We start from the raw sequence: 71,766 nt of genomic DNA, 5'->3' as shown, positions 1-71,766 counted from the left end.
TCGTTGATCTCAACTCTCAAAGCACCACTCTTTTCCGTCGATTTTCTTTACGATTGGTTAACTTCTGAGCCTTTTGATGCGGCCATAGTGACAGTGATGATTGCTACCAAAATCCTGTAATGTGCTCGTTACGAATATTTTTGTTTGAATTTAAAGAGATAGGTCTTCTAAATTCAGTTGGAATTTTTTTCAAGCACTATTTTGTGACTAAATAAAGAGTTATGGTGTAGGATGACAAATGTTTTGTTACATACCAACAATACTTAGCATAGTTACTTTCTGAAATACTAGTTTTTTTTTTAAATCTGTTTCCTTAATAATCTTTCTTCGTCAGCATCTGTCTTCATCTCCATTGCAGGGTGCACTTCGTTCTCCGGATCCTAGGCTAGTCACAAGAAAATGGCTTCTTGACAGGTGGCGTAGCAGTCTGAGCGATGATGTCTTATCCCAGCTTGTAGCCCTTCACTGCACTACATCTGATTTCGAAGATGAGCTTGCACCGTATGCTGATGTGAGGGATATTCCGTTATTTTATGATACTAGACTGCATGTGTTGAATACTGGTCAGGTAGTAGCCGACTGGATTCAAACACATTTGCCTGGTGGCTCCTCCTATTGTTTGGATTCTTCTTCATCTTCCCTGAAGGTGAGCTGTATTTGGCGTACATACATTCTTTAGGGGCTAATTTCATGTTGTTGTATTGTTGGAGAGCTGGAATTGAATTATTACATGCCTTAACGGCTGGTTTACTCCCTATTTGTTGAAAAATCTTGTATGCAGTGATGCAAATGATTGTTTAGATCAGAAATATTGTAAGAGAGGGCTTCGCTGATTTGATCACATGCAAAATGAATTTCTTGGGATCATGCTTTGGACACGGTCATTACATATCTACTTGAATCTAAGAAACCTTACGTAAGAGGCATTCAGAAACCAGTGAAAGGGAAGCCAAGCACATCTTTACCAATGTGTGTGGAATCTTGAGTATTCCACACAAGTATGGTGAAGCAGACTGGAAGCGCAGTTCGAAACGTGGAGATTACGAGAAATTCGCGATTAAGAAGTAGAAATGTTGAGTTGTCTAACTAAGGCTTAAATTTCTGGATTTAATATGGTTCAAAAACACTCGAATTTACACATTTTTCGCTAAGATTATTGCTAGAAGTGCGAATGCTGAGCGCGAACTAGCTCTCATTTAAGAGTAAATTTTAGAAACTAACTCGTACTTTAGGGAGGCACCAACCTCTGAATTGAAGTTCAAGTGTCCTTCAGCTCTGTCACTCTCATGTCTTGCTGTTTTTTTAGGTGCATGATATCGAGGAGAACATTTGGGTCTCGCAATTAGGAGTGAAGGGCAAGGTTGATGTCACTCTAAAGGTGTGCTCGTCCAAAGATTGATTTGTGACTGTTTTATTTTCTACATCCTTAAGTTTCAGGAGACCACGACAATAAGAACTCATTTGAGACCGCTCGAACTCAAAACAGGTAAAAGCGGACAGTCAATTGAGCATGCTGCGCAAGTTGGTTTTGATTTTCCAAGCAATTGACCTTATTGATTGTTCCCTCATTCTTGTGCAGGTGATGCTGTATTCTTTAATGCTTTCGTCTCGATACAAACAACCTATTGGAGGAGGAATTTTACTATACTTAAAAGATGGGATTAGTCGAGAAATTCAACCAAAGGCCTTGGAATTGAAGGCTATTGTCAACCAAAGAAATAATTTGGCTTTTTATCTTTCGAAATTGGATCCGTTGAAGCTTCCAGGTGAGATTTTCCAATAGAACGAGCAAGGCAGAGTACTAAACTGAACATTTAGCGCCTAGAGCGGATCCGAAATTTTGTGATAGATGCGATCAGGCTTCAATATGTTCTTTTTACCAGGTGAACCCATTGTTTTTCAGTATGCGTAATACTGATGAAATTTCGTTTACCAGAACCAAATGAGAGCTTATGTAAATTGTTCATATCCATTCTTAACTTCGTTTTTTTTTTTTGGTCAGTTGTCCAAACTCCTGATTACGACTTCAAAAAGACGAAAAAAGGGGGAATATTTGAACATTTCAGTTTCTCTGTGGTCATGTCGTTGTGTTTAGGAGGCTTGTAGGTGAAAAATGTGTGACGTTTTGGTGCTTCCGCAGTATTCAAGTCATATTAACCAAACGTTAGACTTTTTTTTTTGCTCTTCATTTCTTTTTTAGTCCCAATGGCTTTTTTTAGTCAAAAGCCACAACAATTCGGGAAACAGTTTACGCAAGGGCAACGAACTTCAATTCGTTTTGACCCGATTGTACTACGACTAACCAAGATTTCATTGACTACGTTATTACAGATTGCAATGGAACCAGCTGAAAAATCGTCCGATCTCATGTACGATTTCGCTAAAGCGAATATGAGCCACCTCAAAGAGAATCACCTCAGTAAGTTGAAGGCAGCTTATCACGAAATTGACGACGAAGAGTTCTGTGTCTAACTATGTGGAACTCGCTGTTTTTCACAACGATTAGGGAGAATGTGAATTGAGCTTCTTCGCGCTTATATTTGTAATCTACGAATCGAACTCTATATTTTGCTACTGAGACCCGTCATTGTCGATTTAGTGATATGCTGCACATTGTTATTGGTTTCTTTGCCCTGGTTGTAGTCTAGAATTGATAATCCCATTTTTACAGAGTATTTTGCAAAGTGGATTCGGTGGATCTTTTCTGAATGGTCTGAGGACCAAAGTAGAAAAGGGAGCAGCGTGGAGAATCTGTGGCGTAAGTCACCTGCTGAAAGGTGAGTTTTTTCTTCTTTTTAACACGTTGTTTCTGTTCTCTACAGCGTAAAGAATGTGCGAGAGCCGCATCTATTTTGAAGTCAAGACTATTCGAAGTATTGGTGTTGGAAATTTTTGAATTTTTCAACTATGCAGCACTGCACAAATTGTATTTTTTTTTCATTGTAGAGATTGCTGTTGCTATCTGTCCTCTTTCGATGAAATTTGCTTTTCTACATCATTATACCATCATACGTATCTCCTTGCTTCCCTGAAAATCAGAGGATTGCCACATTACAAAGTTATTTTACGTTAAGGGAATCTGATGGTTTTTGTGCCGCTTGTCTGCGTCTGGTTTCTTGCGAAGATATTTCAAAGGAGATCTATTCTTCGTATCTCTTAACATTTGAGAGGTTGGCGCACAATTTTCATCATAATTTTTCTATACTGGAATGATCAATTCAGTGAGGTTGAAATTTCTACTATGTTTTCTCCCGGAAGTATGTGCACTGTTTCCACAACTGTGAATCCCGCCTTGCTTCTTGTACCCATTGTTGATTCTAGCTGTTAGTTTTCGCCATTTTCCCCTCTATCAACCATTTCTTCGTCAATCATTTTCGTTATTTTAGCTTTCTCCATAACAGTGCGTAGTGACAGAATGATCGACAAAGAAGAAATCTATCATCTGGACCTTTATCACAGCTTTTCTACGTGTTCAACGACTCTGGGTAGTCTCATCCTTATTATGGGTTCAGATCAGGCAAGGTGGTCATAGTTTCCACGTCCATTCATATACATCTATAATTGCTGTGAAGATCTTAGTGATCCTTTACTTTCTTTCGAAAATTCAAAAATATTCCGATAAGGATTTGTTGCAAAATATGTGCATCCTGTAGATAATTTTGATAGGAATTGTGTCCGGTTGTGTTTATTTATCCATGTGTGATTTTGCTCTATTTTCGCTGTACTTTAAGAAACTTTATCATCAGAAGTTTTTGGATGTCTTGGTTACGGATATGGTGATTATTTTGCGAAAATATCTAATCTACAGGGAATTGAAAGTCTATAGTGCAGAGACGCGTCCTAAGCGGCATTTGTTTATTGCCTTATTTAAGTAAACAACATCTCTTTATTGCAAGTTAGAGCAAATTCCTAACAATCGTACAGTTGCATCTGACGCAAAAGTGGAGTATAAAGTGATGTTCTCCGGTCAACCTTAAACTGTTTAGCACTCGAAAACGCGAACTGATTGTTGATTTGATGCCTCCTGGTGGGTCGAATGCCACAAATCTTCCCAGTTCTGTTCACAAGATTTTATCGGACGGTGTTGCGTTGAATCAACTTAATGAAGAACAGCGTGAAGCAGTATTATCAGCCCTAATTTGCAACGACTATACGCTCATTGAAGGATTTCCAGGATCAGGTTCTAGTCTACAACAATATTCTATGTATACTTTCATCTGCTTCATTATTATTTTATAAAATTATTCAGGAAAAACAACAACAATAGTGGCGTTGTTGAGGTGTCTTCTAGAATTGAAGCTCTCCGTATTGTTAACCGCGAACACTCATTCAGCTTTGGACAACGTTTTAACCAAGTTGAGAAAGGTAGGCCCAGTATTGGTTAATTACATTTATGACCATTGAACCTGATAAAACTTTTAGTATGTTGACGCGTCAAAAATGCTTCGCCTCGGGAGATCAACCTCAACAAGCAACAGTGTCGCCGACTTGACTTTCCAGGCAAAAATGAGCGTTGTGGATGGTGATAAATACGAAGCTGCCAAGGATCTCCTAGAAAATACAGTAAGTAAGGATAATTATTTAGGCGGTTTTTAAATGCTTAAGCAACATTGTTTGGACTGGATGTGAGTTCTTGTTCAATATGTTATCTGCTTTTTTAGCCGCTTCTGGCGAGTACGTGCCATTATGTACCTAGAGAGTTGCTCTTTTCTTATCGAACATTTGATTACTGTATTGTGGACGAAGCATCTATGGTAAGTTGGTACTTTATTTTCTACTGTTCTCTTTGCATAGTCGGGGCTAAACTGTGCCAATATAAACTAGCGTAACATAGAGTATAGTAGGGTCAAAACGACATGAAGAGCGATGCAGGTGCATAAGCGGCTGGACTCGAAGCGGTGCGGCGGAGTGTAGTGGTTAGGATCCAGAGAGGACCCTTGCTAACACCATCGATCGCTCTAATCGCGGTCCCACCTCGATTCCAACCGCCATCTCCATCGCGCCGTTTTTAGCCCATCCGCTTACGCAACTGTACCGAGCTTCATGTCATTTTGACCCAACCATATATTTTTGTAGTTCCTCGTAGTAGTGAGTGATGTAGTTTACTTTAATCTACTTATTGAATGTTTTCGTGTCACATTTCTGCTTATTTTTTACGTTTAGGTCTTAGAACCAGTAGTATTACCCGCTATAGCAACTGCAAGACGGTTTGTGCTCGTTGGTGATTCTCTTCAACTGGCGCCTCTAGTTCAGAACAGGAAATGCGCGTTGGTTTTTCTGAGTGGTCTTCTCTTTAAAATAGATTTTGATACAGTTGCAATATCTCTCTTCTACCTAGTCAATGAGATCAGTTTTTTAAATGTTGAAGTTTCAGAGAAGAGGGCATGGCGGTATCTCTTTTCGAGCGTCTACAAGTTCACGACGAAGTTACGCATTCGCTTGTATCACAGTATAGAATGAACAGGTCACCATTCTTTTGCGTAATATTTTCATTCAAGTGTTTGAGTGGTTTTTTCTTCTCTAGTTTTTAATTTTTTTCTCGCCAAGCTCTTTTATTTCAGTGTGATTTCGAGGTTAAGTAGTCACCTCTTCTATGCTGATCGTCTTGTTTGCGGAAACAACTCTGTGGCAAATGCCTGCCTTTCAGATTCGAGGAATTATAAGGTGTCCGCTGTTCGGGAAGGTTATTGGATATTCTACTCTTTTCTAATCTTATGAAAAATATTTGTTCTACAGTCAAGTTTTAAATGAGGAACTGGAAGAAACGAAAGTTGCTGACACCCATTATGATCTACTTGTTTCAGGCTCATGGAAACTCATTGAAAGTGGATCGCTAGAGTACTCTACTGTTTTTGTGGACACAAAAGCTGTTACCGAATCTTGTTTTGCTATGACGAACGATGGTGCTGGGATGGTGCACAATTCTGGTGAAGCTAAACTTGTTCATGATGTTGTAGCACGATTTTTGGAGGTAACTTTTGTCGATAATTATGTTTGTTTTGAAAGAGTTTTGTGTTGAATAGCCTTCCGTACGGAATTAAAGGCATTTCACTTCGTTTTAAGAGGAAAAAGAGAAGAAAACTTCTTGATAAAGAAAAATGGGACTCCCAGCCATAAGCCGTTCATCACTTAAGTATTAAAACGCTGCTAAGCGCATGTAGGAATGATGTATTTTTCCATATGTAGTGATTTAAGAACCAACTCTGAAAAGAAAATATATGCTCATGATTTAATATTAGCTTTGTAGGTTAGGTAATTCTGATTGCAAAAGCATCTACAGTAGACTATAGCAGTATATACTGTCGATGGATCGAGAATGTACCTACCTACCTAAAATACCTAAAATTTAGAAATTTACCTTTTCTCTTAGAAGTGGTTACGTGATTTACTGGATTCCATATCAGTGTTTATGCTGATGGTTCCTTTCCTAAACAATAAAGATGGGTGCACATACCTTATTGTTTAAGGGAAAGAAACCTAGGGAAACCCCATGCAGATCATTGCAGCCACTGCTACAGGATTCATCCACCTTCGTAAATTTTCTATTCATGTCTAGAATAATCCTCAATTTAGAATGGTGTCGCTGCAAGCGATATTGGAATTATGTGTGTTTACCGCAAGCAAGTGAATGTTATTAAATCGTTCTTAGATCCTGAAGTGACTGTCGAGGTCTGCTTTCCATTTAATTAACTTTGGAAGCTTCCACAAACATGAGAGCTATATTACTACTAAGGCTGATTTTTCAGGTCAGCTCCGTGGATCAGTACCAAGGACGTGATAAAAGTGTTATAATCTGGTCACTTGTGTGGACCAATACTTCTGGAAGGGTATGGATTTCCAACTTCCAATTTTCAACAATATCATGTTTTATATGAATTCGTGGTTGAAACACTAAACCATTTTTGGTTTTTCAGCGGTGCGAGCTTCTCCAGGATCGCCGAAGAGTTAACGTAGCACTGACACGCGCTAAACACAAACTTGTACTGGTCGGATGTGCGCAAAGTATGCGATCTATCGATGTAATGAAGAAAGTAGTTGAAAGCATGGTAGTAGTAGAGCTATAGTCATTAAAATGATATTTGTTCTTAGTGGAAATGATCTATTCGGTTTCATGGATTCTGATTAGCACTTTCTTGTGTGATTCTGTGTAATGCGTCTTTGTACCTCTCAATCGTTGCTTTCATTTTTTCTGCTCACACCCACTCAGGGACATTCCATTCATTCGTTGTACATTACTTTAACGTGTATATTATGCAGAGAATGGTGTTTTACTAATTTTACTTCAAGTTGAGTAGGCCTATCAGGATTGAGATTGCTTTCCTGGGAAATGTGTTGGAAATTGGTTCCGACACAAAGCGGCTTAAAGAGATGGGATGCAGATTACATAATTCTTATAGGTTGAGTATGAACCCGACCTGGCGTTTTCATCCAGGTGTTCCTTGGATATTTTCTAGTACAAAGCACGAATAAAAATTCATTCTTCTTATATAAAGGTGGATCAAAAGTGAACCAGAAATTCCAGTTATAAGAACTATTGGAATCAATAACTGGTTCTTTTCTGTTCGCCGCTAATTTTTTTTATGAATGCCCTGTTAACACGGAGTGACATTTTTCTGCGGTTGTCGAAAAAAAATTGCGGACGTTAAAGTAAAGAAAACTAACTGTGCGTATGAAATACGTAGATCACGCATGTGTCAACGCTACGAAAAACATTACATTGCAGATTTCTCCCCGTAGTTCGCTTGTCTCCGGACATTGAAAAAAACATTTATTTTCATTTGACAACAACTTGTTTACGAAGTACAGATAGAGGCGTGTAAGCGCCGTCATCTCGGGGCGAACCGTCTTCAATTCGGTAAGAGAGCTTTGAGTTTGATGAATGACATTAAAGATTAGCCACAACAATATTCTATGATAAGTCCAATGGCGAGCTGGACTTACTGTTGGTTGACAGCTACAAATCGGTTCTCATTTGAGGCTATCCTGTCTTCTCTTTTTTCCTTCGTTAGCTTTTTGATTTCTTGCTCTTTCCCCGCTTTACACCTTTTTTCCCTCTTTTTTTGTGTTCAATCTTTCTTCCTTTATTCCCTGTTTTCATTTATTTTGATGATAATTTCTCATTTGTTATGAATAGCGTGTTGTTTTTTCTTCCAACGTTTAATTCGTAAACGCACCTAAATCTGTGTGAGTCACATTGCGAACAACTTGCGTAGAACTTTAATCTATCCTTCCCTTTTTCTTTTTCTTATTTACTTCGTGGAACGCTCAGAAATAGTTGACATTTGGCAAATCATACAAAACCGAGACAATAAAAACAATATAAATTCCTGACAAATGAAATTCTGAGGAAGTGCAGTTCGAAATCAACGCATCATTTTCTCTTTTTGCCAGAAATCCGAGGAAATTTTTTTTTTACGAACGACATCTATTATTTTGAATTATCTTAGGTATCGCTCATAAAATTACACTCAATCACATATTATGTATACTGTAATTTTACATACTGTTGATTCTATTTTTAGCCCGACCCCGCTTTTAATGTAATTATATTCAGAATGATAACTCGACGGATTTTATTTTGTACAGCGGAGATTCTGGAAGATTTTCAAATTTGAAATATTTGCATTGTATCAATGAAGATTCAATTAGAATGGTATGGTTCCTGGAGCTGTTCGGATAATTATGATGTTAGTTGAACAATATTCGTTGATGCACTATTCTTCGTCATAAGGGAAAGGAACTGGTGTGTCCTATACTTCCGGAAAAATTGAAAAAATGAGAAAAATCCAAGAAATCTTACTGTAAGATGGTCGAGTGGAGCTAGCCGGCGTCACGTAGCTCTTAGGCTGCTAGTGACGAAAGAAAAATGGAACAAATGCGGTAATATGATGTAGGAACCGATTTGATCTTTACTTTTTATATGGGATGGTGAAGTAGAATTAATTAGTTGCGAAAAATGTAGCTGTTACCCTTTTCATTTCCTACGTCAGGTTATTCTGGATTCATGATGATCAAGAATCATAATGTAGAAGTTCGATGCAACAATGTACGTAAGGTGTTCTCCGCTAATGGAACCTGAATGTGCGTAATTCTTCGACAAGATCCCTGAATGCGAACTTCCTTGCTTAACAATGAAATGCGTTTGCGGAAATCTGATGATCCGTGGATGTGTCCGCGAGATGCACCTGCAGATAATTTGAACGCTCATCATGCAAGAAATCGTCGCAGCTGTCGCTACGCTATGCTTTTTAGGTGAGACGTTTCTCACTTCAATTAAATCCAAATATACTACGGTATTTCTCTGGGTCCCGTCAGTAATTCGAAAGAATATTTTTACCCAGGAAAAAGTTAAATTTGAGTGGATATTTTATTTTTCCAAAATTTTCGAACTGAAAAGATATTTTCCTATTCAGTTCCACTGTGTGCATCGTTTCCAATGTGCACCGATGGGCAACCACCTTTAATGGAAGCTAACGATGCTTTCCCATGCGCTCGAGGATGTCCACTTGGATTTTTATGTGAAATGCAGGTATTTCTGCTCAATTTCTTGTGAAAAAATCCTTTGTGTTCTCTGAGAAAACCTGAACTTGAAAATCCGCGACGGGATTTTTGGTAAATTTGACGATTGAAGCACAATACTAGTTCTTTCTTTCCTCTAAAGAAATCCCTCTATAAATGTACTAATTTTTATTTAAAATAAGATCATTCACTGTAAAACTAGCATGTTCCTTCAAATTAATTTTTTTTTGGATTTCTTTTAGAGATTCTGAACTTATTTATTTTATTATTTATTCTTTTCGCAAAATTTAGTAGTGCTTTAGTGCGAGCGTAAAGTAGTTGTATTCGACATTATTTGAAATGAAATTTGTTAAAATATGATTCACTAGCCTTCCTCTTTTCTCTCTGACTTCTCTAAGTATTATTGTGAGACTCTGGATCTTTTTATACTGAAAACAGACGCTAAGTAAATCACTTACAATTAAAAATTATGGTGAATTACTGGCTCATTGCAACGAAATAAATAATAAAATAAGTAAATCTGGAAAATATTTGGGGTTCAATAACACACGGCTCAAGGATAAAAATTGATTTGAGTGATATTTTCTGTTTTTGATGATAAGAACGGATTTTTACTGTTTTTCCAGGCAAAATTTAAGGGTTTTTTAAAAAAAAAATATATGCGCGGCTTCGTATGTATGTAACATACATACCTAAGCAACCAAATCTCACATTTGATTTGCTTACAGGGCAGGTTCAGGTTGTAAAAAATTAAATATTCGAGTAGGGGAATTACGAACTTGTATGCTTAGTAAGAACGAGGTTTTTATAGCAGCTAAAATTGTAAATAAGTGGAAAAATTTGTTTTTAGAATGGAATGAAGTGTTAGTTAGTGAGGATCTCTCAGAATGCTCTACATGAAATGGTGTATAATTGTGGTGGTTAACATAATTCTCAATCCGCTTATTTCAGGATTCCCTTTCCACGGCAGCAATAGGAATTTGCTGTGCAAATCGTACAGAGCTTCGACTTCTTTACGGTTCTAATAACAAAGATCACATTGATCCAATCTGGAATGAAAATAATGCTATGATCGCTAGCAGGAAGAGCGGCGCGATCTCATCTTTGTCTTCGACGGAAACACCAAAACCAGGAACGATAGCAGAGTCCGCAAGAACTGATGTTACTGTTCCCCGAAATGGATCTTCATCCGTTTTATCCACTGAAATTCTTAGTGGAATGAATCAGAAGGATCACGCCATCGAAGCACCGGAAGTGCATGACAGCGATATCCTTTCTGTGGTAGTGCCGAAGAATGAGACAACTACAGAGGATATTCCACAAAAATTTCCTTCAATTGGCTCTGAAGAGCAAAGGACAGCTGCAGATGCAGTGGACTCTGTTTCAATGGAACACGAAAAGACAATAACTAATGGAACAGTCACTAATCCTGAGAACAACATCGAGCAATCAAAAGGTTTAGAAATGGATACAGTAGTCTCCCCTCCAATAAACAAGGATGAATTGGTGAAAATTGCTGGAAATGAATTGCTTTCTGTGCTTACTGTAAATACTACAGAAAACGACACTATAATTGGTTAGAATCACTCTTTTTTCCACCACAAAAGACTTTACTAGTAAATTATTTTTAGGCGATTCTACAAACAATAATTCTATTCTGTTTTCCTCATCAGAAGAATCCTTAATGGACGTGAATTCAACGGAATATCTCTTAGATATGGGAAATTCTATGGATGTATTGGCTAATATTAGTGCTACGACTGATGAAGAGATCTCATTAAAATTCCAAAATACGACTTCTATAGAGGGAATGGTGCCAAATGAAGGATTCAAAGTTGAAAATTCGACAAAAGAAGAAGGATTAAGTGACGGTCCTATACTTCATGTCAACATGAAAACACTGGAGACAAATCATGCAAAGGGATTTGAGAGCCCAAGCACTGTCAGCGATGAAATTCTTGACAAACAGAATGTTATCGAAGAATTTCAACTCAACAAAAATGACACTTTACGAGTGGAAGAAGAAAAAGAAAAGCAAACGACTTATTCTTGTGAAAGACAACCTTACGAGTAAGTTACTTTTCAGTTACATTGGATCGTTTTCTCATGTCAAAACGACTTATTTTTTTCCAAGATAAAACGACTTATTTTCTTCCCAGGTCAAAACGATTTATTCTTAAAAAGAAGGGAAAAAATATAACACAAAGAAAAAAGAAAGGAAAAAGGAAAGGAAAACGTCTCAAAAATTCAGCAAAAATCGATATTTTGCACAAAACGAACTCTCTGAATAAAATTATGCAGAAATTTTCGTTTCGTGAAAGTCCGTGCACTACGTGCACAATTTTCAGCTCATGAAGATTATGCGTGGGTGTTGAAGTTATGAAATACGATAGCGATGAAAAGTAGGAAAATATGTGAATAGCACTTTACTCTGTTTCAGCGATTTCCGACATATTTCCTTTCGTATTTGTCTCGCTTCCCCTAGTTATTTCGTTTTGCTTTTTTTTTTAGCATTTTCTGAGATCAGAATTTCTATAAGGTTGTTTTGATCAATAAGTGACTTTCTAGAAGAACAACAAAAATCCAAAACAAAACAAAACAAAATTGCAATGTGACAAATTGTATTTCACTCATTTCATCAGAAACTAGTTTGGTCATAGTTTTTTTTTGTTATAAATGTTGTCCGATAAACATATGACTCAAAATTTTTGGATTCCTGTCAGTTGCTTGAAGAGGGTGCTTACGTTGCTTCTGCCTGCCGTGGATTTTCTGCATATCAGACCAGGAGGGAGTAACAGTACTATACAGTTTCGGAAAAGAATCCTGACGTTGACTGATCGAATGTCAAATATTTGCCAAAGTCAATTCAGTGATATTTTGTCTGTTTCGCCGTTCATTCCTCTTGAATCGGTAGTTTCACTTGTAATTCGCCGAATATTCATGTTATTTAAAACTACTCCGTCACAAAATTCCAGATTCTCTTGTCATTCCGGTTCAGTGTTGACGCAGCCAACAATTCGATGGTACCTTAACAACAATGGTGAATGCGAATATTATCCGTGGGGTTATTGTCCAGGTAAAAAGAAGGATTGGCACGCTAAAATTTCCACATTTGTGAAATTAATTTTACAAAGGTGACCGTGTTATGGAGTCAACAACGATTCGAACGAAAAAGGAATGTGAACGGGAGTGTCTGAAGAAATCCACGGAAAATGATGAAGCTGACGAGATAGCGGAACAACAAACAAAAGGTTCAAAACTGGTGATTTTCATTAAACTGGACAAAATTTTCATTACTGACATTCAAAATTCAAATAGAAGAGGAATTTGATCAATAATCATTGTTCCATTAGCTGTCTGTATACCAGTCTGAGTATATGAGTGACGCCTTCTTCCTGCGTTTTCACTCCTTTCGCACTAATTAAAATGAAAATTCTAAAGAAAATGATGTTTGGGATTTTTTGTTTTCTTTCTCAAGTTCTTGTTCTAAGAATTTTTTAAAATTTTCTGTGAATTTTTCTGAATTTTTTTTTATTGACAACACGGCTACGTCCACAATACAATTTTAATACAGTATACCCGTGTTTTTTTTTTACCCGTGTGCGTTCACAGAGCCGAACCTCGCTCTTACTGCGTAAATTGAGTAAATTCTTGAGTAAATTGAGCGGATTCTGATTTCGACTACTGGTTGTGTTGAAATGGATGGATTTTTCGGGTATACTGCTCGCGTTGTAGGTATGAGTTGTGCAACCGTACCAAGATTTCCACTTTTGGAATTTTCCCAAACACTTCATGCTCTTTTTTTCTCAAAAAATTTGTTTTGATTGTGTTTATTTATTTTTATTTGAGTGAAAATACAATAATTTTTCAACCGTTCCCGATAGTCTCCAGAAGAAAAATGTTAGAAAGTAGAAGAAATATGCCTAGTAGTAGTCTCAAGTAAATGTGGAAAGGGATTCTAAATTTTTTGGGCAGTAAAAACTCGATAAAAACTCGATGGATAGGGCGAAAAATCTTCAAATTTTTTAATATTTGCAGAATAATAGTAGAAATAGCCATTAATATAGAAATAACCAATTATTTGGAGTGCCTTTGTTCTTAATCTTTGTATTTTTTTTCAGAGACAGACACGGATGCAACTGTAGAGAGCATAAAAATTGATGGAGGAGAACAACTGCTCAAGCCCCTAGATGGGCAAGAAGGAAGGGATCGTGTTGATGTGTCCGCGAACGACGTCTCCTCTGCTTTGGATCTTGAATCATCGATGGAAAAAGAGAAGAAGAAAAGTGAAGATGACAATGTAAAACAAATAGAACTCGAACAAAGTCATAGTAAAAGCAAGGACAACGATAATGCCGCTGTTTCGGATGAAAATGAGCGGAACTCAACAGAGACCATGGTTTTGAAGGAGGTACCAGAAAGGGATTCACAAACTCCTATCGCTGAAGGAGCTGGTGATGAGTCTACTCAAGAAAAGCCCAACGAACAGAACTCCGGAAAAACTCCAGAAGACGAGAAGAACGAATTGAGCATCCAAAAAAATGCAACTGCGATAAGTTCAGGCAGTGTTTTCCTGATTAAGAGGAACCGTTTCAATGTAAACACCCCCGGGAACAGTCAAGGTAATATGAAATCGTTGAAAAAAAAATCGAAAAAATGAAAGATAAAAATGAAAGTCGTTGAGAAAAATCGAAAAAAAAAGAATGAAATCCTGCCATAACATCGTCACTTCTTTGGTTATTGTCACATTATGTTTGATCTATCGAAATTGTCAACAGTTTTCGATGTCTTTTCACTGTAGGATCATCTTACATAAGGTGTTCACAATATTCTCTGAATTGATGTCAATGAATCAGTTTTAGAAGAGGTATTCAACTCAGTGAGCGAGGAAACGACAGAAAATATCAGTTATGAGAGTACTACGAAGCCAACAGGTGAACATAATTTAAATTTTCGTGGAACAATTGACTACCGTATTCGTCTATTGTAACTAGTTTTTCTGGATGAGATGTGCTTCCCTGCTTCTGCTGCCTCAGACATTTCGTTCTATGAATCCGACTTCCAGAACAAGTGATGTGCTCCCGATCCCCCTATCGGTTTCTCTGCAGAAGTGGAATGCCGTCGCAGTTTGTTTACAGGTGGAGCAAAGAGGATGGAAAATGTCAATCGTTCCCCTATGGATATTGTTTTGTTAGTTATTAACTAGTTTAACTGTAACATTATTTATTTATTTGTTCACTAGAGTACGAAATAAATACTCTAATTATTTTTTCAGGCAGAATGGAATCATCCCCATCCTCGTACGCCAGATGAATGTGAAAACTATTGCAATTGATTGTTATTCATATCGCATTATTTATTTATTCAATTGAATACCTGAATAAAAAAATTCACGTGCATAATTACGTACAACGTACATGTATGTAAGAGCTAGATATTTTTGGCGGTTTATTTTATGTGTATTGAAAAACATCATCTCTAACGAAGTTTGTAAAATTGCCATTGAACTAATTTCCAAAATGGATTTTTGCAAACTAACTTGTGTCTTTTGTTGTTCATCCAGTACATAGTATCTCCTCTTTTGATGAAAGACGATCATAGTCTTTTCGAGGGTCTTCCTGAAAAAATCCGACCACCAGATCGGCAACCAACCTCCCAGCTGCGTGTTTCCAATCTCCTGAAACCCCATCTTTCATGAACCCAACGGTTCTCATCGAAGCCCATCACATGTCAGGCGCAGATAATTTCTCTTTCCCTGGCAAAACCGACATCCACGACGTTCGACGATCGTTGCCATTGGATAGAACTATGGATCCTGTATGTCAATTCCTGGACTCGGTGCTTTTGATATTAGCCTTTCGATTTAGCCTTCGTGATGCCGGCTGCATTTCCCTGCAGCTTTCGAAGAGCTTATGTTTTTCATTGTGCTGCAAGGCAAGAAGAATATGTAGCTATGCTGAAGCATCATGAAGAATCCGCCTTTCTAGCCCCGGACAAATATATCTGCAATATCTGAGTATATCCCTTCCGCGGATGCCTCCTCAGGCCAGTAAACCTTTTCTCCTCAGGTCAGTAAACCTTCGTGAGTTAAAGTGAACATGAGGGCGCATCCCAAGCGAATTGATTAACGCCTTAATCCTTCCAAACTAAATAAACTGAAACTTTATCCTTTATCCTTCCATCTCATCTGATTCAGAAGCTTCGTCCAAGTTGATGAAATTAGGACGGAGCGGTATCTTGGACACTCCCAATAATGTGATGTCTCGTAACAGCGTGTTTTTTTACGTACGCATAATATGGCCATAACGACATGAAGCACGATGCAGTTGCGCAAGTAGCTGCGCCCGAAGTGGTGCGGCGGATCGGCTAGAATCCAGGGAGGACCCTTGCTGGAACAATTCCTCGTTGTAGTCCGCGATGGTCCCACCTCGATCGCAAACGCTATCGTTACCGCGCCTCTTCGAGCGCAGCAGCTTACGCAACTGCAATGTAATTCATGCTGTTTTCACCCTACCACGTATACTGTAGTTATGTATTTGTGTGAGAAACCTGCTTCGACGTAATCATCGTTATCGGATTTATTATTAAATGATTGGCCTTGGGGAAGACAGTAGAGTTCATTTTACTCGCTGTACAACATAATAAGCTGTTGGAATGAAGAACCCTGGATCGAATAGATCGAAATCACCTGTGAGTATTCAATCTTCCTTATCATCACTGATCTGGTTTCACAGTTACACCCAAAGAAGGCTAGAAATAGAGGGAGGTTTTAAATTCAGTGACGTAGACTTTGGTGAGAAAATATCTCGATTCTTGTTTTTATACTGAAGACAATTTTTCTGTGATGTATGCGCAACAGAACGTAACGCAGATAAATGAACGTGATGTATTAATTTGCGTTCATCGCACCTCTCGTACGGCAAAAAGCGACTTGGTAGGAGCTTTTAATCTATGGCTAACTAACTACTACATTACTACGTTTTCGTCCAAGATTGAAAGAGAATTTGAAGGGTTAAATTGGAATTTTCGAGAAGCAGAGAGCAGTAGCATAGAAATTCTTTGGAAGAAGCTTTATTTTGCCTACGGGGGATCTTTGCATGCTCCACTTATGTTGGTATTGAGAAATGAATTTTTGTTTCGAGGCACGCAAAGAAAAGCCAAAGAAAACTCCACAGAAAACTCCAAAAAAATCCAAGAATGATGTGAAGAATAAGAAATCAGGAGCGAGTAAGAAAAGAACGGAAGAAAAGAAAAGGAAGAAAAAAGTATCCGCAATCCAAGAAATGTCAGAAAATGTAAGCTCTTCCTTTGTTTTTTTTTTTCATTTCCGTGGAGGCGATGATGGAAAAACGGCGAAAATCTTTCCAGAAATGTGTAACAGAAGAGGAAGATTCATCGTCTAACGATAATGAGTGTGAGGAAAACGTTACCGCTAGCGAACCGCCGCCCCCAATTCCACAAGCACTCCGAGTTCCTAGCAAGAAGGTCTGTCATTTCCTAGCTCCCTTTCTTTTCTAAGGTGTGCTGTTGAATCTCCAAAGTAGAAAAGGTACGTAATAAAATTGTAGTATCAGTAGCCTTCGAGTGTTCCGGGGCGTTATTTTCTACAAGGACTTCGATTAGAGCGCGCCAGGCTTGTGCACGTGCCGCATCTTCCTGGCTGTTATTTACGGGAAGAAAAGGACGAAATTGACCTCTTCCCCATAATCTACGACCCAATGTAGACATAACCCACCTGAAACCCGCACCACCCCAGATTTGTGGGTGATGCCTTTAATCAGCTGGCAGATGTTAAGGCCTGGCGCGTTTTTACACATTTTCATCAGAGCGTGTCCTCCATGAAAATAGGTGGAGTCGTTCTTTTGGATCTGTACCAAGAGCTTGTGTAGGATAAATAATCGAGTTGATATTGGATTTAAACGCCATAAACGTTCGGAATGCTCGGCGATGTTTCTAGAAGGCAACGAAGAACTTGAAAATATTCCTCGGGGAGCGCTGCCGGAATTCTGATCAGAAAGAAGGCACTAGTTGAACTGGTCGAGCTTGCATCGTATCTGACTTGTGCTGAAATGGCGGAGCACTTTGAGTGTGATGAATCGACAATACATAGTCTGTACAGTACCTGCCACTAGCTTCGACACGAAAGCAACGATATGAGTTAAAGGCATCACCCCAGGAATCTGAGGTGGCACGGAATTCAGGTGGACTATTCGTATACGCGATCGTAGTTCACGAGGAGGTGGGTGATTCTGTCCATTTCTTCCTAATCGCCGTAAAAAACGCCCCGAAAGATACGGCTCCGAGCGTTCCGGCACGTTACTTTCTACAACAAGTCAGATTCGAGCGCGCCAGCCTTGTGGATGCGCCGCATCTTCCGAGTCGTTTTTTACGGCAATTAGGAAGAAATGGACGGAATCACCCAGCTCTCCATAATCTACGACCCCGTATAGGCATAACCCCCTGAAATCCGCACCACCCTATACTACGATCCCGTATACGAATACTCCACCTGAAATCCGTACTACCTCAGATTCGTGGGGTGATGCCTTTAACCTACACTGCATGAAGGGGAAAAACTTAGTGTGAACTCAGCACATTTGTAATTGAATATGATTTCATTTAGATTTTGCCTGGTGCAACAGTAGCATCAATAGCAGTACCTTCATGGTACACACAACGGATTCTTGAAGAGGAAAGACCAGATCTGACAGGAAAAGGGGGAAAGTTCGAAATGGAGGTAAGTTGCATATAGTCGAAGATTTCAAAAGTCTTGTTCCTTTTCCAGCCTTTTATTCATAGACTCCATTTATATAACCGGTCACACACATGCAAAATACTTGCCTACGTAACAAAAAAACCCATGATGACAGTTGGGGCTTGTTTGTTGGAGGCGACTCCAAACCGTCTCCCTTGCACCTCCCAGTCACTTGAATGCAGGTTTTTGGCCGGCCCTACGGCTTAGAAGGATCTTATGAGTCAGTCCTGGTAGAGCAGAAACAGTGAGTCCATCCTCTGAATCCTCCTGCGTCTCAGGACAGGCACAAGGTCGCTTATGGGCCGCGATTAGCCTCCTATCCGCCACCTAGGGACGCGCCACGTAGCCTCGCGACTAAGCTGGGAACCCTCTAGTGAGGGAGATCCGTGGACGATGACAACAACACAGCAAAAATTGTTTTCAAAAGCTTTTCGCACTCTTTGGATCTGAACGGAACTGCGCGCTACAGATAATTTTCCTTAGGTTTTTGGAAAAGTGATGGTCGAATCGAACGAAAACAGAAACCAAAATCACAAACTGCACTAAAACGCGTTAGCGCATCCCAACTGGATTGATACGCCAGAGGCTCTATCCTTTATCCTTCTAGTTCGCGTACAAAAGATTTTCACCAAAGATAAAATACTTAAAGGCATCACCCCACGAATCTGAGGTGTTTGGGCTTGTTTGTTGGAGATCTCAGGTGGAGTATTCTTATAAGGGATAGTGGATTATGGAGAGGAGGGTGATTCCGTCCATCTCTTCCAAATTGCCGTGAAAAAACGGCCCGGAAGATACTGCTTCGAGCGTCCCGGCGCGCTATTTTCTATAACGAGTTCGAATGGAGCGCGCCAGCCTTATGCACGAGCCGCATTTTCCGGGCCATTTTTTACGGCAATTAGGAAGAAATGGACTGAATCATCCTCCTCTCCATAATCTACTATCCCTTATAAGAATACTCCACCTGAAATCCGTACCACCTCAGATTCGTGGAGTGATGCCTTTAAAAGAATATTTCAGGCTACGGAACTTGACCTACTTGACAGATATGTTCGTGAGCGTGCTGAGCTCCAAATGGAAGATCTTATTGTAACTAATGATAAGTGAGTTCCTATTAAACTATTACTTTTGTCATTATTATTACCTATACTAGAAATTGGTTATGCAATTTGAATTACATGGATCACAGCACTTGGAAATTGTGCTAAACTTAGATTTGCCCTGCCAATTTTTTCTTTGTTCTCTGTTATGGTGCGAAAGAGATAATAGTTCCATTCTTTTGCACTACATAAATGGTGTGCTTGGGCTTGTGTCCTACTGTATGGCGGTTCAGTGGTCAAAGGCATCACCCCACTAATCTAGGGTGGTGCGGGTTTCAGGGGGTTATGCCTATACGGGGTCGTAGATTATGGGGAGGAGGATGATTCCGTCCATTTTTTCTAATTGCCGTAAAGAACGACCCCGTAGATGCGGTGCGTGCACAAGGCTGGCGCGCTCCACTCGAACTCTTTGTGGAAAATAGCGCTCCCGGAGCGGTCGAAGCCACATCTCCAGGCCGTTTTTTACAGCAATTAGGAAGAAATGGACGAGATCACCCTCTTCCCCATAACCTACGACCCGTATAGGCATAACCCACCCCAAACCCGCACCAGCCCAGATTCGTTGGGTGATGTCTTTAAACATTTAGCACTTAATTAGTTTAACTTACGCATAACTTAATAGTAATGCGGATATTTCAGCTATGACGAAGACGACCGACGCTTTATACGCTACGAAATACAACTGAAGTATAATGAGGGACGTTTTTCTGCCGTCTACATTGTTTCGAAGCAAATCTGCCATAAGTGGGTCTGACGTTGATAAAAAGAAACGTTGAACGCTTCATTTTCTATATCCGTAGATTACAGGATCTCAAAATTAATTGAAGTAAAATTGAGAGTGTTATAGATTGTTTTTTCAGTTTAGCGATACATCATAACTGATTTGAGCGTAGTGTAAGCGAACATTTACAAAATTTCTCAATTGCTGGAAATTTTGCGAAGGGCTGAAATTTTTGCAAAGAGCTCGCTGCACTGCAGGCATCTACAAGAAATTATTTTCCTATGTTCCGCGCTGTTTATCGAGTTTCAGCTAATAATTTGGAAGTACATTGTCTTCATCGTGCTTCAGTAAAACTAGAGAAGATCACGATCAAGAAATCGCTCATTTAATTAAACGTTCAGTAAAGTTACTGCTTGCAGTAAACAATAAGCAAATAACTTGAAGTAATGACAAAAGAATATTTTCGGATTTAACGCAGGATACTACGAATCTGACGTGGTCAGGGAATTCGCGGGAAGAAGCTAGAGCTAGAGAGGTTGTAGATTGCGAAAACCGGGGTGATTCCGTTAATTTTTTCCTAATCGTCCTGAAAAACGTCGTCCTTCACGCCGTTTTTTTCCGACGATTTCGTTTCCAACGCACCACCATTGTGCACGTGTCCCATCTCATGTGCCGTCAAGTGTGAACGGTCGAGGATGAGTGATGTCTTTCCACCACCCTGTCCAGGTGAAATCAATGAATAGGCTGCTGAAGTGTGCGGAACGTATACACGGAGGAGCTGTGTATACGTAGGGAACTCCGCGTCTTTTTTTACAACGACTGGGAAGAGATAAATGGAACCATCCAGGATTCCGCAAGTTACAACCCCATTTCCAGCTCTTACCGTGAATTCACCCTCACCAAGTCAGATTCGTAGAGTATGCTGCCTTTAAGAGACAAAACACTCGGAACACCAAACTGTACTTCTAATAAAATAAAAAATAAAGTAAAAACGATAGAAAATATAGAATAAAAATAACGAAAAAATAACAAAAATAATAAGAATATATAAAAAATAAAAAATAAAATAATAATAAAGAATAAAAACTGAATAAAATTAATTAAAGAGAGCTTAGGTTTTTACTATATGAAAGAGCGTTAATTTTTAACATACTTATCATGGATTACTGCTGAACTTATGAAGAACAGTTGGAAGATGTCTTAAAACAAGCCGAAAAATGTAAGATTTTAAAGCAAAAAGGAAAATCTGTGTTTGTGTACGGTGAATGTGGAAATAGTTTTGTTTGCTGTCTTGTGATTTCCTCATGTAACTACAAATAAAAAGATTTATCATAACTTTATTGACGCTTCATCTCTTTACAGCAATAACGTGGCGGATGCTAATGCACTTTATGCACTTAAGACTGGTGTTCGAAATGGGAGTTCCACATTTAACATAAAAATGAAGGTCAGTTGAACTATCTTTCGAGTGCATTTATTAGTTTTTTTTTTGGAAAGGAACGAGAAAATGCTGCTTTAGAGGGAACTACGAGTACTTACACAGTTGACGAAGGCTAAAGCATCTTGGGCACCTATCCTAGTAGACAGCGGAGCGGTTTGCGATATGCCATTTATCGGTACTCGTTCCTCTTTCATCCTATTTTCATCCTTCATCTTTATCTCAACCTTCTACTATCATTTTGAACAACACTTAAAATACAATTCATTACTTACTACTCATAAATATTGCAGTGATGAGTCTTCTCGACATGAATATTGAGAAACTCCGAGAGATGATTGGAGGGAAATTCCGTCAATCTTCCACATTTTATATCGCAGGAGAAGTGTTGAATGCGTTACAGGTTCTCGAAAATTTCATTTTTTTTTTGCATTTGATCGTGCTGGGTTGAATTTTTTACTCTGTTAAGACAGGAGGAGTGGGAGCAGAGTAATTTCGATATCTCGTTGCTATGTACTCAAAAAATTCTCCAACTGCAGTTGTTCCATTCCAACATGTTTACTTTTTGGCAGGAATTCAAGATAAAAACTGAGATAAAAAGAGGATTTCTATAAACAGGAAATGACCAGAAAAAGGATTGACGTCGCTTATCTCATGCTACAATGTGAAAATGTCTTAAAAAAAGATCTTGCAACACTTCCAAACATAAGGACATATGTAGGCGATAGAAAAGAAATTGGTTAAAGAGCTTAAACATGTGTGCTTCAGAAAATAGGCGATGAATATAAATATGATCGAAGTATGCTTGTTTTCATTGGAGACGTCACGTTCTCCTGTCAAAAACACGAAAAGGGATTTTTACTAAGGTTTATACAAAAAAAAATGCGCTTTACTGTGGTTTTATCAGATAGAGAAGAGGAATGCAACCTCACTAAATGGGATGTCTGTGCAATATATGGAGGAAATAGAAATAGAAATAGAAATATAACAAATAATAGAAATGCATTGTTTATTTACAGCAATTACACCGTATGGGCTTCGTTCATAGAGACGTTAAGCCCACTAACATTTGTGTTGGAGTTGGAGGGTTGTCTTCTCGAGTTTATCTCATCGACTATGGTGAGACTGTTCGAATCGGAAAGAAAATTAGGTAGGAGCTTCAATTATTTTTGTTGGATTTTGTTATTCATGATGGACTTTCAATGAACATCGACATGAGGATATCTCAATCTTTGTTCTCTTGAGTTCAACCGGTTGCGACGGTGTTATTGTTTTTTATTTTGGCCGACTAGTTCGAGTTTCGTCTAGTTCGACTTCTTTAAGAGTCTAAAAGGGTGGAATCGACAGTGACTTGTCGAGTCAAACGCTTTATTCGCCCAATAAACAGAATCCTAAGTCTGCTTTTAAATCGTATAAAGCTAGAAGTAGAAGTGTGGATCGTACCTTAGGAAAGGGACATTTTCCGGCGCTGCTAGATGACTAGGACTATCAAGTAACAGCCTTGAAGGATATTTAATATGAAGGGGCTCACTCCAGAAATCTTAAAGGCATCAGTTCACGAATTTGGAGTTGTCCGGATTTCAGGTGGGTTATGCTTAATTTCCTAACTTTTTTTAATTAATTAATTTTTTTACTTAATTTTTCCTAACTGCCGTAAAAAAACGGTCCGGAAGATGCTGTATTTGCACAATGTCGAAGTGCAAAGTATGTTCGGATAAAAAATGACGTGATCTTATGAGTTAGTGTGTTGTTTACTGTAAGGAATACGATAACGAATACATGGACACGGTTATACCACTGTATGGACGACTGTACGAGATTACAGTCGACACAAGGGAGCCAATTTTGATGTTACGATGATGATATTGCCGCGTGCACCTAGAATTGCGGAGGGTAAGCGCTCTGGGGCTTTTTGAATCCACGCCAAGTTCCCAGAAAGTAATCGCACTCCAAAAGATCCAAGCCTAAACTCAGACTTGGAGGGCTTTGTTGGGGGATAGAGCATTTCGATCTCACCTTTCCAGGTTCTGAAGAAATTCGCCTAAACTTCAGCGAGGAATAAAAGTTATATCAACGTTACGTCCGTCTCAGCTCCGGAGCAAAAAGTCTGGAGCGAAATGTAATTGGAAATAGTTCGGTTTTTGAAGAATGGGAAATAATCCTCTGTCATTTTATTTCTTCTTCTTTCTGAACTGATGCTATATTTATAATTGCTCTATTTATCTAGGTATGGAACACCAGACGGTTACACGTTACCATTCTGGAGCATCAATTGTCATCGAAGAAAAGCAGCGACTGAGAAAAGTGATCTAGAAAGCTGGTTCTATACGATAGCCGATTTGTACGAGTTACAATTCTTCAATGAACCAGAATTTCTAAAGCATAAACGTTAAATTTAGCAGTTTAATTTTCACTTTATTTCCTTTTGAGATCTTTATTATTAGGTTTTTTTTGAAGGTTTACTCCTCCTATCATGACGTGGCGGAATGAATTGAGTGAACCAGACCTGATGAAGGCAAAGGAGGATTTCTGGGCAGGTAATACGGATAGATAAATGACGGAAATATATAGGTGGTTAGTTAAAGGTATCACCCCATGAATCTGGGGGTTTCAGATGGATTATGCCTATACGGGGTCGTAGATTGTGAGGAGGAGGGTGATTCCGTCCACTTCTTCCTAATTCCCGTAAAAAACGGTCCGGACGTTCCGGGGCACTATTTTCGACAACGAGTTCGATTGGAGCGCGTCAGCCTTGAGCACGCGCCGCATCTACCGGGACGTTATTTACGGCAGCTAGGAAGAAATGGACGGAATTGCTCTCCTCTCCATAATCTACGACCCTGTATAGGCATTACCCATCTGAAATCCGCAATCATCCCAGATTCGTGGGGTGATGCCTTTAAGAGAATCCATCATCCTAGCCTTACTCCTGCTATAATCACAGATATTCAAGCAAACATGGCTCAAGCTCCACCAGTACTACTCGCTGTAGCTGAATGTGTACAAGCAAAAAAAATTGACTATGCAAGACTTAAGCAATTTATCAGGGCTGGCCTAGAACAATGTGTCAATTTAAAGAAGTTAGTGCTCCAAATTTTTGATTTTTAAATTATTGTTAATTTGATGAACTTCTTACTACTTATTTTACTCCTTAGTAACAATAAATTACTTTATTCGAAGATTTGTGAGGCTATCATTTGGATAATTTCGAATCATTCTACAAGTTATTCTGCATTAGCTACTTTTTCAGGTTGTTCTTTGTATTATGAGCACAAAAATAATCGAAAAATTAGAATAATCAAAAACTTTTATTCAAATTTTGTAAATTTTGAAAGATGTTTTAATTGGACTTTTTTACAGGTTCACCCCCGAATGGGTCAAAGGTGCAAGCGTTGACACTGCGCTTGCAACTTCAGTAAAAAAACGGAACAAAAATGCTCAGAGATCTGCGACTCCGGTTGCAGGGACTAACTAATTCCAATCAAAACATTCGCTATGTAGAAGTAATTCAAATATGACGAATTTGCATGTAATGATAAAAATTTGCACGCAACTCTATTTCCGGTGTTCTTGAGACAACGTGAAACGACTGACGTAACGAAATATTTCCATGTTTTAGACGGATTTTTACGATCGAGTACGGTAATACAACTCTTTTCGAAACGATTACACCGTAAATGTTGTTACTGTTTTATTTATTTGTTTTATTTTTTAGAACGTTGTTTTACACAAATTTTACTGCTACACCATAAATGTTACTGTTTTATTTATTTATTTTATTTTTTAGGAGGTTGTTTTATACAATTTTTACTGCACACCATAAATTTTGTATACTGTTTAGTGGATAGAAAAAAATGCCTGCATAACACGTAGTTGCAATCCATAACATCAGTAAAATTTGTGTAAAACAATGTTTTAAAAAGTATGAAAATTTGAAATCCCCACATCCTTTGACAAAGTAGGGACCATCATATGTTTTCCATTACTACATAATTCAATCAAGCTGAAATCAATCTTTAACAATCCATTCCTTTTCCTTTCGCCTGGCAAAAGTCATGCAATCATTTCTGTTTGCTCAGAATCCTGAAAACCATTCCTTTTTTTAGTTGAAGGATTTCGTGAACAAGTGCAATCGTTTTTTTTTTCTCTCTCACGTAGAAACAATCTGCTTCTGAGATGATTGCCGTTAAAATGCACAGGATTTTCGTCGGTATTTTTTCTTGTATCTTAACAGTGCCATTGATGTGAATCTTTCTTTTTATTTATTTACTCTTCAGTGGTTTATTTACTAATTTTGAGAAAACCGGTTGCGCGTATAGAAATGAGGTCGTGAAATGAAGTCCTAGAGGGTCTTCTTAAACCCTCCGTGTTGTTTTAATAAAATTTCAGTCTTGTCTTTTAATTTATTTCTTTTCAATTCAAGAATAATAAATCCTATCAAATATCGAATTGGAACAGGAAGAATTCACCGCGAAGTGGGTTCAATAAAAAAAAAATGGAGCGATTATTCGAGTTCACCGATAACAATCCAGAGATGGACACACTTCACGAAGCACTCATCATAGAATAGAAATCTTTCTTCTTATTTTCTTCATTTGCTCTTGTAAGAGGAAATTTTTGACTGTCGGGGAATTGATTTGAAAATCCATTCCGGCGGAGAAAATTAATAATCAGGCGACGTTTTTTTGTAGATCACTTAATAAGTTCGTCGGGAATCCGACTTGTTCTCTAGCTCAACCTGTTGCAAGAAGTTAAAAGATGCAGCTGCCACGTGAAAGCAGCTCTGGAAGAGCGGACTTGATGTGTTTTCGAGATTTTAAAATGGAAGTGATAATGATGATTAAGTGTTCGAAGAAAGATTCGTCTCGGTCGTTCCAGATTCTTGAATCGTCAATCATTTTGGTCATTTGTTCACAAGCAAGCAGTCTATTCACGTACGATCCAACTGTTCTGACAACGACGATATTACCCGGTATCTGTGAATTCTCTTCGCGGCACCATTCACGGAAAACGGGATGAAAGACCTAATCGTGTTTTGCTATAGTGTGCCTACGAGGTTTTTAGATGGAACTTTTATTTGGCTGACGTTTCGGCTTTTTCGCCATCTTCAGAGGCCTAAATAGAGGATAACTGGAACAATGCTACGTTTATCCCGTCAAGTGCCACACCACCCTGGGTCAGTGTTTCGATAATCGTTCAGGGTAGTGAAAACAGAAACCTATCTACATTGAAAATGGTCTTACGTTTTGCTCCACCGGATGTGGCGCGGCTGGTTGCACGCACTTGTCACTCAGTGTACCAGCGAATGAGTATTACTGCGTGTAGATCACCAGCGACGACATAGATTATTTGATCTACACACAGAATATCAGGCGGTTATAGGTCACAGAGCGGTACAAGTGGCAAGAACTCATTCGTTATGGACAAGCATTCATTCCTATTATTCATTGAAGGGTTTCTTTTAAGAATAAAAAACGCCTCCAACGTCTTCTTTGTCGATATTTCTGTTTCGTGAGCCAGTATAACGCATTTCACATTGTAATCGTTTCCGTTGTGGGCCTCATGTCTGTGCCTTCCTAGTGGTGTTATCAAACTTTTTCGTCGTTTTCCGGCCATGTGTTCATTAATCCTCACTCCAAGATTCCTACCGGTCTCCCCAACGTAAGTTGCATTGCATATCAAGCACTCAATTTCATATATTATCCCCATTTTTGCGCAGTCGCCTGTTTTTCCGTAAGGACAAATAACACATCTTTCACAGATGCAGTATCTATCATATAGTCTGTTTCTTGTTTAGACCTAATTGTATTAGGACAAAGGATAAAGAGTGTCTGGCGTTAATCAATCCGCTTCGGACCACTACGTTCACTTCATCGTTTGAGGATTCAGAATCGTTTGAGGTTTACGAACGTGTATCTGGCCTATACAATGACTTGCGGTGGCTAGCCGATGTGTCAGGTCAGTGTTTTTATCCTCACAGACAAGTCTGGTAACAATTTATCGACCCCGGAGGGATGAAAGGGTCGGTTAGCTATAGGGCGGTTTCGGACCTTTGATCGATCATGCAGGAAGGGGAATTTTTAACCGTTACACTACACTCGCCCCGAATAATAATAATAAAAAATAATTGTACTAGGTGCCGGAAAAAAGTACGTGAGGGATCTTTTCAAGGTCCTCGTTGCCTTCTCGAAACCTATTGATCGGTGGATATCTCGCTGAAGGTTGATGGGACCCTCGCCAAATCCGATATTAATTCGATTGACGAATTCTGTGACCTTCAGAACGACCTCGAAGTGACACAGGTAAGCACACGCGAATTTGTACACCGGACCGAGGCATGATCTTAAGTAGAAATTCGAAAAAAAAAACATAAAACAGATAGAAAATCAATTAATTACAATAATGATCAAGATATTAAGCAGTAATATGCAGCAAGAAAAAACTTGTAAAATATTCACTATTATTTAGTATTATTTATTTATTTTTTAATAATATCTCGCGGTAACCAGATCGCTGTAAAAAGCGATCAAAAAAAAAAAAAAAAACGACAAAAAGTATTCGGTACCTAATATTATTTCTGTGAAATTGGTTTTGAACATGGTTGCTCACCATTTCTCCAGATTGGTGAATTTTACGTAAGAACACAAAGCTCCATGATGATTCACTCTTGAAATTTTGAGCAACTCCTGGAAAACCCCTTTCATCACTGTAAATTTAGCGAGAGTCTCAAGTAAGAAATGTAAATTAGGGTAGTAATCCCTAACTTTATCCTTTTATCCGTTTAAACCGAATTGATAGTGTAATACATGTGAACATATCGTGGGTTAATCCAAGAAAAATGTTTGGGAATGGACAATAATTAATTTTTCGCATATGGAAGAAAGTTTCTCAAGGTCATAACATTTCTTGTAAGCTATGCCGACAATGGAAACGTCATTAGATTTGGCATTTAACACTGTAGAATGCGATAACATCCGCAGAAAACCAGAAAATCTTTAATGCACGTAAAAAAGAAAGATTTCTTTGAATATTCTGATCCAACAAAAAAAACGAAATAAAATCCGTTTCTAATAAACCCTTTATTTACTTTCCGAGAGTTCTAGAAAAGCCTGCACCAAGGCAGCATTTCACGACCACGAAAAGTGTTCCGAAAAATCTTCCAGTGATTGTTTTCTTTAATTGAGCCGGACAAGAGGGTCAGCTTTCCAGAATTTTCCACTGATTTTTAATGATTGCGTGAACCATATCGTTCATCTTTGCTGGATTCCATAAAGCCTACATAGATACGATACGAAGATAATTTCTAAGGTAGGATGGGTGTCACATTTTTGTCAAAATCACATGGAATTTTTTCGTGTCGCTCCAAGTAGTCTATAGGAGCCTTTATTGCTTAAGAGTAGCCGAGTCGGTCGGAGGATCCGTTGTGACAGCAGCATGATCGATCGGAGGTTCGATCTCGCCCTACTGCTCTCGCCAAGCTTTCATCCCTATCCGGCGTCCAGAAAAATTGGTATCAGACTTGTCTGTGAGGATAAAACACTGACGTGACACCTCGGTTAGCCTCCAGAAGTCATTGTATGGGCCAGTTACACGTTTGAAAACCTCAAACGATTCTGAATTGAAGTAAACGCGGCGGCGCCGCATCCCAAGCGGATTGATTAACGCCACACATTAAGCACTAAAGATAGGAAAAAAATAGAGAGTTTTTTTCCTACTTCTAGGTTTTTTCTTGGCTTCTTTACACAGCTAAACCTTGTAGGCCCCAGTTCTTAAGCTATCTTGAGACAAAAGAAGAGTTTGCAAACAAAATCTAAAAAAAAAAACTTAACCTACTTCACGTAAACCTAAAAAGAGCTGTAAGATTTTTAATTTTTCTAACTAAACACACTTTATATTCTGTTCCGTGTGTGTAACAAAATTCTGGAAAGCAATGCGACGTGTCCAGTGGCGTAAGGTAGGTTAAAACGTACAATGTCTGGTGCAAATAAGATCAAATTTTAACAATCAAATTTGCAGCAAATTCTGAATTTGTCAAGAACAGATGGATCCTTGTCGTTTTATACATAAACAAGGGAGTAAATATATTCGAATAGATCAGTTAGCCGTAGGTACATTAAAAAAATAACCATAATAATTAACCTGACCTCAGAGTATGAGTGAAAAAAATTGCGCGGAGAAGAACAACAGGGATTTTGTGAAGAAAACAGAGAGCTAAGGTCTGCGCTCATCTCTTCAACCACAAACCTTTTCGATCGCTTTGATCGAATCTAATTTTGATCTACACGATACTTCAGTACTTTGATCTAAACATTAGAAAAGTAGAAACTTTGTAAGCAGAATAAAAATCCGATCACTGTTAAAGAAGCCTCAACGAGAAAAGTGAGGCGAATTTTCTTGCTCACTCAAAATCAGAGGAAATAATTCGATGTTTTACATTGAGGTAAACTATCTCGTTTCACTCAAAAAGAGGAAATAAAAGATGAAATAGGAAATGAAAAATCGATGTTTTATACTACGTTAATCATTGAAAGTCATTGTTATTCCGCAATCCTGGGGGAATAAGAAATTCTACGGCACAACAGGAAGTTCCTGAATCGACAATCATTTTTTATTACGGAAACCCAAAGGTGATCATATAAAGAGATTTCTATTATTAGCTGGTCCAAGACGCTTCTTCTAGATAATTCCTCCACATTGAGTGTTGATTTGAAATGCTCAAAGAAGACGACTAATACTGTTTTAACAAACAATCCTCAAAGAGAGAGATGTGCTGGATAGAGAAGCAGTTATCCACTTTCAGCAGAATTTCCGAATACATCCGATTATAAAAATACCTGTGGATTGAACAGAAAGTGGAACCACGACATTCAACAAAGGAACAGGATTTAGGCAAAGAAAATGCCATGAAATATCAACAACATTTGTTTACATTTCTTCCGTCCGTCCACGTCACGTCTATTTCTCATATTTTATTTCATGACTATTTATTTCACTTCATTATTTAAATGACTGTGGTCAAAAAGTATCTGGAAAGGAAGTATAAATACTGAGCGCGGGACTTAAAGGCAACATACCACGAATCCGATGGGGCGAGGGAATCCAGGGGAAAAGCTAGAGAAGGGGTTTCAGATAATGGGATTCGGGGTGGTTCCGCTCATCCCTCCCTAATCGTCGTAAAAAAACGACCGCTGGGAACCGCTTTAGTTACTACGAGGAACACTCCTCCAGTTCCCCTCAGCAGTCTCAGCAGTCATTGGTTTCCCTTGAAGAGGCTGGTGAGAAGGCATCTGTGATCCTTGACTTTTCGCAGACGGATGAGGCGCGTGCACAACGGTGGCGCGATGCAGCTGAAATCGTCACAAAAGATGGCGTCTTCCACGCCGTCTTCTACGACGACGGAGATATGAGTGGAACCATCCCGGATCCCGCAATCTACAACCCCATCCTATAGGTTTTTTCGCGGATTCCCTCACCAGGTCAGATTCGTGGTGTGCTGCCTTTAGGCCTACATACTTCAACATTGAGCAGCCAAAGTCAATATTAAACTAAAAAAATTCTAATGGAATCATGGGAACTCAATGGAATTTTCCAGCCGTTTTCCACTATATCCTTGATCAAAGCTAATCTTTCCATTAAAGATACGCAGAATCTCATTCCTCTTATCCGTGTTGGAAGTGACGCGGCCACAGTACTTCGCTAACACTATTGAGGAGGAGTCGAGCAATTTAAATACAGTACTGTTTCAAAAGTACTAATTTATATTTCTAGCCTCGTCGTCGTTTCGTTCTGATGCCACAATTAATGTGGAAGATTTTTTGGCCTTGAAAGATTTCGATGAGGATTTTTCCGGAAATGAATTACATCGCCGTTTTTTCTTAATGAAGATAGGCGCGCCTGTTCTTGAACGTATCCATGACCACATATTAATTGGAATACGAATTCCTTATATAGATTAGCATATTTTTTATTCATAGCCGCTAACGGCGGCATCACAGGATCCTTACGGAACCCGTGAAGAATGGTGCCGGTGGAATCGCCAGGGCAGGTAATAGCTTTTATGTAATCAGTTGTCCAGCTGGCTACTTTTTCATCCGATCGAACCGGACTGTCGGCGATTTTCAGGTTCACGTTCAATCGCCCCTATAAAGCCGCGATGCTTGCGCTTTAAGTCACCCTTGCTGCCGAGAAACATGCTACCGATTATAGCACTGGTACGTGTTTTTTATTTGTCTCTGGAATTTTTCACGAATCTACGGCCTATTACCTTTCGGCTCATAGGTTCTGCGTTGCATGAATTCCCCTGAGTTAATTTTCTAGAATTATTTATTTACTAAATTAGTCAAGTTTTTGTTGTATTCGAGGAATAACAACATTTTGATATGGCGGATTTCTCTGCTCCATAGTAATATAAAATTATACGAATTTATTTTTGTTTCGTTCAGTTATTATTCCAACAATCGGCACCGACGTTCGCATGTTTTGGAGGTTTTGGAGGTGGTGGAGGATGTTGTGCACCATTAACACCATCCTGTGTAAATCCATGCCCAGTGTGAGTTCATTTGAGAACGTCTGTCTTAGATTTTTCTTCTCATATTCCCTTTTAAAAAAGATTCTTTGAAGCCGAATTCTTATAGCAGCGTGAAATTGCAAGCGCGATGGAAAAGAAACGTTTCCTCGTCGCAAAATCCGATGTCTAGATGGAGCCAATAATAGCCATTATCTGGATTTTGTTTCCGACCAATGTTTTCTATTTTGTTTATAATTAAGAATTATTCAATTGAAAAGAAATTTGATCTAACATACCTGCAATATATCCTTATGCTTAAAGAACATTTTGAGCGAATTATGAACCCACATTTAAATCCAAAAAAGAAAAAAAACAAATTAATGTTATATTTGAAAAATACAGCAGTTCAATGGTTAGATGTTTTCAGTTCTTATGTAAGTATTAAGCATATTTCTTTTTTTTTGTTGTAAAATTTAAAGTTTCTAAGTGTACTGTAGTTCACTGGTTAGACAAAGAACATGAAGGGAATGTCAACATTCTCCTATTACGGTAGTTCGATAGTCACTTCGTGCAGCTAACACCGCCTAGGGCATTTTCTTTTTAAAGTCCATACATTGGTATTAATTACTTAACACTTACTTCCGCGTTAATTAAAATTAATTAATTAAAATTAAAAAATAATTAATTTTAAGCAAACTTTTCTGTCATCAACTGATTGCTTATTTTTATTTGATATTTTAAGTCTTTTAGACACTTTATTTTTGGGAATAATTAAAAATTGATTTTATTTGATGGACCATGAGATTTCTCTTCACCAAAAAGTTATTCGAAAGTTCCTTCTATTTGTTAAATAACTGCTAGCAAAAATCTTGAAAATTTTATTCAACATTTAGATATTCTCTTTGATTTCACCCCAAAGAATTTTGTAAAAAAAAATCGAAAAAAGAGGGGAAAAATCTCTTCCCTTTCCTCATCAAAAACATGAAAACAGTAGAAAAATCATTTTATACGAAGGTTTTTGAAAAAAAAAAGACTGTAATGAGCGGAAAAAAACCCAGAGTGCTCGCTCACCAGAAGCTAAAGTTGAACCAATTCGATTCAACTACCTCAGTGTTATGATCTTACTGTGAGTACGCCTGAAAATAATCACCTAAGACAGATCCTATAACTGCCTACTAGGATTATATTAAACTACTCAACAAAGTCGAATATAAGGAAGAAGTTGGCAATAATTCGGGAAGAAATAACCGAGCAAAACATTTTTAACCTTCTATTTCTCATCTATATTCCATTTCTAAGCAGAACATTTTCATGCATCCCACAAAATAAATTGCTAATGTCGCACGTGTGTGGTTTTGTTTGTAGATGACAGGGAGAATTTATGGATCTAACCTATCCTTGCAGTTGCATGTGAGCGAGCGATAACAGGTTCTATGGATAAGGCAAGTTTTCCAGTGAAAAAAAGCGTATGCTTCAGGAGTGTTGACGTTGATGAATAATCGGATCAATATCGCAGAGAATAGATGTGCAGGACCGTTACATATTCTTATTTTTGTCAAGATATTCAGAAAAATTTTTTATCTTTATTTCTAGCCTTTTTTTCTCGTGAATCTCCACTGATTTTCATTCATGTAGATCTCTTTGGGTCATAAAATATCAACAAGGGCAGTTTTATCCGTAAAGATACGGCTTCGGTCATCCTGGTGCGCTATTCTCTACACGGAGTTTGATTGGAGCGCGCCAGCCTTGCGCACGCGCCGCATCCTTAGCGCTTTTTACACTAAATGACCACCTGATAAGACCGAATCAGGTGCAGCTCGGTGACCGACCCACTGCTAAACATCCACATCAACCAGTCAAGTTTTTTTTCGTATTGAAAAATGATTACGTTTGATCAGCTGCGAAGATGACCTTGAATGCTGTAAGGAGGAGCGTCGTCGAAACCAGATTGACGCTTTATTTTTTTTAAGATTTATATCGTACGACGAGCCATGGATATTTATATTGGATTGATGTAAGAACTTGTTTTGTGTCCGAAACGTTCGTGGGGATCCATTTGGGGATAATTTCCAGCTTAAAACGCGCTTAAATGGTATTCATTTAAGCGAACGTTGCCAGTTTCCGTTGTCGGTCTTTCTTGATTAAGGAGGTTTTAGCAGAAAATGTTAATGCGGGAACCTCTGATGGTTTGAGCCATTACAGTAAAACGGGAAAAGGATAGTACAAGCAATTTCAGTTATTATTACCATATTGTTATTATTATTAATTTATTTATTTGTTATTATTGTTAATATTATTTCTCTTTTTTGTTGGTTTGTGTTTTGGGTTTTGTTTTTTGGTGGGGGTAGGGGAGTTGTAGAGATTCAGTTATTATTACCATATTGTTATTATTATTAATTTATTTATTTGTTATTATTGTTAAATACTTAAATTTCACTAACACTGTTTAGACTTTATTTCAATCACTGATTCCCAATCGCAAAACTGTTCATTAAGTCGCAAAGTATTCATATTTTTCAATCTATATGATATCCTGATATTCTAGGATGATTATAACACTTCGATTCTCCGAAACGAACGCACGTGGAATATTTGAAATCCCCTTCTTCGATCATTTTGTGAAATGAAACGGAATTAATGTTGAAAAGTGAAGTTTTTCATCAAAATGTGAGCAAGAACCCTGGGATCCATGGAATTAGCTGATTCTATGTAAGAAAAGGGAGTTGCGGTCACTGAAATCACATAAGGAAAAACCAACCCTTCGCCTTTTTCGGGGTTGATAAATCGGTACCCCAGACCTATCCGGGAGGACAAAAACACTAATGATGGTACATCCGCTAATTCCTACAGGTCATTGTCCGTGACTCTCAAACGAAATTATCCGTAATTCTCGAAGTAAAAAAATCCTAAATTGAATTACGTTGGCGCATACGGAAAGGATTGATTAATAATGAACACATTTTATACTTTTGCTTAATTCGAAATTCTTCAGATTTAATTGTGCACGTGCGAGCTTTTTTTGCACCTTTTTTTTCTCTTGAGTTTGTTCAAATAGAGGGAAGGAATATTTGATATTATTCTTTTTTAGGGCTGCAGGAAAAATGTCAGTTGACGTTTATCATCAAATTTTTATTTCGTCTCAAGATTGCTGGAAAATTGAGACGGTATCCTCAGGTGTACTGTGTTTTCGACTTCGATAGGATTACATGTATTCCACGGGGTCATTGCCGTGCATGAAATGAAACTAATTTTAAAAATTATGAAGTCGAGAAAAAGGAACAAATATTTGGCAGAAGTTTGGAGTCTAAAATAGATTTTGTTCTGTACATATATCATTTACATTTATTATTACTCTTTTCTACTTCTTTTATCTAGGTTTTTCGTGATGTGTGGTTTTTTTTCAATTATTCTAAATTAATTTGAATTTTATTTATTAATTTCTCAAATCAAAATAATTTCCGGAAATTTATGCATAATTATAATGAGGACCAAATCATATACGTTGCAGTTAGGTGTCCTTTTCCAGCTCACAATACTCTTATATGTGCTTCGGGGCAGTAGAACAGGTATCAATTCGCCAATACGTAGGATCCAGGTTAACACATCCAAAAAATAGGAAACTTAAGCAACAAAGTGTATTTATAATTTAAAATGGAAAAAAAAAACGAAAGGCTAAAGTAGTGATCTGGGCTATAAAATAAAAAAAGCAGGAAATAACTAAAATAAAAGAAAACAAGAGAAAAATATTAAAGTTTATTTGATAATCATTTGCTAACCATCACAGCCATCACTTGAACGAGTGATGCAACGATGGAGTTATTTCCTCCCCCCTCAATAAAAAAAATGCGTTCCAGTTAAAGGCATCAGCTCACGAATCTGAGGTGATACGGATTTCAGGTAGAGTATCCGTAAACGGGATCGTAGATTAACGAGAGGGAGGTGATTCCGTCCATTTTTTTTCTAATCGCCGCAAAAAACGGCTCGGAAGATACGGCTTCGGACGTTTTGGTGCACCATTTTCGATTAGAGCGCGGCAGCATTGTGCACTCGCCGCGCCGTTTTTTTAACGGCAAATAGGAAGAAATGGATAGAATCACCCCCGTCTCCATAATCTACTATCCCGCATAGCAATATTCCACCTGAATACGTACCACCTCAGATTCGTTGGGTGATGCCTTTAAGGAAACTGCGGATGTTTTTCACAACTTTAATTATCTATTGAAAAATCCGGTCAAGGATCGTTGAAAGAGCGGATGAATGTCGTCCTCTGGACAAGCAATTATTCCCCTTTGACGAAATCCTTACCGCCCTCTATTGTAGAAATCTTGCTGTTGTTGTCACACATAGCTGGAATTCAAAGGTAAAACCTGTGGACAGAAAACGTCGTGGAAATTTGTTGTTGACAGTATTTGCTTTGAAAGCATAGAAATTTATTTGAATGTTTACTCTTCCGAATGTCATAGAATTCTTTCAATTACATTTTTAAAGTAATGATTAAAGTTTTGCTTCTGGAAAACAAACTTAGTCGCTTTTCCGGATAAAAGATGGAAAGACATGCACTTACCGTAATCGAATCACTTTATGATACGGCAATTCGAAGCTGTCGATTATAGTCGTAAAATTAAGGATCTTAATGGTTTATGAACGCTTCTGCAGCCCATATAAAATCTCATTAACTGAAACTCTCGTTGACTAAATGATTCATCTGTTTAATGCCCCTAATTTTCTTGAATAAAGTCCGATGCCAATACGTTTTCGATTCTGGACGGATGAAAGCACGGAGTTCTAAGATCCAAATCGAAACATCGAGCATTTATGATCGATTTGTTTATCGATCCGAGTCTTCTTCCCAATAATTTGAAAGTCAAATTGACTAGTACAAAATGCAAGAGATTCAGGAGTATAGTGCGAACATTAAGGTGTACCGCATTTCCTTTAAAATATAATATATAAAACATAATATATAAAATAATTTTAATCTTTTCTTTCTCCTTTTCTGAGAATCTTTTAATATATAAAATATAAAAAGAATAAAAAATAATTAAAATATGAACAAATCCCTTTTTATACCTAAAATATCTATATCTAAACTAGTTAACAAGTTTTACATCCCTTTGAAAATTGTCTTAACTAAAAACACTCTGGTCGCCTTAAAATAAAATTTTCATAGAGAACATCTGTTCCATGAAAACTGAGCTGAAATCCTTAGAAACGCTGAAATATGCTTCTTTAGGTGAAAATTAGTTAGAATTAGGCTGAATAATTGAGTTTAGGCCCGTAAAAGAAAACCATATTGAGGTTACACTGATAGTTCTGATATTATATGTTCGTGTAAAAAAAATTCACCGCTTGTTACTTTGAAAGTGTACGGTATGATAAAATTACTTGTAAAATGGTGAAATTTCTTTCATGTACAAGTTTTTTTGTTACTCAATAATGGACGGATACATTGGTTGCATTCAATTTGTGAAAAGGAAGTAATATCCGTCGAATATGTGACTTTTATTGGAGTTTGCCATTACTCCTAAAGAACTCAAGGACTCTAAGGACTTAATAGTGAGGATGTAAACAAACATTACCTTCTTCGGAGGAACTGACATTTTTCCACATACTGTAATAGTTTTTCTCTTTCTCTGATTTTTGTTTATTATCATATTTTCAGTGGTGGAGTGCCGTATCCAGCTTCTGCTCCTCTAGTTGGTCCTGCTCCAGCACCACTTCCGGCCGCGGCTCCTATGGCGGCTCCTGCTCCACCACCACTTCCTGCCGTGGCTCCTATGGCGGCTCCTGCTCCAGCACCATACGCTGCGCCGGCGCCAATTCCATCCCTATCATCTGGGCCTCAGATAATTCGAGCTCCAGTGATAATTGCGTCCCCAGCAGGTGTAGGAACTGCCGGAGTCAGTGGCGGTGTGGCTGAGGGTATGGCTCCGCCACCACCTCCTCCTCCACGTCCTCCACCACCTCCGCCACCACCTCCGCCACCACCTCCGCCGCCACCTCCGCCACCACCTCCGCCGCCGCCTTCGGGCGTTACCTATGGTGGAGGCTTGGGGCCCGCACCATTGCCACCTTTTGTGCCTTCAAAGACGAGCTATACCGGAGGTTTTGCACCACCACGGCTACCACTTTGCAGCGAGGTGGACATGTCACAACAAGGAACCGTCGTTGGTGTCGACTGTGAAAATCTAGGACCGAGTATGGTGGGCACGCTGCCACTCAATGAAGGTTCATTTAGATTTGTAGTTGCAATTATCACCAACAAATATTAACAGCACACATCAATTAACAGCAATACTTACAGCAATTATTAAAATTAACAGCTAAGTAAAACCAAATATTATATTTAAAATCTTGGCAAGTCACCCCATGTGGTAACCTGGATCAATATATTTCTAACTTTCTATCCTTTTTATTTTTTTATTTTGTAACTATGACTCGGTGCTTATCTCGCTTTTACCCGGACAAACTCAATTTCAGCAGCTATTTCAGGGCGTTCACAGTCCATGTCAATGACATCATACCCTCAAGGACCTAAAAATACTTATGCACAAGTAAGTTAGCTCTCTATATCTTGAAATGTTAACTAATTTCTCCCTAAAAGAATCGAAACGCATCGTTGCAATCAGCATGGAGCACAGAGCATGGAAAACTAAACTCCTTGAATCAGGGTAACACAGCAGGAGGATGAGGGATGGCCTTTAAGAATAGTAAAGAGACTTTGTTGCACATAGGTACGGTAGATTTTCTCGTATGAGGGTTTAAAATGGGATTTTTGTAAACGATGACCAACATAGAAGAGCATAGTACCATTTTTTTCCGGATGCTACAGTTCCGTGCTAACGAGCACTTATAATATTTTGGCAATCAGCCCTCGTTTTGAAAAGAATTAGTCTATAACAAACCCCGATCGAAATTTTAATTTTTTAATTTAAATTTGTGGACATTTGAATTACATTTGAAGGACTAAAGAGAATAATCAACAACAACAAACACACGGACGGTTCGCTCTCTTAAATTGTTGTACAGGATCTTTGAGAACGGATCCACCGTAACCGCTCAGTTCAGATAAGAATTAGGATTTCAGCGGAAACTAGTTTTTATCATGCCGTGCCTTCTGGAACCGCCTAAGCTAACTGGCTTTTATTACGAATGAATTGCACTTAAGATAGATAGCAGTTTAAGAATGGAATACATCGTTGAACGTGCTTCAGCTTCGTAGAGGATAAGAAGCGATTAACACCTTCTGTGTTGTGTCATGAACGTGATAGAATCCAGTTTGAATGGAAACGATCCGACCAGAAAAACCGAAAAATAGAAAATCGAACTATTATCATTGAGTGTTGCCATGGGAATGGATTTGATCGAAACGATGACATGACATTTCGTTCCATGCACCGAACAAGAAGAGATTACAGAGAAATACTATAGATAGTGGAAGCAGAACAAAAAAAAAACTGAAAATTGAATAAAAAATTAGTGAATTAATAAATTAAATTAATTATTTAATAACAAACTAATGAAAATTGAATAAAAAAGAATATTCGTTTATTTATTTGTTTATTTATTTTTAATTATGCACGTAAAACGTAACGTGTAAAAAAGGGAACAAGAGCTGAGTAAGAGCCGAATCCTTTCTAGAGCACATAATGTTAACAGCTCATTTACAGTATCGCGATCATGTCAGCAAAAATAACAACAAAGGTTACATAAAAATAAAATGACAAGGAAATTTCGAGCCAAAAATAGACAATAAACTAAATTAAAAAAACAAAAAAACGAAGTGAAATGTAAATTTTAAAAAAAAATATGGGCAGTTTTATGTGTGTTCCGCATTGAAGAAAGATTCTCCTGAAGAATCTGTTAATGAGTTACTAAAGACTTTTGCCTAAGGCAGTAAAGATGTTGGTAGGTCATGTAATGGTAACACCGAAGAATTACTATTACAAATCTAAAAACTAAACTAAAAATTACAAATCTAAGGTGGACATACACTCTCTTACGGAATATCTTAAGGCATCCACTAGCAAACCCCAAACTATTCCTTATATTAAGTTTCCGATCTAGGTTTTTTAAAGCTCATTTTTGAATACTGGATGGCAAGTTTGAAAGCTCATTTTTGAATACTGGATGGTAAGGTTGAAAATATTAATAATTAATATTAATTATTAAAGACTCGAAAAAAAAGACTCCAAAAAAAGACTCGAAAAAAATTATTTAAATTATTTATATTATAGCATGATCATAAAGTTTTCACATACAGCCACGTTGTTTCATTTTTGTTTGTCATTCTTAGATTTTATTTGAAATCCAGATTAAAATTAGCGAAACCAAAACGTTTATTACGTTTCATGTAACGGATGTTTCCAACATATCCCGCACCATTCGCCATTTCAAAGCTTGACTTTCCAGTTTCTCAGTTGTATTTTGTTGTATTCCAAGCGCTGATCTAATTGTTGTCAGAACAGAGCGACGTATTTCTTCGTTTTTTTTTAATTTACAAATCCCACCAACAATGTGGATCGAGTTTTCATCGAAAAACCACCGTCACCGCCCATTCGATCACATTTCAACTGAAAATCTTAAGCCGGCTAAAAACCGGAGCGCCTAACGCAACGGAAGCAAAACCAGTCGTATTCTTTCCATTTGAAGAATGGATACCAGAGGAAAGAATGTGATGTAGCCGTGATTCGTATGATATTTAGGAATATCTATACTGAACCTATTCTATTTTTTTTAAATTAAGTCAAACAAATCTTCAAACTTTCACCTTATTTTATACTAATTATTTATTATTTCATATTTTATTTTATTATTTTATTATTTTATGTTTAATTTAGCATAAAATGATAAAATAACAAAATAAAATAAAATATGAAACAATAAATAAATAGTACAATAATATTTTAGTATAAAATAAACATAAAATAATAAAATAATAAAATAAAATATAAAATAATAAATAATAAATAAGTAGTATAACATAATGTGGAAGTCTGAAGATTTGCTTGGCTTAATTTTAAAAAAATTATACTATTTTTATTTAGTATTTCCTTTACTCTTTCATTCCCTTTATTTTTATAATAGACTTTTAATGCCGCTTTTCCAAAAAAAATCATTTCCCCCCGAGAAAAATACTGTTTTAGAGAAACTGAAGAAACTGTTTTATTTCCGGGATGATACTTATTCCGCCAAATCCTTGTTTTCGGCCACAGTTGCATTAGCGAGTTTCACAAAGCTCATAGCTGGATGAGCGATAGGCGAGAACTCGTCATCTACACCTTTTTTTTGAGATCGTAGTTAGCTGAGTGTTCGTTTTTTTGAATTGAATTGACGTGATTCACCAAGGGATTCCCGTTCGCTCCAATATTTCCACAAGTGCATTATCGATTGAAGGCGTTTTTTGTTACCTTATTGTTCTACTCTGATGAGGGAGACTGAATCGAATATCGAGTAGTGAAGCTGCCCTTTTCTAGGAATTATTCAACTCTTCCAAAGTGGGAAAATAATAAGATTAATACAAAAGTAATCACAGCTTCCGAACTGTTATAGTTTTATTTTAATTTTAAATTGTATTTTTAAACAAGGAAGAGAAGAATATTCATAACGGACACGTAGTATTGGTTAAATTTTTGCGTCCGTTGACCTCTCAATCAATTTTGTGGATTGATTGAGATGCTTCATTGACTCAATACGAACTCGAGTCGCAAAAATCGCTCAAAACACCTCTTTCTTATGGTTTTTTCCTTTCATACTCTGGATAAGTTATTTAGCGCTGATCTATTTCCCTGGGATGAGCCGATGCGCTCCAATTCATTTGCAGTTGTGGAAATTTATGTTTAGAGAGGATCATTGAAGGGAACGTAAGGGAAAATTATCAAGGAACAAAGTGAGAAGCACGAGAAAAACGCTTCAGAAAAAGTTCAGAAATTGAAAAGAAGTATTAGGAAAAATAATTATATGAATAAATATAACATACTTAATATAACAATAAATATAACAATAAATATAAAGCACAAATTCTATGGTGGCAAAAAGCAACAATTCCATTTCCAGGGGGATTTTATTGAAGCACATGTCTTCCAGATCACTAGTGAATTATGTTTCTATGTATTAATTAATTGATTAATGTTGATGTTTAATGTTAATCAATTAATTAATGTATAGAATTTGAAGCACTAGAAAACAAACAACCCTTTATCAGAAAAAAATGATTGAGTACTTTGAATTCTAAAAGTATATTTGAAATCAGCAGTTCATTTCCGTTCGAATGCTATTTTTAAAATTTAATTTTACCCACTCCCAAGAATTCCGACGATTAATCCGTCGGCAACGGATTTTGGGACAGAAGTTTAGTAGAGGTGTTGTAGTTTAGAAAAGGAAATTTACGTACGTCTGTCAGATTAAGGGATGAACATCAGACAGAAAACAGTCATGAATTATGTTATATCTAAAAAAAATTCCTCGTCCAGAATTCTTAGTATCTGATTTATTTCTAGATATTTCTAGATTCCATATCCAATTCCACAAAAACCTCTGCAACAGTACGTTCCCCAGAAGACTCCAATAAAGAAGCCGTCAAGCCATGTACCAAAACCAATCTTTCATTTGGTACGTTGATTACAAGATTTCCATCTTACAAATCCTGGACAACTAGAGTCATAATTTAAAAAAAAACCTTAAGAAACAAAAAAAAACCACACGTAGTCTTCATATGCATTTAATCCACTTCTGGAATCCTTTTTTTTACACAGTAAAACATTGAGGGGTAGGGAAAAGAACCAAATTTCTGCTGCGTTTCCGCCTGAAAATCATATAATACATCGCATAAAATAATAATATCAAAATTCCAAGATTAGCTCGATTGTTTTTTTTTCAGCACCCTTCGTCAAAGAAGCCCACACCGACGCCACAAAAACTAGAAACAAAATTAACCACATTGAAACCATCTGTGGAAGAACAGGTGAAATTTGTTATAAGTTCCTTCTTTTTTCACTTTTCCACACTCGTTATGGGTATCTGAGGTAGAAGAGTGACGTCACTCTCGTTTTTCTTTTAATTTTTGAGAAAATAAAAAAAAAGAATGAAAGAAAGTAATCATACCCTTGGTTATTTTCCTTCTGAAGAATTTTGCGTCAGAGTAATTTGTATTTTTAGATCGATGAAGTATTAGAAATACAGGATTTGGAAGAAGAAACGACGGTTAGTTGTGTTTTTTTTTCTTTTTGCCAAAAACCTTTTTTGAAAAAACTGAAAATTTTGTTTCTTTCCGAGCATAATAGCATTGTTACTGGGTATATAAAAGCTTTTCTTGGGTTTGGTGTTTTTTTTTTTTGAAACTTGCTCAACTACTGATTTTCTGGAAAGAATGAGACAGAGAAATGATAGGATCCTAGCAGTAAAGGCGCATATTTGAGAACAGCCTCGTATTCTATGAACCCTATTCCTAGTAGTATTGGAAAAAAACCTGCATTTTGACCATTTTTATAATTATTATATTTATTTATTTTATTCATATTTATTTTTTTCCTAGATACGTGCAACTTTGCGGACAACACAAACAACACAATCACCACGCACACAGGTATTTGGGGAATTGATTTGATATTACTCTTTCTGGGATCATTTCTGGGACCCCCAAAAGTATCACCATATTTCTTGGATTAGCGATTCTCTACCTACGAATAACATTCAAAAATGCGAAAAACCGCAAATATGATTAAAAAAAACGTGTGTTGAGTTAAAATCGTGCCTACATATGGATGCATATTCGAATACAGTATACCGCCATATGTTGCAGTGAGTTGACGCGGCGAGTCTACGATGAAGGTGTGCACTGAGCTCACTGCAAATTATGTAGAAAACTCGCCGGATCTCTTTTCTTCCTGACTTTTACAGTTTTCCATCATTTTTCGCACGGTTGTTCAATAATAGGACAGCGTATCTTCAGTCCTTTAACTCTACTTTTATCGTTGGTTTTGCATCCAGGATACCAGTAGTTTCTTAGTTTGTGGGGATTCAATTTTTGCTCATGTCTGTAATTTTGTTGTAATCGAATCCAAACTAAAATTTCAAAATCCATTTCCCGAAGGAGGCTAACTATGCGTAACCACATAAAAAATGGGACAGAGACAGGACAAATGTGGACATTGAAGTCTTCGGGAAGATGGACTCTTGGACCCAAATGGAACTACTGAACTACTGAAATGGTTTTTTCATCATTTACAATGAGCACAAAATAATTTACGTCCACGACTATCGTATACAATTCCACATAGAAAAAGGGACAAAATTAAATATCTACAAACTAGGAGGCTCCCAAAGAGCAGGAGAAAACGATAAAAGTGATGAGAAAGATTTTTCTTTACTGAAACCATTCCATTCGATTCTGTGCTATCGAAAAATAAGCAATGAAAAATCACGAGAAGGCGGAAGGAAAAGAGGTCTCAGGAGTTTCTCGTATATTGTAGAAAGAGCTCAGTGCCCTATTTGAGGATGCGTCGCGTCAAATTCTTACAGTACATTTCACACTGACTGTAAAATAGTGAATAACTATTTATGAACATTTCGAGTAACGATTAGTCGTTTGGAGGGTAACTGATCCGTAATTTGAGAGGACTCTGTGCCGTTTGTTACTAAGTTCCGTAGTTAAACTGCTGTTTTACCGTAATAAACAATGAAAAATGAAAACTATGAAAATTTTCCCGTGCAATGAACTGCCGTGGAAGTTCGTGCTACTTTGCGAATATCCTACATGTATATGTAACATCGTCCTATCTAATATATACTGTCCTTTATTTATGAGTACCGTTCTACAGTAAGGGACAAAAGGCCTGATGCGATCTCTTCGTCATCCCCTGCTTTGACTTAGTAGTCTGATGGAGGAGGAATTCAAACAGCTTGAAAAAAAATAAATAAAAAAGAATTGTTGAGTTCATTAAAAAGTGATTTTCCGATGGTTTTCGAACCTCCAACCACTGCACGTATCATGAGGGTCGCGCTGTGAACGAAACTTAAAAAAAGCCACAAATAGTTCCGGCTAAAAAAATGAAGAACTTTTCTCAATTCAGGTCTTCTTCACTATCACTACATCTACAACCACCACCACTGAAGCGCCACGAACTGAGGTATTCTTATTTCCCGACTATAACTTTTGCGTTGAGTAAAGCAATTGGAATCGAACTGGGACCAAGGCAAAACTCTAGACCGAGGATTGGTGCTGGTGAGGTCGCTCACTCGATACTAGGGGCTACGCTCTACCGCACCGATACAAGTGCTACCCTCCACCGCACCTCTTCGAGCGCAGCAGCTTACGCAACTGCACCGTGTTTCATGTCGTTTCGATCCTACTCTACCACGTGCTGCGCTCAATCCGATTGCGATTGTCCCTTTCTCCGTCGTCATGACGGGGCAATAGTTGCGATCGATCATCGTATAAAAATGAAATCACCTTCGACTGTGTGGGTCGTCAGTAATAGATCAAAGCGGGAACCGCCATCGTCCGGGCGCCGGTTGCAGATTTTATTATATTATATTTTGTATTTTATTTTTATTTCTTGATTTTTTGTTTTATGATGGGCAAATGAGACACTGTTTGCAGGAAAGTAGAAAGATTTTGATGTTGTCGTTGAAATTGATGAATGTGGCCAGAGATTTGACGATAAACACGCTCTAAGCGGTCAAATCAGTGAGATATTGGAATTTTGTGGATGTTATTCGGGGGATTTCTCGAATAACTTCAACTCTTCTTTTTTTTTCGAAAGGATTCCATGGAAGTTTTCGTTAGAGAGACAACATTTTAATTGTCAGTCAGGATAGAAGGATAGATCTTTTCTGTAAAATTATCATCAAATTTCCATTTAATCGACTCATCGAAAACTGAAAACGGCACGAGAAACGAAAAAAACTCATAATCACCATGTGTAATAAGAACTTAAATAGATCCTTCTTCTTTGCGTTTTTTGGTTTTTTTTTGCATCTAGAGAAAAAAAAAACGCGAAAATTCAATAATTTCCCAATATTGATACATAATTCAATAATTCAATTTAATTTAATAATTCAATAGTTCAATAAATAATTCAATGAAATAGAAGCTTATTTTTCGGGCGATTGTTGATATAGTTTCACGATGAACCTTGTTTTGATGAAGTTTTCCGGTTCCTCCGTTGCTACCGCACACGGGAATGACCTCGATTGACCTAAAATCAATAGAGGTGGTGCGGACCGATGTTACCTCACGGTTTTGTTTGCAGCAAAGTTTTTCTTCCTACTCAGTTCACTCGTTGATTTATTACTATTATTTATTTTATTTATTATTTACTTACATATTTGTTAACAATATTCTTTAATTTTCTTTTTTCAGGTCACAATCTTACCAGTGGTACCTGTTAATGAGCAAGGAGATTACGATGACTACTCGGAACAGGAACAACCGACGGAAACCACGGTAATTTCCTCGTTACATCCTCCATCTGTGTGCTTCTATCGTACTTTTTCCCACTTTTGATCACCATCTATAATAAGTATGTTCCAGCAACATTTTTTTGAAACTGCTACAAACAACGGGATTCACAAAAAATCCACTGTAATTGCGTTCTAAATTCTTTTTTTAAAAAGTGTTTATGCTTTGCACGGATGCCATGGGTACAAGATGCTTATATTAACTTACTGTATCATGAACTGATACGATTTGAAATAAAAAGGGAAATTTCTCTTTGAAGCAGTCAGATTTTCCAATATTTGCAATTGCTCCTCTTGGCCTTCTTTCGATGATCATGGATGATCAAATTTTCTAGTTTCGTCCTAACTCGAATATTCTCGACGTTTCGATTTGGTCGAATAGGAGCAACGTTTAGAGGAGAGGTTGACTCCTAGCATTTTAAAACAGTGAATCCACAAATTGTCCTCTTTTTTTAAACAACAGAATGGAAACAGAAATCACCTAAGCCGTTAAAGGAGAAGGCCGTGTAAGAGAAGGGCTAATCACTTTAAGTTTGCGTTTTTGGTACAAAAAACGGTGCATACTCGTCTAGTTTTTTTTTTAAGTTCAAAATTTCTTATTTACCTGCATCCTCCATTCATTTCGTTCTCGGTATCAGGTGTAACAACCTAAATAACTCACACGACGTTAAATCTTTGAATAACTCCGAATCTTCCAGTGATCTCTTAGGAATAAACTCAAATATTCAAATTTATTGGAAACAATGACCGTTCAATAATCAACCATTCCCTGATTTGGTTCGCGAACAGATTTTTCTTTTCAAATTTGCAAATTTTGAGCAACTGGAATAGCTGGTGATCTTCTTCATCATCTGGATGAACTGCTTTTAATTTTTCGATTTTTGCTAGTTCGTAGAGTAGCTTGCACAATCAATCATGTGATTAGAAAAATTTTTCCTAATTTTAAAAAGTTGAATTCGTTGCTTTCCTATTTTTATAACTACTCATACGTACAGGGAAGAATTTCAATAACTATGAACGTTTCATCTAGTGAATTTGATGCGTGGGCAAGCGCAGAAACGAATTCCGATGAACTCCCGTGAAACATAGGTTTCGTCAAAGAACATTTTCTGGAAGCTCATACGTAACGTTGTTGATTAGGAGAGGGATTGATCTGAGTGATTTTTTTTAACGAAAACTCATGAGATTTTTTTTATTGCGCGGTCGTCGAACTAATTGATAGTATCTGTATGTTAGTGATATATAATTAGTAATAAAATTAAACTTAAATAATTCTTTATGTTGAAGGGCTTGATTTATAGCTTTTGATTGTTTTGTGAGGTGCGCAGTTCAGCCTAGCTAATATCTTATTTTTTGCTAATAATGTGGTGATGCTAGTACTTTTTTTTGAAGCTGGTTCCCTGTAATGCTTAATTACCATGTCTGCCGTCGTTAAGCGACCTACACTCAATTTCAATACCATATTTTAATACTTTGTATTGAATAGAGTATTACAGCAAGAAGACCATGTCGTGGAAGTTCAAATCCCAGTCCAAACCACAACCACACCGTTCACCACCACCACATTTCGTGAAGTGATTGTAACTGAGCGAACAACAACGGAACCGACAACAACATCTACCGTATTTACAAAACCCGCAGTTATACTCGACTTTGAGGGGGTGAGTAAGGGACATTCGAAATCTCAAAGATAAGTTCTTTTTTTTACAAATTCTTCTCATCAAACTCTTGAAAAGCTAATCATTCTTGGCTTCCTTCAACTTACTAATTATAACGCTCGACAGGAATTTTCTTTGGATTTTTTTTTTCGGGTCTGCGCTCTTCCTGAGTAGATCTGGGATATAATGTTCTGGAGTAAAATTCCTCAAAAACAGCAAAATCTATCCTTCTTCAAAAACCCTTTTGAAAGGAACCCGTCCAAATGAATGGAGAGAGCACAAGGTTCACTAGAACAGAATTTCCTTTGATGCAGCCGTTGAGGGCGAAAAATATAGAAAAAAGAAAAAAAATATACCACTTCATCATATCTAGCATACTCAAGTCTCAGTTAACACTGTAAATAATTAATTTTTAAATAATCTGTGAGAAAAATGATATAGGGGGGAAATGTATGAAGCCTAAGACACCCACATTTGTGTGTTTACGAGAAGATACGTTCTCACAAAGGAGCAAACTTGGACCAAATTCATAGGAATGGAGTAGGTTAACATTTTGTAGTTACTCAAAATAGGCTTTGAAAAACTGCTTCAGAGTGAGACCCACCTCGATAAGTGAGCTGAACTAGTAATCATGGCAGGATGGCGCGTATTATATCTTTAAATTTCAAATGATGACATAACCATGGTGAATTCGAACGACGATTCAATATAGTTACAAGTACATAAACTGGTAATTACTACAGTTCGCAACACATATACACATAACCTCACTACACCTTAAAGATAACTTCTTCGAAATGTTCTTTGTTTTCTGGGTACTACCTGTGGTGACGCGAGAAAGCCTGATTTTCCTCAACATATCCTGGGAAATGGCGTTTATTTCAAATCTACTTCGTCTTCTTATGCTGTCTTTGGACGTATTTTTTGAAATTGATTTGCTTGAACTGTAGCCAAAACTGGTATTGGTCTCCTTGATTAACAAACAGCCAACGTTTCGGCGTTATCGCCTTCGCCAGACCCTGAAAAATCAAATCCATCAGTGACTTATCCCCTCAAGCCCCTCAGCACCCTACAGGAAGCATTCAAACGACAAATGAACTCGAAGAACAACACGTCGGCTAGTGTTTACCTTGTTTACCAAATCTGGTAACGTACCACAACTATAAGTGTCTTTAAGCAATTGGCAGAGTATCTCTCGGATACTGCCGCTTGGCGATAACCACTGTTCCGATGCAGTGCCCATTGAGCATCCGTGACGGAACCACTTGGAATGCATTCTTCCATCATTCCCTGAATTCGTCTACATAGACGCGAATCGCGCCGTTGGAACCCTTCTGTGCAGATTCAGGTTGCAGTGATTAAGACCAGAAACCATTTACCGGTACTGGTTCTGTGACGGAGCATGTCTACGCGGATTCGACCAGAATTGCCAACTGCACTGGCAGATATTAGGGTGGACAGGAAGTCTTGTCGCCCATTTTTCGAAATCTCTAGAACTTTATATTTTTGGACTTAACCCATGTTGCACTACGTTGTAGTTGTAGAACATTCTCGAAGCTTCTCCACAGTAAGTATATGTAGCCAAGGTGCCTTCCTTAACTTTAATCACAATGTCAATTACGCAAAATAAACTTCGGGAGATTGGGCGAAGACACCACTACCGTAAGGACTGTCAAGCGCTGGTTCGGTCGCTTCGCAATTGGAGACACCGACTTCGAAGACAAACCCATATCTGGACGCCCCGCACTTTCGAATGATTCCGTTATTCTCGACGTTGTCAGAAAGGATCGGGAGATCAACATCCGCAGTCTTGCGACGAGACACGGGTGTAGCCATTCAACTGTCGTCAGCCGCCTCTAGGCCCTCGTGTACAGAAAAGTGCTGGCTCGATGGATCTCTCACACCTTGTCGACTGGCACCCGGTTTTCCTAGGTATCCGTCTGTCAATCTCTCCTTCCTCACATGCGAAAGAAGATTTTCGAAGATCTTTTTACTGGAGATGAGAGATGGGTCCGTTACGACTCGAACGCGCACAGTGCCGTGTGGCTCCTCCAAGGAGAACACCCCCCGAAGCGAGCCAAATCGGACCTTCACCTCAAAAAGTGCTTCCTTTGTTGCTTCTAGGATTTCGAAGGTAATGCTGTTTTATGAACTGCTTCCCCTCGAAATCCTAAACTCCCATTCTCCTTAGTTCTGGGAGAAGGTGATCGCTGACCTGTCCATAAGGAAGTCGAAGGACACTGTTGTAGTTAATAATGGTGATTATATTATCGATTAGTTTCTATTGTAATCTGAGTAAAAAAAATAAAGCAGATAAACTATTTCTCAGAATTAGAAATAGAATATGCAGGAGGCAAAAATCAGCACGTTTGACATCTACTTTTCTTCGCTTTTCATCGAGGACAAAAACCTGCCCCACCCGTGATAATCGGTCGCAAGTTCCGAAGAGTGCGGCACGTACTAAAGAACCTCCTATTCGAGCTCTTCGGTACAGTTCTGACGACTTGCGCAACATGTGGTCTGTCATTGTTGTCAGTCTTTTCAGAAAAATAGCTTCGTTTACACAGTTCATCTGGTTACTGTAGAGCTCTTCATTGACCGTGCTGTTTTTCTCGAGCATCTTTTGGCACCGTTAACCTTCTCAATCCCAATCTACCCTCCTCGTCGGACTCAGAAGGTCTTCCTATGGCTGCCGTCGTCGTCGAGGTCAAAGTCGCCGTCTTTGAATTTCGCTAACCATTTCTGTGCATTAGGCACTTATGACACCGTCTCCGCACACGTAGGAAATGTCCCGATCAACTGCTTTTCGACATCGGTGAAAAAGGAAGTGAAGTAGTTGTTGAAGTTCAGGTGATTTTTTCCTGGATATAAAGGCTGCAAACTGATGGAAAATTAAGTTATTCAAAAACAATTATCACAGTTTTGTAAGGCAGAAAGAATTCTTTCAAACAATATAAATACGCAACCAAAGAGCAGGCAAAACATAAGATAAAATATAACGAAAAACCTGGCGAACTTATCCCCGAAGCTAATATCTGGCGGAAATTTTGCGTCCGATGCTATAGAAATCTTTATCGAAAATAATTGATAATTCCGGAGGTTACGCAGCACACAACGCAACGTACACCCCCAGCATCCGCTCCACGCATGTGCTAGTACTTATTTTTCGTTTGCTTTTTCCCGGTTCTATTTTTCAAAACACTTTTACAATGGGATTTTTTCAACAGCGAAGGTAAGAGAGGTGTGGAAGGAATAGTAAAGGGGAGTGGGTGAGAAAAGGAGAAGAGGGAAGTCGCTGTTAAACTGTTTCATGTTAGGCTTACAAACAGCAAAAAAAAGGAAAAAAAATAAAATTTGGCAATAGTAGGTAAGAATAAACGTTCTCTTGGCGCAACGCGATGTAGGCACTTTTCTATTAAAACTGTCAACTATCAAAATAATTGATAATTAAGGAGATTAGTGACCAAAATACAACGCCAGCGTTTGCTCCACTCATGTGCTAGTGCTTATTTTTCGCTTGCTTTTTTCTTGGTTCTGGAAGAGACTCAACAAACTCATGGACAACCTATTGAACTCGTAAAGGATTTCTGCTACCAAAGTTATCATGAAAAAAGCGCTTTGAATAATTTTTAGTTTGTTAGAGAATTGAATTTTAACTTGTCCGAGCAACGCCAGTCATCCTATTGAATAGCGCCGAATCCAGAAAAAAAGAAGCGTTCCTCAAAAATAGATTCGAAAATCTCCAGATCACCGGTGAGGAAAGCACGCAAACAATCACCTATCGACCGGTAACAGTTCCGATACCAGGCGAGGAACCAACTGAGACAACAGAAATGGCTAATGAAAACGTTTGTTACCTAACAGGTATGGGCTACAAGATACGAATCCAGCGTTTTTAGGAAGAGGACGAGTCGATGTTCGAGGAGGATACCGAAGCCACAGACGCTCTAGTACCAGCTGAGGTATCCTATTTCTAATACTCAAATGTTTATCGGGGGTCTTTATTTTGCAAAATTGATCCAATTAATTAACTGAGCGTGCTAATTACTTATTAACTGATTATTTATTGCCGACGGAGTATCCAAAGAGCAAACAGCAGAAAAAAATACCATAAAAAGGAGCATTAAAGAGTACATATGTGCATATGTTACAGAAAACAAGTGAAGAAACCTTTAATCACTTCTTAGCTTAAGAAATCCATTAACAGCTTCCATAAATTTAACTTATTATTTATTGCCTTAAAAACTTCTACCCGAAACTGGACTTTTATTGAGATTTGATCTCATATACAGTAATTTTTTAAACAATGCAAAATGAAATATGAATACATTTCAACCTCCAGTTGATGTATTTGCTGAAGTGACTTCTGAAATTTCATTCACTTCAATAATTCGTAGGAGAAACACTGTTACCATTAAGGGAATACGTAGCGCAGTTGAGACCTCACTTTCTTATCTGTTATACGTAATCCAGGAAAGAGTTACTATAGCCATTGATATGTAATAGGTTCAAAACGGCATGAAGAGGCCTAAAACGGCATGAATCGCAGATTAGAGCCAAACATTTTATTATTTAACCTCCACGAAAAATATCAAACCCAGCTCAATCATCCTCTTTCATTTTCTTTCAGACATTCGTGGCAACGACAACAGAAGCACCTGTAACACCAACCGTTACTCAGGTATTTTTTTAGCAGTTCTTCGTCATAATTTTTTGTACCTTCTCAATAGTTGAAGTGTAGTAGCGTAGTAGCACTTCGGTTGTTCGAATATTCGTTCTCGATCGCATGATTTCAAACTTTCCGACGTGCATAATTATTTACCTAAAGTTTAGTTTCATTACATCTAGAACAACGTCTGTTCGAACTAATCCAGAACTTCTTAGAGCTCCACTTATCCTTCTCCCTTCGCCGAAAGACAATTCTAATATGGACATGTCTACCTATCAGAAAAAAATCCAAGTCTATATATCAGGTTTTTGTGAAAGAAGCTGTGTACTGTTTATTTCAACCATTCGTAATCGTTGAGGTTCTGGAACGCGTATTGGCCCATACAATGACTTGCGGGGGCCAGCCGATGATCAAGCCAGTGTTTTTGTGCCCTTATTAGTAAAAAGTAATTCCCTTGAGCGTCTGATTACTGCAAATACTCACCACAAACCATATTCATTTGCTTCATATTATTTTCAACAAACTTTTTTTTTAAAAGAACGGCAATGTAATTATTTCGCGAACTCAACTAAAGGGGAGTGCAGAAAGGGGCCTTCCTGGTGCCACAGCGTCATTCATTGGGAAACTGTACTTAAAGTTCGTTATTAGTAGTTATAGTAAGTAATTATTATTTAGATTATGGAGAATTTCCGAGTGGACATCTTTTTCTGAATTATAGCAATTCAGCAGATTTTCAACTCGATCAGTTTTGGTGCAACTATCGAAGAAAAAAATTGCAAAGTGATCCAAATTTCCTCTTCACAGAAACGACGCAATCAAAAATCACATGATCGAATCAACGGTAACAAACATAGGACAAGACTTGCGTTCTTATTTTTTTTTACAGAGACTCTAAAAGAGTTCTATTTGGATTGTTTTTTCTTCTTGAAAAAGCAATGGCATGCAGACAAAGTCTAGGACGATTTGGAAGAGTTAGCGACAATGTTCTATATAAAAAAATAGGCACTTCTTTGGAATCACTTTTCTTTGCGAAAATGCAAAAACGTCCCTTGAAGTAAACAGTGCACGTGCTACGGACTAATAAATTGATTTTTTCCCGACGCAAAACTTTATAGGTGAAGATCTGTGGAACTTGCGGATAGCTGTGCACCAATCCAATAAAAATCGCTGTTGCTAAAACATGATTTTCTCTTATTCAGGCAGCTACAACGACTGCTTTCACGAACAGAATCATTCAGTCTAACCAAGTGGTCCCCCAGGTAGTGGTTCGGTTTTTTTTTCTCCAAAAGCTTCTACGACATCTGGTCTAACTGAGTCAAAAATTCTAGAGCAGCTCTTGATTTATTCATTTTCAGGTAACTCCACCACCACCTCCACCGCCTCCACCACCTCCTCCACCTCCTCCACCTCCACCACCTCCTCCACCACCTCCACCTCCACCGCCTCCACCTCCACCCCCTCCGCCACCTCCGCCACCACCACCTCCACCACCGCCTCCACCTCGACCTACACCTCTACCTCCACCACCACCACCACCGCCACCTCCACCACCACCACCACAAACATCACCACCTGTTTTCCCAAACAGAATCATTCAATCTAACGCAGTGGTCTCGCAGGTACTATTCCTTTCTCTCTTTTACCTTCACCGGTGAATAGTTGTGCAAGAAAACGACGGTCAGCTTAGACCAGAAGATTATGATTTGAACTCGATTTAAGTGTTTCTTGTGCTAGGAGCCCTTAAAATTATTTTAATGGGAAAAAAGCAGAATTGCTTTCTGAAAGGACTGCATAGACGGTGGCCTAGGCATGTTTTTGCGCCAGCTGCGCCCAAGAAGATGACACTATTTCTCTTCCAGAAGTTCGAGCTAGGCAGCGTTTAGTTTCTTTTCATACGGAATGCACTCAAGTTGATACTTCATCGTTTTAAGACTCCAGAAAATGGCATGAGAGGAATGAGTTGATATAATGCGATACTGCTAATTGTTAAGTGTTAGAAGGGAATCAGATGTCGAATATAAATGTAAACAGTGGATTCCGAAGTAGCCAAAATCTTATTCACGTATTCTTTAGCTCAGCTGATCGTTTTTTGAATCTCACTGAAAAAAAAGATAGATTATCATTTAGTGGTCAAGTCACTGTTTTCGCACTTTTTTACATGCAATACTGTATCTTCTCTGACATAGAGTTGAATGCACACTTGTCTCGAAGGGAGATTTTGCTTAGGTTCCGTCTGTGGAGGGCCGATTTTCCCTTATTCACACCCAATAATGAGTAAAGTTTCGGATTTGAGGCTCAGTTTCGGATTTGAGCCTGATTTGAGCCTCGCGCGTCATAAAAGATTTCTTTTATTCATTAAAATTACGCATGTGATCAAACCGGAACCTATTTCTCAGAGTTATTTTTTGCTTTACTTTCAAAGGGGTACTATCTTTCTACTACTTTTGATATCGGTTTTTTTTCCGCTGTTAATTCACATAAAACAGCAAAATTCATGAAGCATGAATTGTTCGTTTTCAGATAACTCCAACACCGGCAACACCATCATCAGCTATTCTGGAAAATAGAGTAATTGAAAGTAATACTGCGATTCCACAGGTATAAAGTTTTACTTATGCGTTAGCGATCACGATTTCAATGTAATCAGCTCGAAATAGGAGATGTTGGTCCTGAATATCCTACAGTTGCCTACCTCTTTGTTGTATCAAGAGTTCTCAGAAGTATTTTGCATCGAAAAAAGAACGAAAAGAATGCAATATCCAACATTTTTCGTGTGAAAATAACAAAAGATTACGATTCCACCTTTGAATAGGCGCCGCATCCAGGAACGAACGGTCAAAAATTAATGATGCTCCCTCACCAGTCTATTCACGCAGAACCAATAAATGAGGTGTTAAGGGGGCTGAAGGATGTAGAAGAGTGGTGCGCATATTTTAACCCAACACTGAGCCTCGGTGACAGTAATAATAGCCATCACCTTGACTCCCGTTGATCTTCGAACTGGTGGAGCAGGCGCCAGTAATTCTTCCATTTGTCCCGATCGCGTGCCAGAGTAGCCCAGTGGTTCCTCCTTTCGCGTGGAGCACGAAGAGCATCATAATTTTCTTCGTAAGACTCCGTGAAGAAATCTGACCATCGGGTCTTCCTGTAGTGCGCTTAATATCGCGGGGAACCCAGTCGCTCACGGCTCTGGTCCAACGGTTGTCATTAAAGCGCATCACGTGTCCGGCCCACCTTATTTTACTTTCCTTGACAAACGCGGTGGAGTCTCTGATAGCCATAGAGAAAATTTCCTGTTGTTTATTTATTTCGCAGTATACCTGAACAGCTTCAACCTTTACAATTAGTGCTGTTCACCGTGAACTTATGAACGCTTGATTTTCAGGCAATTTTGATACCAGCTCAGCCTATATCCGTTTTCCAGCAGTCAGGTCATGGTGTGGTGGGAGTCGCGCCGCAGGTGACACCTTTTTTCAGTCTATTATTCACGACCCATTTGTGAAGAGCTCAACAAAACATTCAAAAGAAGAGTCTGATGTTCTTAGTCTGGATATTAAACCACGTAACTTTCTATACAATGAAAAAATCCTCAATATTCTCGTTTCAGACGATCTTTGCAAGCCCTGCACCTCATCGAATCGTACAAGCCAATCTTATCCCAAGTGTTGCAGAGGTCATTCCTCAGGTATGATATTTTTTCCTAACGAGTGCGTGTGGTGCAGGGATGATTTTTAGTAGAAAACGTTTAAATAAACCTACCATTGACGCAGAAGAATGAGGAAATTCATTTTTTATTCGCTTACGCTCCATCCATAGTCCCAATACTTCTTTGTCACGTAGTTTTTAAATTTTCCTTGAGCTGTAGCCAAGATTGGTATTGATAGTCTTTTTTAAACAACGGCTAACGTTTCGGCGTTATCGCCTTCGTCAGAGCCGGGAAAATTCAAAGCCATTAGTGATTTATCCTCTCAAGCGCATCATCACCCTACAGAAAGCATCCAAACGGTAGGCAAACTCACTTTTGTTCATTTTAGACTTTTGGATAACCGCCAAAAGTCCAAAAATGAATAAGAAGGGTGAGTGCATTGCTATCACAAACGAGTTATCCCCATATCAAGACCTATGCGGGTTTTGATCTACGGGGCGGGCCGTGAGGTCCCTATATAAAACCCTTGTGACTCGTAATTGTGGTATGTGGTGGTCTGTTGCGTTAACAAGTCTAGCTAATGAGGTGAGTACTAGCCAATGTGTTGCTGTTTGAGTTTACCTACCGTTGGATGCTTTCTGTAGGGTGATGAGGCGATTGAGAGGATAAATCACTAATGACTTTGAATTTTCCAGGTTCTGACGAAGGCGATAACGCCGAAACGTTAGCCGTTGTTTAATAAAGACGATCAATACCGATCTTGGCTACAGCTCAAGGAAATCAATTTAAAAACTACGTTTCAACATGCCGAGATACAAATACAGTCGAACATGGGCAACACTCAGTTCTTTGTGAAATGGAACAGTGTTGTATGCAACGGTAACCACAATAATCACATCATACTAAAAATACTGAAGATGTTATAGGATATATTATACAAATTCGCTATATTTTTATCTGTTTAATTTATTTATTCTCCACATGGTTATCCATGTGTGTATGGATGGAGTATCCAAAGAGCAAATAGCAGAAATAAATACCATAAAAAGGAGCATTAAAGAGTATATACATACGTTACTGAAAACAAGTGAAGAAACCTTCAATTACTTCTTAGCTTAAGAAATCCATTAACAGCTTCCATAAATAATGAAGCTTTAGTGGAAGTAGGTTTTTTTCTGTTTTTTTCTTTTTTTAAATCCATATTTTGTATATTTATTGCCGATGATACATGCGTCTGACTGTTGTCTCTATTCCTCGTTGAAAAGGTCCTTTCTTAGTACGTGTAGGAGAGAAATCCTAGGATTTGGTCTACTCTCGGATACGTTCACTACCAGAAATCCCCAATAGTGCAACTTTAGGCGCCATTTCTCATATTACTTCTCCAGCTTCAGGTATTCGTGGGAACTGCTCAGCCGCTGTCTTCGAACAAAGAAGTAGGCCAGAATTTAGCAGAGATTGCTGCCCAGGTACAGCTCGCTTCTACTGATCGCGTCCACGTGAAATTCACGCACCTGCCGTTTCAGTAGACAGCACATCACGTTATCCCTAAATATTAGGTTGACTACTTATTTTTTTCACACACGGATACCTTTTGTAATTTCATGGTTTCTTATTCACACACTGATGATCATCCGTTGATGTATTCCCCTGAAGTTCTATCATAGTGTTCCGGGGGGTGCTGAGACTCAAGGAACAACTCAAGTCAACAGGCAGTTTCAGATCAGTGGAAGTTTTTGCCTCAGGGACTGTCTAACCACGTGAACCCCCTTAGCACTCCATGACGTATATATACGTGCATGGAGTGCTAAGGGGGTTAAAAACCGGGAACGGTTGGCAGTGTAGTGGGCTGAGGTCTGCGGAATAGGGCGAATGGAGGACTGTTTCCCAATCCAGGACCTGAGGTTGGCGGTGAATCGGAGGAGCCACATATCGCTTCTGCCATGAGGCCAATTTGTTTTTGAATCTCAACCCCCAGCTTCTGGTCCCAGGGAACTGTAACCTTCCCACAAAGATGGAACACTTCGATAGACATTCTTGGTGAATAAATCGGTGGATGACCATCAATGTGTGATCAAGAAACTGTGATATTGTAAATTGTGTGCCTGTGTATGAAAAATAAGTACCCAACCTAATAGATCATAACAAAGATGTTCCTAACTGCGATAACAACTAGCCATACAGGTCACTCCACTTTCTAATCAGTTAGCAAATATACATAGTCACTTTTATATCGCTTTTTCACGAACACTTTTAACCATGCGAACACCCTCTTCACCCACATCACAGCCTTCCTGTAAAATTTCTTGTAAAATTGCACCAATCAGCTTCGTCAGTTAATGCGAAAAGGTGAAACCTAATCAAGGATTGTTTTCAAGATATTCAAAAGGTAAATATTTGATGGAGAGTGCTCACAGTTCAGCTTTTCAACAAATAAAGTTGCTTAAAACAGTTTTAATCGCCACCTGAGTAACTGAGATTTATTAATGCGTGAGGTGCAAAAAGCTTTAAAAATTTCCTTTAAAGACACGCCTACTTACTATTCTTGCATATACTTGTTGCATACACTAAATAGTCGTATCGCTTCAAAAATTATCAGAACAATCAGAGAATTATAGCCTGTCGGTTCTCCCACCACTAGAGGGACCATTTTGCACGTTCATTTAAAGACATCACCCCACGAATCAGGGGTGGGGGGATCAGGGAACTTATTCCAGTAAAACCAATGAACAGGCTGCTAGACAAATCGCGACGTTTGCATTGGGATGCGTTCTAACGTATCTCGTAGGAAGAAACGCCGTTCCCATGCCACTTTTTCTGCGACGATTAAAGGCATCACCCCACGAATCTGAGGTGGTACGGATTTCAGGTGGAGTATTCGTATACGGGGTTGTAGATTATGAAGAGGAGGATGATTCCGTTCATTTCTTCCTAATTGCCGTAGAAAACGGCCCGGAAGATACGGCTTCGAACGTTCTGGCGCACTATTTTCTACATGGAGCTCGACTGGAGCGCGCCAGCCCTGTGCGGCGCCGCATCTTCCGGGCCGTTTTTTTTTAGGAAGAAATGTACGGAATCACCCCTCTCTCCATGATCTACTATCTCGTATACGAATACTCCACCTGAACCAACCTCAGATTCGTGGGGTGATGCTTCTAAAACAGAGAATCATAGATGTTATTCACTCTGACGTTCTTAACCGTGTGTGGGAGAACTTGCGCATTGTTCAGATGTTGTTAGAGGAACAGATGAAGGCCACACCAAACTGTATCGTTTAGGTAAGAAACTAGAACAGGTTTCTTTTTATTCGGTGAAGATTTCAAATATCTATGTCATTTCGTTGCTTTCCTGTTACCGGTCCAAAGCGAACCATGACTTTACGTAAACGTCGTACATACAGACACACAAAATTGCATGCACCCATTCATACGGATTTCTTCGCTTTATAGAACTCTTTTACTTGTTATTTTACACACTTATGCTACTCCATTAAAAACAAAAACTGAACTACTAACAACGTTCTTACTCAGCTCACGTATAACTTTCCTGATCACTGCATCTTATTTTCAGCAAAGATATTCACAGCACATAGTTGCATGATTATTTACATAAAGAATGAAGTTTAGCGGAAAAGAACGGCCTCCTCAACAATACTATTCTCAATGTTGGCCATCTTACCATTTCCCTGACTCTTGAGGTGTGATTCTATCCGACGAATTGTGGATGATGCGAGGAATGTAGTTTCTTTTGTGTTAAAGTGGCTGTGCATTTTTCAAACAGTGAACTTCTACAAAAGCAAATCCCATTCGAGCGATGTTTTAAAGGAATCTTTGCAAAATTTTCGATTTTCAGACGTTCGTAGCTACTGCTCAACCAGCCCAACTGATTCATGTTCAGACATTGGGACAGGTTGGAGGACCATCACCTCGGGTATGTTATGTTCTTCCAAACTCTAACAATAAAATACAGCTGACACATCGAAGTATGGTTTCGAATCCTTAGACAAGGAGATTTTGCGAAGGAAAAATCTGGCCTTGTGGAAAATTTAAATAAGTAGTGGGTTGTTCAGCTTTATCTCAAATCAGGTAAACAATCTAGAAACGAAGTAGACATATTAATAGGTGAGTTCGTAGAATAGTCATTGTTACATGTGAGAGTACGATTTCTGCGCAACATAGCGTACATAGACTCATCGACAATAGTCTCCTGGATCGTCTTTCAAACCTCCTTCACTTGACAGAAGTTCTCATCGTCACTTCCTGTGATTAGAAAACTATATGAGTTAAGCAAATTATAGCAGTGTCGGAAAAAGTCATGGAAGACCATTTGTGAACAATGTCGATATAAATATTTTATTAGTAGAATTATCTAATATAATTAAATGGAGTTTGCTAGAATAAGCAGGATTTCTCCGGACTGCATCCTTCTGCACGCTTTGACCACTACTGAGTTAGACTTTATATGGCGGCACAAACAAAACAAAAAGAATTAAGAAATGGGCCCGTCTTTCAAATACTGATAATCTTACAGAGTGTGGCTCCTGAACAGAAAGAGAATTTAAAGGACGCCGTGTCCTTTAAGTCTTTAAGGGACGTCGTAGTAAGTTCTATCTTGCGGAGGTTCCGCGGTAATAATATTATTACAATACATGTACATAAATATCTTTGAGATGTATATATACTATTTGAATAAATATTTAATATACAAGTATATTTAATATGCTGCTTATCTGCAACTTCAAAAAAATTGACTTTTTTTGAAAAACTCAATGCTTTCCGAGACTTAACATCCATATGTGTTAGAAAGGAAAATGGATATTTTTTGGATTAGGAACCACTCATTAAGAGATAGGTAGTTATCCCGCTTTGTAGTATTTGGAGTATTAAAAGCAGAGAGAGAAAGAGATTTTTTAAAAATTTTTGTCGTCCAATCTTTTCATCCTAATAGCTCACATTCAGATCTTGACAGCGACCGCCAGACCCGTTGAAATTATTCGTACTCAGGCCACAGGCCAAAATATTGCAGGTATCGCACCCCAGGTACGTCACGATTGTCTGAATTAAAATATCTGTTAAAACACGAAGCGAATCGCTTACATCCTTCCGAAGCGAAGACTGTTTTCTTTTTTTTTAATGAAGAACAGAAATTTGAAAGTGTTTTCATTTAGTTTTCAGAACTATCACGAATGTTCACATAGAGGGCAGAAGATTTACAGCAATGCACGTTAAACTTCCTTTCAATAATTTATGTGCTGACCCTTGTATCCTGTATGAGTCCAAGTTGTCACGCGAACGGCTTCGTTTCAGGCAGTTGTGCTCACTTCGCCGAACCAACTGATACGAGTCCAAACAGTGGGTGAGAATGTAGTTGGTCCTCAGGTATGTTATTTCGGATAATCTACGTTTTCCGTGTTGTTCACGTATTGGTTCCAATACTCATTTTACGCTAGAACATACGCTTACGCTAGAACAAATTAGAAATCAGCATTATGATTGACGAAAAATGAATGTTGGGGCAATGGATTGGATTTTTTTTATTAGAATGAGAAGGAATGTTTTCTGAGTTTACGCCACATTTCTAAAAAAAATTGTTTGAGTGAAATTGTTAATTGTTCCAAATATGTGACTGTTTTACCTTCATAGCATTGCTGCGACAGGTGAACCACACAGACAAGAGATTCCGTTTGTGGAATCGATGGCCAGACCCACACTGAATCTAGTTAAACTTTTCATCGCTGCGGAGTCGGTAAATTTGCGGTAGTCATATCGAAGTGGATAACGACACTGGCTTGAGGCATTACCTTACCATTACACTACCTGTTTCTTACGGATCTGGCTTTATACGTCAACGTCTACGATTCTGGATTAAAATTGGGTGTGTTCATAGGTGCGATAGGCAGGAGCCAAACCCTCCTCAGGTGAGGGAGTTTGCAGCTCATGGGATGCAGCTCAAGCGATGAGGACCCCTTCGCCAACCCTCCAAAACTGAAGGCGTCTGAGCACCGGCTTTGACTATCGTATGTATGGGTGTGTTAGAGCATACTCAAAAGGTTTTATCAAAATCGCCTCAGTTACGTTGATTACGACGGTGTTCTTGTTCCAGAACTGAACGAAAAAGTAAAGAAATTGAAGGAAGACCATTGTAGACAATGAAAAATTCAAGGTGCTTGGTGCTGATCAATCCTTCTCGGATCCGCCAATGCGTTCGACCTCAAGTCGGTATCACAGAAGTTTGTAAAAGCATTTGTAACCTAACTAATGATTTGTGGAGCCAAACAATTTGTGACGCTAGGATTTTTACCCTTTCGAACAAACCTTGTACCAATTTATTGACTTCGGGAGGATGAAAGAGGGGTTATTTGGTGTACAGGGCGAACCAAATCTCTCCTTGCACAGGACATAGCTCTCAAATACATTCGTCAGCTTTAGCACATCAGTTCCAATAAGTTCCATGCAATAAGCAGAGGGTGTCAAAAATGCTCCGTTTGTCCTTGACATTCTATTTTAACCATAAAAAGTAAAGTCAGTAAAGTCCTTTAATAAATCTAACGCCATAGTTTTGTAGGGCGAGGAATTCTCTATCAAATTTGCATAATAACTTGTCAATACTTCCAAATTCTTCCTAAATTTTTTAAGTTTAGAAAAATTGTAAATCAATTAATTCGCAAACCAGTACATTTACTATGTAGATCCGATAAGGTTGCGATTACTTCATTAGATGAAAGCGTCCTCGAAACATTTTTAAAATAGACTGCGGTATATAATATTTAAAAAAACTATTGTAATGTGAGGCAGATAATCCTTCTTTTTTTGGTACGGTATTGAATTGTATATATTTTTATTGTATAAATTTATTCATTTATTCATATATACACCAATAGTGCACCAAAGAAAAGAGAAGGAGAAGAAAGTGTATTTAATTGAGTTGGAATGTTTATTTATTTATTATTTAATGTTTATTATTTTACGAATTGTACTTTTTACACACATTTTGCGTTATTCAGACATTCGTAGAAAATATGAAACAAGGCCAAGTGGTTGAAACGAAGATAGTGACAGGGAATACGGTAGAGATTGCTCCACAGGTATGCATTCCTTCTGTAACCCGACTGTCAACCACAAATAGATCCTTGTTATTCTGCACATACAGACACCGGAGCCCAATGGTGCCTCTGAAGAGCTGGAGGAAACAAATCGTGAAGATATTCCCGTCGTATCTTCGGTATGTGGCTATACTACACCTATACTCGATAACATTTCAAGTAGTAGAAAATTTGAGAATTGTCAGAATCCAAAATTAGCCTTTAATTAATATTTGAGGCTCGAATACAGCAAACTCTACGTGTAAATGGGACAAACAAGGTTGCTAACCATAAAACAACGACTATCCGTGTACCTCCTTCTACTAATCAGGTAAGGTAATTATAGTAGTTGCTTATCGATTCATACTAAGTGACTAATAATCTATCTAACTGTAATCCTGGAAATAAGGACACTTAAATGTATTTCCAGCTAGATTATGATCTATACCTCACTTCAAGAACTTAAATGTTTTAGGAGAAACACGAGGATAATGGTTTTGACTACGGAGAATCCCCGCACGATCTTACAGAAGCGGTAAAACTTTCCCCTATACTTTCCCCATACATAACTGAGTACAATGCATTTTAAAAATGATTTTTGGCTTAATGACGTTTTTTGACAAAATTGCGAAATGTGCGATTCTTCTACGCGGTACCTCCGGAAGAATCCAAACGTTTTAGGCTATCCTCGGTGACGAACGTTACACTGCGATCGTACCCGAACAGGGAACTACAAAAGCAGTACCTAGTGCCAATTTTGGCTACTCTGGTAAGAAGGTAAGGAAAAGCGCTAAAGATATATGGATTTTTTTGGGTTAATCATACCACGGTACTCATTTATAGATCTCTATTAAATTTTGAACATAAAATAGAAATGAAAAATAGAATAGATTTAAAATAAGGTTCCTTCAACGAAAAGGATAATTTGTATGTTGTGCTTAAACCGCTTTTTTTCCTTAATTTCTTTAAATGAAAGACTGTTCTAATAATATCTTTCTGAAAACAATTTTAGAAAAAATCTAATTCTAGCGCCAGCTCAGAGTTAAAGACTAGATGTTGAAAAAAAGTTGAAATTATAGATAAGATTACAGTTGTAGTGAACTGTTCTGTCTGTCTGATTATGCATACCCACTATAAGGCGTCCCTTGCTGCTCTTCGATTCTTTGATTACTTCGATTCTTTGATTACTACTTGAATCTTGATTGATCCATCGAGAAAGTTCAACTGTCATCCACCGATGGCAGTTCCCGGCCACCGGCATTTTACCAGCGTTGGTGAAACTCTGTGGACAGCCTAAACAGTGCCAAGGATTTTTTTTCAGGTATCTGGAGTGTTGCAGCAGATCCGCAGCGCAGCAGTTGCTTTAGTGGATGGGTTGGGACGCGGCTACGGCCGGCACTAACCACCTCCGAGGCAAGGATGACGTCGAGGATGCAGCTCCACATCTCTCAAGTGCGCAGAGCACCTGTAATTAGCGCTTTGGTGCGAAGTGTCGTCGATTCTGACGACCAGCTAGGTTGTGATCTACTTATTTATTAATAGCTTATTTTTTTCACCTCCCTCATGAATCCTAAGTGCGTTACCAACGTTTCACACTAAACTGAGCAGGGAGCCACTACTCAGTCAGAACGCAATATGCCATAACAAATAATGCTCGTCTACAGATCTGTATGAATATTATTTTTAATCATATTTCTTAAGATAGTGCAGTTTGAAAGCCGTCGATAGAAACGTCGTTGTGTGAACGTGCTTGAATTGTTTTCACTTAATTCAATAAGTAAATATTTAGGTATTTTAGTGTGTACCTCTTCACAAACAATCTGTTTTGATAGATCTCACAGTTTCCAATTTTACATGCAGGAAGCAGCAAATTATATTTTACAGCAGCTGCTTCTTCCTATAATATGCAAGGCGGTCAGTAGGAAAGGAGAAAAAATTGCTAAAACCAAAAATAAAAGTGCTAAAAATTCCCGAGCAATAGAAGGGAGTCGCTTTTTTTCCTCCAGAAGATTATATGACAGCAACCGTGTTTCTCACATTGGGGTCCACCAGCAACTCTCTGGATCGAGTAATACAAGCACAAAAAAAGTGCCCTTGCAATAAAAAATGCTAATGACAATAAGGTCTTATGTTACGTCACTAAGAATGAGTTTACGCCGGGAACGTCAAAAATTCAAAGGTTTGTAGGTTATCATAAGCTGAGAAGCGAAAAATAGACTTACTTGAACAGAAATCGTCTCCACTGGAAGCAATACACTGAATATTCCTGCCGCAATTTTAAACCACTCAACGTAGTATTCTTTTTATGTGTTAACTTTCTAAAAATTTTGGGACTTTGAGGTACTGTCTTCGTGCTCCAATGTTCCAATGCGAGAATTTTGGGTTTTGTGTCGACTGGGAACAGCAAAGACGTACACAGTTTCGGTTTTTTTTCTTTCTCTAGTCATAAAACTCGAGTCAATTCACTTCATTTAAACATTTCAACCCAAATCCTTCAATCTCCCAATCTTCAAAAAATTATTTGCCTGTTTTACCTAGGTTTCTGTAAAGTAGAAGACCACCAAGACCAAACATGTGGATCCGTTTTCCTTTTCCCTTTTTTTCTTCAACTATAAGTTTTTCACGAGAGTGACGTTTAACAGAATTTGAAAAGTGTTAGACAAAGGGTATTCCATGCGAGCAAGCAGGATTTTGATAAGGATTAACCACGACTGACCACAGGGACACAGTTTCAAAAGTAATTGAAGTATCGCGAGAGTACAATGCGAGTTGTACCTCACTTTCACCGACTTCATCGATCTTCAAGAAAATCCTCGACTGAATTGAGACCGGAGCGGTCGTGGAAGCTCTGGATAGGAAAGATGTCTCATCCAGTACACAAATTTACTTCGAGAGTTCTACAGTATTAATTTCTGAATTATAAAATAGCATTCCACAACAAGTAGCCAAGGAGATGAAGAAACGCAATGCTTCAGGAAGAGCTAAGCCGGAAATCACTGCGTCCAAGAATTCCACATTTTTGTCGCTGTAGTTGAAGTTTTATTCATGTTTGTTGTGTTTAAAGGTTGTGCCGTTGTTAGCCATCTTCTATGTATCCTATTTTCTAAAAGTTTTTTTTAAAAGATAAAGGCCGTAAGCCAATTTGTGTGCGATATACTGGAACCGATATGTCCGCCATCGACACCAGGGGAAGGTGAAGTAAAGAAGTAACCCTGAGATGTCATAACAGGCGGAGTCAGGATCACCTTCCGATGCAAAGCCTTCCAGATCCGGGAAGTTATGATTGTAGCTCAGCCATCGATGTCCACTGCGGAGAGAAGCAGGGCTTGTCGCCGCCGTTCTTACTTGGTGATAGCAGTGGGATTCGTTTACACTTCTTTGAAACGGAACATCTGATATAAAGACGCTAAGTAGCGGAGTTTATGACCGATTTCAGGGTGAGATTTAGGATCACTGCATGTCAGATACGGAAGTTAATGACAATGACGAATTTTTGTTGAATTTAACTGAAGTCATTGACCTGCTGTCGTTTTCTACGGTCTCGCAAAGTTCTTCTAATGTTTTTTTAATTACAGCAAATCTTAACATATCAGCTAGATAAGCACTTATTTGGAGTAGTTCACCGCGGGGCTGTCATTGTCATTAAAATAAATATTGTAAAATGAATTCAGAGGTTTTTGGTTTGCGCACAAGATTAATCTCATCTCATTCTCAATCCTCCTTCAAAATTAGTCAGATAAATGATTTCGCCCTATTTTTTTTGCTTGGCGCTTCATAGTAGGTGTTTTAACATTTCGCTGCTAAGGAAAATAATTATTTTAATCCAGCAAACTCTTAAGCACACTGAAGTTCAGCGTGATTCTGCTGTGACGATCACCTTCAGATGTTTCTTTTGCTATTTAAATTTTAATGGATAGTCACTTTCCTCTCCTAGTATACGAATATTTGAGAACCCGTAGTCGTGGATCGTAATTTCTTGTCCCTCTCCTGATAAGAATGCTTTGAATGCTTTGCTATGCTTTCACCACTTTACGCTGTGTTGCGCAATTGTCTCCTTCATGATGCAACATGCGCTTATCGGCAATGCGATGACCAAGCGGAGCGCAAGCGCAAGCGGGTTTGGGTAAATCGCTACGAAGATAAAAGACCTGCAGCCCTCCCTATCCTAGCGGGCGCACGTAAGAAAGCCGGCTCTCACACCGAAGAGAAGTTTGCCATAGTGAGTCATTGAAGAAAGAATTTTTGAAGAGAGTTCAGAATTAGGGGGGTCTGGTTTCATATGCAAAAAATATCTAGCAAAGTCAAAATATGAAAAATCTCCCTGGTTTTTCTGTAGGTGCGAATATGAAGGCAATACATAGAACACGTAGCAATATATTTCTTCGTATTTCCTGAAAGTTCTTCCAGAAAAGAAGAGCAGGGCTAGATTGGAACATTTTCAAGATTTTTCGTCGTTCTACGCGTCTTTGGTGTATTTCTATTATTTTTCCAATAAACAGTTAGTAAATGCTCAGTTAATTTGCAAATGATGCAAAAATTGGCAGACAAATTTACGAGAGACTACTTACTGGGCCGCTAGTCGCGTTTCCAGGTCGACAGGATTCCAGAAATTGGCGAGAGGATCCGCAAATTTGAATCAAAGCCCCGCCTTGTGAGCAATAATAAAGTATTTAGTGAAATACTAGGTTTATTACTCGTTATTATTTATTACTTCCTATTTATTAGGTCTATCGTTTATTTATTATTGTTTTATTGTTGATACAAACAAGTTGATAGTGGATATTAGCCATCGGATTCCTTCTTGAGCGTATTATTACGGATACAAATGTGATAATATTGTAGACCTTTATGTCTGTAGAATGGGGGAAAGTTTAACATTTTGAGAAAAATTATTCTTTTTTTTCTTGTGGGCAAAAAAAAAAAAAAACGGAGTCCCAATATACTCACATAAATTTGTTGGAACAGAGTTTTTTTTTGAACAGGAAACTGTTGATTTATCAACGCTTAAATCACCGTCTAATACTAAAGGATAAAGGATGAAATCCTCCCGTCATTCAATCCTTTTGGGATGGAGCATTCTCGCAGAAGAAAGGAGAGGAATTATAGAAGAGCCCAATAAATTGGTCCCCCTTGCATCATCATATTCTCCCTGATAATCCGGCTGGTTTCGATGATCGGATCGAAATCGAAACGCACATTCTCCTTGTAGGTTGCGACGGAACATACATATTTCTGGCGTACAAGTAATTAATGTACATAAAAATACTCACAAAAGCGATTCACTGCGATTGAAACAAGGTTCGGTAGAAATATTTGTAAGAAGAATGAAAAAGTGTACAAAACATCACTAAAAACTCATTATTTCCCAAATGTAGGCCCAAAATATGTCCTCACTTCAGGTTTTAAAAACTATTCAGCCCAAATGGAGGGCTTGACGGCTGACTCAGATTTGGAGCCATTATTGGAAGTTTTTCATCACTCTCACTAGCATGTTCCATCAATTTCTTCATCAATGAAATCCCTTAGTTGCTTCAAGGAATAAAGGAGTGGAAGACGCCTGGAAACCTCAGCCTTGTGTCACCCCTACCGAGAAAATGTCGCAGGCTTAAATCAGGCGAGCACAATGGCAACAGAACTCTCTTGCGGAAGGCTACACGATGCCGTAGGGTGTTCTCACATTTTTTGGAGGTCCAATTGGTTTTCTTCTCATTGCAAATCCTGTTCCCCTTCCCCTTCGAACCCGTAGCAAAATCGGTTTCCGGTATGGAACACTTTCGTTGGGATATAAACACCGAACCGCGTGCAAAACGACCGCCGCGTAGGAGTTTCGGTTTACCAATTTTCGGAAAAAAAGCGTTCACTACAAAGTCTAAATGCTTAACTGACCATGACATGGTGGTGACTGAAAAATATGCTATGTGCCCTATTTAATGGAAGAGACCAATTCCCTGGATCTGCTTTAATAATTCCATGATTATTTTTTGAGATGTGGGAGTTATTTCTACCGCACTTTTGTACAAACGCATCGTGAACATTACGTTAATGTCACGTACTGTCAGTGTTAAAAATTTAATCTATTTACTCAAAAACAAAATCATTTATTCTATGTTTACTTCAAAACAGTGAGCTCACAACACTTCCTAATGCGATTCTCATCTTCTTTGCGCTATAACTTTCCCTACTTTTTTCTGAAAAGGAGCGATTGAAAGCTATCTTCTCTTAAACCAAAACAAGTAGGAATGGATTAGCTTGATACGTTCAGAACTCCATTTTTGGATCTTGTCGGTTTTAACTCGTAAGTAGTAGGAGAAATGGAGAAATTTCTGTCGATGTTGTAGGAGATTGTGATTTGAACACGAAAAATTTTGCATTCAAGTGAATCAGATGACGAAAAGATAAGAGTAAAAGTGGTTTGAATCAGGGTTTGAACGAACCTAAAAGTAGTATCGAGTTTGATACGCTGTACACGAGGTTGTTAAATAAATTTATTGGCTAACGTTTCGGCTATATCGCCTTCTTCAGATCCAGAAAAGGGCGATTCAATCTACAATTTAAACGACCAACCGCTCCGCAACTAAACTGATAAACTCCACGCCTAAAGTAGGCGTACCTCGTGTACAGCTTATCAAACTCGATACTACTTTTATTATTTTATTTTTAGTACTACATTCAACTATGCCGAGGTTCATTGAAAGTCGAACTTTTCAACTGCTTTGTAATGAACCTAAAAGTGTTTTCATTTTGTTTTCACCTAATTATCAGGGTTCGCTTTTACCTGCACACGTGCTAGTGTTACTTCACGCGTTGTTACTGTAGTTCCTCACATTATATTTCTGCTCTCTGCTATATGACCTCTCCGGAGAGATGTTCTACATGCGATAGCCGGTCATCGCAGTGTGTCCACTGCTTGTCAGCAGCGATTTCACGACGACCACGGCTGATATCTGCGGTGAAATCATAGCAACGGAAAGTGATAAGAGCTTTTTGATCGAACATCCTAACCATTCCACGGGTTCCGCATAGAGGTTGTTCGTATGTTCTGCGAAAGCATTGCTCTATTTTCATTTTTTTTTCGCAAAATATATGCCCGTGTTCGAGTCAGAAAGGAACTAGCAGTTCGCTAACAATATTTATCAATAAAGTATAAAGCCTCTGGCGTTAATCAATCCGCTTGGGACCAGCGCCACCACGTTCACTTCAATTCAGAATCCTTTGAAGTTTGTGAACGCGGACTTAGCCTATTCAATGACTTGCGGGAGTAGGCGATTTATCTAGTCAATGTTTTATCCTTCCCAAGTCAAGTCTGGTACCAATATATCGACCCCGGAGTGATGAAAGGATCGGTTGGCACTGTTTGGTTTGGAACCATTGGCCGTGCGGCCAGAGCGGACCTCTTACCGGCTGTGCTGCATCCGACCGCCATAATTATATTTATCATTATAACATTATAATAATGGTATTGTTGTTGATGTTTATTATTATTTAAAAATATTTCACTATTTATTACTGTTGCCATACATCGTGCGTAGGTATGAACAGTACCGATGCATGAGACTGCGTCAAAACGGTTTCGATGAGTTTTGAAGCACCATCTAACCAGGCTAACCAATATAACTTTATGTCAAAGTCTATGTTTTGGCGTCTCAGCGAAGTAGATTATCCCCTAAACAACAAGTAAACACTCAATAGTCCATAAAATTTTAAATTTAAAATTTTTAAAGTTCCCTAGCGTTATGAAGAGCCGAAGGATGCAATTGGAGTGGTCTTTTCATTCAGGACAGTCATACGGACAGTTAAAAATGAGAAACGAGGTTTTTTTGGTTGTTTTATATCTCTAAAAAGAACAAATGTCAAAAAAGATCTTATAACGAAAGCAAAAGTGGAATGTGGATAAAGTTCCCCCTAGCAGATGCCTCCACTATGAAATGACCTGTCAGTATGTTATTTGAAGGTGCGACAAGAGGTGAATTCCTAAAATCATCGTGTCATCTCATAGAAGCTTATAGAAGGCGTCACGTGACGGTACATTTCATCTTTCTACCACAAACTGAACAGATTAGATTTGAACAGAAGTGGAAGTTACAATTTTATAATTTACATCCCTCTGATGTGAAAGGATGGTTCTGGTTTGCAGCCGGATAATCGCAACAGACATTGTCGAAAATCTCAAAAATAGTTAAAGATCTCAAAAAATGGAGTCAGTATCATTTCTGTATGT

At 38.3% G+C, this 71,766-nt stretch overlaps 4 protein-coding genes across 8 annotated transcripts in view; all 4 read left to right on the top strand.

The window, feature by feature from the left end:
- The window catches only part of RB195_000107 (uncharacterized protein), a gene marked incomplete at both ends in the record, with an annotated part of 10,058 nt that extends 2,994 nt beyond the window's left edge, over positions 1-7,064 (top strand). For both annotated transcript variants that reach the window (XM_064196263.1, XM_064196264.1), the window contains 22 exons: positions 359-511; positions 569-646; positions 1,307-1,378; positions 1,438-1,521; positions 1,580-1,766; positions 1,819-1,883; positions 2,332-2,419; positions 2,672-2,777; positions 3,075-3,170; positions 3,223-3,323; positions 3,387-3,522; positions 3,987-4,180; positions 4,250-4,365; positions 4,423-4,563; positions 4,662-4,754; positions 5,164-5,267; positions 5,375-5,464; positions 5,562-5,683; positions 5,805-5,971; positions 6,574-6,669; positions 6,747-6,827; positions 6,915-7,064. In XM_064196263.1, coding sequence (XP_064052144.1) covers positions 359-511; positions 569-646; positions 1,307-1,378; positions 1,438-1,521; positions 1,580-1,766; positions 1,819-1,883; positions 2,332-2,419; positions 2,672-2,777; positions 3,075-3,170; positions 3,223-3,323; positions 3,387-3,522; positions 3,987-4,180; positions 4,250-4,365; positions 4,423-4,563; positions 4,662-4,754; positions 5,164-5,267; positions 5,375-5,464; positions 5,562-5,683; positions 5,805-5,971; positions 6,574-6,669; positions 6,747-6,827; positions 6,915-7,064 — 2,520 coding nt within the window. The remainder of the gene's footprint in view (positions 1-358; positions 512-568; positions 647-1,306; positions 1,379-1,437; positions 1,522-1,579; positions 1,767-1,818; positions 1,884-2,331; positions 2,420-2,671; positions 2,778-3,074; positions 3,171-3,222; positions 3,324-3,386; positions 3,523-3,986; positions 4,181-4,249; positions 4,366-4,422; positions 4,564-4,661; positions 4,755-5,163; positions 5,268-5,374; positions 5,465-5,561; positions 5,684-5,804; positions 5,972-6,573; positions 6,670-6,746; positions 6,828-6,914) is intronic.
- A 2,145-nt stretch (positions 7,065-9,209) lies between these two features.
- RB195_000106 (uncharacterized protein) lies at positions 9,210-14,509 on the top strand (the record flags this gene model as incomplete). 2 transcript variants are annotated; one of them, XM_064196261.1, is made up of 8 exons in its annotated part: positions 9,210-9,252; positions 9,414-9,529; positions 10,471-11,095; positions 11,151-11,589; positions 12,495-12,595; positions 12,654-12,770; positions 13,641-14,141; positions 14,382-14,509. In XM_064196261.1, the coding sequence occupies 8 exons, from the start codon at positions 9,210-9,212 to the stop codon at positions 14,507-14,509; spliced, it is 2,070 nt and encodes a 689-aa protein (XP_064052142.1). The 2 variants fall into 2 exon arrangements, with proteins under 2 accessions (XP_064052142.1, XP_064052143.1); XM_064196262.1 differs by lacking the exon at positions 14,382-14,509 and having other exon boundaries at positions 13,641-14,179.
- A 1,664-nt stretch (positions 14,510-16,173) lies between these two features.
- Positions 16,174-25,005, top strand: RB195_000105 (uncharacterized protein; the record flags this gene model as incomplete). The annotated part of the gene is made up of 14 exons (XM_064196260.1): positions 16,174-16,209; positions 16,662-16,814; positions 16,888-17,004; positions 18,143-18,256; positions 19,292-19,374; positions 20,011-20,115; positions 21,455-21,539; positions 21,612-21,708; positions 21,824-21,933; positions 22,550-22,680; positions 23,758-23,871; positions 23,988-24,067; positions 24,475-24,610; positions 24,891-25,005. The coding sequence occupies 14 exons, from the start codon at positions 16,174-16,176 to the stop codon at positions 25,003-25,005; spliced, it is 1,476 nt and encodes a 491-aa protein (XP_064052141.1).
- Positions 25,006-31,720: 6,715 nt separating this feature from the next.
- Positions 31,721-64,950, top strand: RB195_000104 (uncharacterized protein; the record flags this gene model as incomplete). Of its 3 annotated transcripts, XM_064196258.1 has the most annotated exons (27): positions 31,721-31,741; positions 31,973-32,079; positions 37,700-38,240; positions 42,547-42,648; positions 42,917-43,000; positions 43,195-43,239; positions 43,571-43,621; positions 45,108-45,164; positions 46,400-46,483; positions 47,994-48,158; positions 51,902-52,003; positions 52,055-52,117; positions 52,786-52,836; positions 54,024-54,083; positions 54,180-54,443; positions 55,345-55,422; positions 56,210-56,284; positions 56,432-56,509; positions 60,320-60,397; positions 61,426-61,506; positions 61,774-61,845; positions 63,471-63,551; positions 63,617-63,688; positions 63,787-63,879; positions 64,024-64,083; positions 64,230-64,325; positions 64,870-64,950. In XM_064196258.1, 27 exons carry the CDS (start codon positions 31,721-31,723, stop codon positions 64,948-64,950), a joined length of 2,742 nt encoding a protein of 913 aa, XP_064052139.1. The 3 variants fall into 3 exon arrangements, with proteins under 3 accessions (XP_064052139.1, XP_064052138.1, XP_064052140.1); XM_064196259.1 differs by lacking the exon at positions 51,902-52,003; XM_064196257.1 differs by lacking the exons at positions 43,571-43,621; positions 45,108-45,164 and adding an exon at positions 38,530-38,591 and having other exon boundaries at positions 37,700-38,265.
- Positions 64,951-71,766: the final 6,816 nt, after the last annotated feature.

Source organism: Necator americanus, chromosome IV (assembly GCF_031761385.1).
Source record: "Necator americanus strain Aroian chromosome IV, whole genome shotgun sequence".
Classification (NCBI taxonomy): domain Eukaryota; kingdom Metazoa; phylum Nematoda; class Chromadorea; order Rhabditida; family Ancylostomatidae; genus Necator; species Necator americanus.
Note: the sequence above shows the minus strand (reverse complement) of the source record. Positions and strands in the feature narration are given on the sequence as shown.